We start from the raw sequence: 72089 nt of genomic DNA, 5'->3' as shown, positions 1-72089 counted from the left end.
GTAGTATCAGGTCTTATTTCACCAGCAGATGAGAGCACACCTAGTTAAAAACTGTCACATTCTGACCAAGGACGAAACACTGCCCACAGCAGGCAAGAAGAGCCTCTGCAGATAATTAGCATGTAGGTCAGTGCAGTCAAAGCACAACAGCAGAGGGTATGGATCACACATCACAGAAACTCCCTGAAACATCAGTGCCTACGCACTACATACTTCTTCTTCACAGAGACATTACTTTCAGTGCAGGAAATATAACTGGATTTTCTAATACAAAGAAGAAGGCAGAGAGTTAGACAAAATAACAAGACAGAGGAATTAATCCCAAATGGAAAAACAAGAAAAGGCCACAGCCAGAGATCTAAGTGAAACATATATAAATAATATATCTGATGGAGTTTAAAAAAACAATCATAAGTATACTCACTGGGCTTCAGTAAAGAATAGAATGCTCAGGGAGATCCATACCACAAAAATAAAAGTTAAAAAAGGATCAATCTTTTTTCAGTTCTTAAACTGAAGAATGCAATAAATGAGACTAGAAACAGGTTTCAAGCAATGAACAGCGGACTAGAAGAACCAGGGAAATGAATTAATGACATAAAGGCCAAAACGATGGAAAATAATAAGTTGGACAAAAGAGAGAAAGAAGAATTATGCAAAATGCGAATAGATTTAAAGAACCCAATGACTCCTTATAATATAATAATACCTGTATTATAGGATTCCCAGAAGAGAGAGAAAGGGGTGCAAAAAATTTATTTGAGAAAATGATAGCTGAAAACTTCCCTAATCTGGGGAAGGAAACAGACATCCATATCCAGGAGGCACAGAGAACTCCCATCAAAATCAACAAAAGCAGGGCAACACAATGACATGTAATTAGATTTTTAAATATAGTGATAAAGAAAAAAAATCTTTAAAACAGCAAGACAGGGGTGCCTGGATGGCCCAGTTGGTTCAATGTCTGACTCTTGATTTATGCTCAGGTCATAATCTCATGGTTCACGATTTCGAGCTCCACATTGGGCTCTGTACAGACAGCACAGAGCCTGCTTGGTATTCTGTCTCCCTCTCTCTGCCTCTCCCCCGCTTGATTTCTCTATCTCTCTGAAAATAAATAAAAGTAAACTAAAAAACAAAACAAAACAAAACAACAACAACAACAAAAAAAAAACAGCAGTGAGACAAAAGAAGTCCTTAACATGGAAGGAAAGAACCATAATGCTATCTGTAGATTTCTCAACAGATACTTGGCAAGCAAGAAGGGAGTGTCATGATATATTCAAAATGATAAATGGGAAAAATCTGTAACCAAGAGTACTCTTTTTAGCAAAGCTTTCATTTAGAATGGAAGGGAAGATAACTTCCCAGACAAACAAAACATAAATGAATTCATGACCACTAAACAGGCCTGCAAGGAATATTAAAAGGGACCCTTTGAGAGGGAAGGAGAGACCAAAAGTGACAAAGACAAGATGATCAGAAGAAATTTTTGCAAATCGTGACAAGATAAGAAATAAAATGAAAAATAATTCTATCAATAGTTACTTTGAATATAAATAGACTAAACCCTCCTAACAAAAGACATAGGGTGTCAGAATGGATAAAAGACAAAGTCCATCTATATGCTACCCACAAGGGACTCATTTCAGACTTACAGGCACCTGCAGATTGAAAGTGAGGGGGTGGAGAACTAATTACAAGCAAATGGATGTCAAAATGAAGCCAGAGTAGCAATACTTTCAGTCTTTGAGCCCCACTGGTTGAAAAACTAGGCTTTAACACAAGGACTGAGGGGTGCTAGGGTGATGGTGAAGTAGGAAGACTCTAGGCTTCTTTGTCCCTCAAACACACCCTGGTCATGGAGAAAGAGGAGGGAGAGTAGAGTGCCCAAGGATACACACAAAAAGAACACTTCCCCAAAGCCATTGGCTGAGGAAATGTGAGGGGCTGATCTTTGTGAGTTTTTTCAACCAGTGGGGCTCAAAGAGTTAAATTTTAGAAGTCCCCAGGTTTGGCTGGGCTAAAGACCTGACAGCACACCATACTCCTGGAAAGAAGGTAGACAATCAACCCTGGGGTAGATGACAATATCTGAAGATCAGCTAAGGATCAGAGGGAAAGTCTGTTCATACTTGGAGAACTCCTGCAAGAGGTGGCATTGCCTGTCTAGGGACAAAAGAACTGGAGAGTGACATTTCCCTCTCTCATCCCTCAGCATAGGGAGAGAGACACCTGCTGAGGCTGGCTAACCTGGATACTAGATGTTCCGCCTGCTTTGCTCCAAACCCCATGTCCCTGTGCTTTGCCACAGCTGTCCTTCTGGGGAAAACCTGTATCAGTCCCAGCATAGCAAGACCTTCCCCCTAAAGACCAGCTCAGGTACCCACCACAGCATGTTACTGAATTTTATAGTTCTAAGTCAGCTGGTTTGTCTGTGATAGAGCCCAAAGTTCACTGTGCTGCTCTACTCTGGCAAGCAACACAGTGACAGACAGTGTGAAAACAGTGATCTGAAATGCCTAGGGTATATGAGGGGAATATTTTTGCTCTTCTAGGAGTGCTTCCCACAGAGCAACAAGCACAGAGTCTCCTCTCTTGGGACAAAGGAGCTGGCTGGGAGTTTAGTTTATAATGAACTCCTGGCACTCAGCATAAATTAACTTCAATATACAGCACAGCAGCACCACCTGTGTATCCTGCTTACACCAATTCCCACCCCACTGTGTTCTGCTGGTACTACTTTTCTGGAGCAAGTGTGCTTATAGACTAGTGTAGTGGGCCCCTTCCAAAGAAGACCAGCACAAACCTCCTTATGCACTACATCTACTGATAAAACAGTTTTGCAAGCTTTGGGTTCTAGTGGAAGTAGCATCATGTCTCATTTCCAAAGCAGACCATGGACACACCAAGTTAAAAGTCAACACATTCTGGCCAAGATCCAAACACTGCTCACACTGCAGGCAAGGAGAAACTCTGCAGACGACTGACCTGAGAGAGCAGGCAAAACACAGCTCCAGGGTGCATGCAGCACACATCAGAAACACTCACTGAAGCAACAGGTTCTGAATATTGTAAGATCTCTTCTTCATAAGGCCATTACTCTTGGGAGCAGTAAACATAACAGGCTTTCCTAACACAGAGAAGACAGAGACTTGGAGACTTAGACACAATGCTGAAACAGAAGAATTCATCCCAAAAGAAAGAACAAGAAAGAGTCATGGCCAGAAATCAATTGAAAAAATATAAGTAAAATGCCTGATGGAGAATTTAAAGCAAAATCATAAGGAAACCAGGGGGGCTTGAGGAAAATATGGAAGGCACCAGGGGACCCTAACTGCAGAGATAAAAGACCTAAAAAACATCCAGACAGAAATGAAAAATACAATAATTGAGATTCAAAACAGACTGGATGTAAATAAGCACAAGGATGGAAGAAGAAGACAAATAAGTGATACAGAAGATGGAAACATCTATCAAGCAGAAAATAATGAATCTGAAAAAAGAGAGAAAGAGGAATGGTGGGTTATGAGGGTAGATTTAGGGAACTCAGTTACTCCACCAGGCATAGCATTCATATCATAGGACTCCCAGAAGAAAAAGAGAGGGAAAAGGGAGCAGAGGTTTATTTGAGGAAATAAAGAATCTGGGGAGGGAAACAGAAATCCAGATCCAGTAGACACAGAGAACTCTCATCAAGATCGACAAAAACAGGCCAACACCAAGATGTATTGTAGTTACATTTCACATATATAGTGATAAAGAAAAATCCTAAAACTGGCAAGACAAAAGAAGTCTCTAATTTACAAGGTAAGTCCCATAAGATTAGTTACAGATCTCTCCACAGAAACATGACAAGCCAGAAGGGAGTGGCATGATATATTCAGTGAACTGAATGGGAAAAATCTGCATTCATGTAGACTCCATCCAGAAAGATTATCATTCATAATAGAAGGAGAGATAGCAAGTTTCTAGGCAAACAAAAACTGAAGGAGATGGTGACCACTAAACCAGCCTGCAAGAAATGAAAAGGAACTCATTGAGTGGAAAAGAAAGATCAAAAGTGACAAAGATGAAAAAGAAACAGAGAAAATCTCTATAAACAATAACAAAACAAGTCATAATGACACTAGATATATATCTATCAGTTATTATTCTAAATTTAAATGAATGCAACACACCAATGAAAAGACATAGGGTGTCATAATGGATAAGAAAAATACCCATCTATATTATGCCTATAAGACACTCATTTTATACCTAAAGACACCAGCAAATTGAAAGTGAGGGGATGGAGAAACATCTATCAAGCAGAAGAACATCAATAGAAAGCCAAAGTAGGAATGTTTATACCAGACAAATTAGATTTTAAGCCAAAGACTGTAAGAAGAAATGAAGAAAGGCACTATATCGTTAAAAAGTGGTCTCTCCTAAAAAATAATATGTAATAATTTCAAATATGTGTGCTTCCAGTTTTTGGGAAATCAAATATATAAAACAATTAATGACAAACAAAGGAATTCATTAATAATAATGCAATAATAGTAGGGGACGTTAACACTTATTAACCCACTTACATCAATGTATAGATCATCTAAGCAGAAAATCAACAAGGAAACAATGGCTTTGAATGACAGTGGACCATATGGACTTAATATTCAAAATTTTCATCCCAAAGCAGCATAATACACATTCTTTTCAAGTGCCATGGGACATTCTCCAGAATAGATCACATACTAGGTCACAAGCCAGGTATCAAAAAGTACAAAAAGATTGCAAACATACCATGCATACTTTCTGACCATAATACTCTGAAACTTGAAATCCGCCACAAGAAAAAAATTAGGAAGGCCACAGATACATGGAGGTTAAACAACATGCCACTAAAGAATGAATTGGTCAAACAGGAAATTAAAGAAGAAATTTAAAAATACATGGAAGCAACTGAAAATGAAAACATGATTGTCCAATATCTTTGGGATTCATCAAAAGCAGTCTTAAGACTGAAGTGTATAGCAATACAGACCTACCTTAAGAAGTAAGAAAAATCTCAAATAAACTACTTAATCTTACATTTAAAGAACTCAGAAAACTAGCAGCAAATGTAACCTAAACAGCAGAAGTAGGGGGGAAATAAATATTAGAGCAGAACTAATGATATACAAAATAAACAAACAGTATAACAGATCAATAAACCAAGGAGCTGGTTCTATGAAAAAAAGTTTTTTTTTAACTTTTTTAACTTTCTATTTATTTTTGAGAGAGAGACAGAAACAGAGCCTGAGCAGGGGAGGGGCAGAGATAGAGGAAGACACAGAATCTGAAGCAGGCTCCAGGTTCTGAGCTGTCAACACAGATCCTGACACAGGGCTCAAACCTATGGACGGTGAGATCATGACCTGAGCCAAATCGGATGCTTAACCAACTGAGACACCAAGGCGCCCCTGAAAAATTTAATAAAATTGATACCCCCCCCAGCATGACTTAATGAAAAGAAAAGAAAAAGGATCCAAATAACACAAATTAGATAGGAGAAATAACAATTAATACCACAGAAATGCAAGCAATTATGAGAATATTATAACAATTTACATTCCAAACATCAGATAATCTGGAATAGATGGATACATTCCTAGAATCCTATGAACTATAAAACTGAGACAGGAAGACATAGAAAACATGAAAAGACCAACAGCCAGCAAAGAAATTGAATTCATATTCAAAAATTTCCCAACAAACAAAATCCAGGGACTGATGGCTCACAGGGAAATTTTACCAAACAGTTGAAAAATTGTTAATACCTATTCTTCTTAAAGTATTAAAAAAAAAACCGAAGTGGAAGAAAAACTTCCAAATTCATTCTATGAGGCCAGTATTGCCCTGATTCCAAACCAGAAAAAGATTCCACTAATGAAGAGAACTACAGGCTAGTATCCTGCATTAACATGGGTGCAAAACTTCTCATCAAAATACTAGCAAACCAAACACAACAGTACATTAAAAGAATCATCCATCATGATCAAGTGGGAACTATTCCTGGGGTGAAAAAGTGGTTCAATATTTACATATCAATCAAGGTACTACACCACTTTTAAAAAAGAGAGGATGAGAACTTTATGATCAGCTCTATATGTGCAGAAAATTTTTAGACAAAGTGCAACATCCATTCTTGATAAAAAAAAAAAAACAATAAAGTAGGGAGAGAGAGGGAACATACCTCAACATAATAAGAGCCACATAAAGAAAGACTGACAGAAAATATTGTCCTTAATAAGGAAAAATTGAAAGCTTTTTCTCCACAGTTAGGAGCAAGACAGGAATGTCCACTCTTACTACTGTTATTTAGCATAGTACTGGAAGTCTTTCCCTCAGCAATTAGACATGAAAAAGAAATAAAAGGCATCCAAATTGGCAAGTTAGAAGTCAAACTTTCATTATTTACAGATGGCATGATATTCTATTTTGAAAAGCCAAAAAAAAAAAGAGTCCACCAGAAAGTTGCTAGAAATGATACACAAATTCAATAAAGTCACACAAAATGAAATCAACGGAAAGAAATGTGTTCCACTTTTCTACACCAATAAGGAAGCAGCAGAAGGAGAAGTCAAGGAATCAATCCCATTTACAAATACACCAAAACCATAAGATACCTAGCAATAAACCTAACAGAGTGAGGGGATGGAGAAACATCTATGAAACAGAAGAACATCAAAAGATAAAAAGAGTGTAGAAAAATGAACACCCCAAAAAACAAATAATCCAGTTAAAAATTAGCAGAAGTCATGAATAGACATTTTTTTTCAAAGAAGAAACAGATTGCTAAGATACACATGGAAAAGTGCTCAACATTGCTCATCATGAAGGAAATACAAATCAAAGCTACATTGTGGTAACATCTCACACCAGTCAGAATGGCTAAAATTAACAACATAAGAAGCAATAGGTGTTGGCTAGGATTCAGAGAGAGGACTTTTGGTAAGAATAAAAACTGGTGGAAATTCATAGAAGTTGTGATGGCCATTGATGATGATCTAAAGCAGCTGTTGTGAAGACTATGAGGGTGCAATTAGATAAAACACAGAGAGAACTTAGTAGAATGATGAGTACTTACAAAAGACTCTATGAATGTTAGCTGTTATTACTGGTGTTATTTTACCCACAACAAACAGAATGGGGGAATATCCAGAGGATAGCTGAAATTGATAGATCAACTCAGTTAAACCTCAAAACAAAACTTGTGTGACATTCTTGTTAAGGATTGGAACTAAATCATCTCCTCCAAGTAGAAGGATATGAATTCCTTATACTTTCTACCTGTGTCATGTTTTCATTTATGCCAGGAAAATCATGTTATATGTGATAAGATTTATGGGGCGCCTGGGTTGTTCAGTCAGTTGAACGTCCGACTTCAGCTCATGTCATGGTCTCGCAATTCGTGAGTTCCAGCCCTGCGTTGGGCTCTGTGCTGACATCTGAGAGCCTGGAGCCTACTTCAGATTTTGTGTCTCCCTCTCTCTGCCCCTTCCCTGCTCATGCTTTGTCTCTCTCTGTCTCTCAAAAATGAATAAACGTTAAAAAAATTAAAGATTTACAATGCCTGGTTAACTCACCACTAGAAGTTCAGGATTATCACTAATCCCTTGAGTCTATTTCATAGGTATTAGTGTTAACCTACTACACATCTGAATGTGGCTCTAACTGAAAATATTTATGAAGTAAACTATATGAATCTTGATAATGGTTATACTTATACGCATGTTCATGTGCATTCACATACACACACACAATCTTTCCAACATGAATCTGGTAAACCATCTTTTGAGAAACTAATATTTTCCTACTTATGCTATCTCCTGGGGTTTAGAAGAGTTAGGTAAAAGGCAGGTAGGAATTTTCATCTTTTTATTGGTTACTTTCTAAATGGCACAAAATCCAACAAGAGTTGTTAGAAGGCAATGCCTTCTGGAATCTGGAGAAGAGGACATGGGTCAAAGCCCTGAATCTTAGTAACTGTGTGATCTTAAAATACCATTTTCACTGTCCAAAGGTTGAAATGATAATGCATAGTCTCCACCTCACATTGTGCTTTTGATGATTAAGTGACACAAAGTAAGTGAAATTGGGTTTTTCAGCTCTAAATACCAGAATAAATAAAATTTGCTTTTTCAGTCTCAAAGATGAGCCATGCAAATCTCAGTAACATACCCATAACAGTTTATATACACAACTCATTTAAGACAGAGTCAGAACAAGCAGTCAGGCTGACAGAAAGTTCTACAACCCAGGGAGGGCTATGAGTCTGCTATGAGTGAGCCTTTTGGGAAAAGGGAACATAAAAAGGCCAGGTGATGATTCTTGTCATTGCAGAAAACTGTACACAGAAAGGAGTATTACCACTACCTGGTTGAAATCCAAAACCAAGGAGAACATTTTAAGCATCAAGTCCCCACTTCACAATTTCTAGGTTTTCTTGTACAGATGACAGGAAAGATGGTCAGTTTTGTCCTACTGAACGGATTAGCCCAAGAAAATTGACAAAAACAAATAAATACATAGGTTTTCAACGTATTCATAGATTAAACTAGAAAAATAAGATAAGAAAAAAATAAGGAAAATTGTCTCCTTTATGACATAACATTTACACTGGTTACATTTAACATATGTCATAAACAGTTTCATTTTAGTGATGTCAAAGACATATTCTTTTCATTAGCATATCAAATATTTCACAAATGAATCCAGAGTTTCAGATTAAGTTTGACAAGATTTGTTTGTATTATGTGCAGTTGGCTATTAAAATGATTGCCTTCAAACCAGAGAAAAGAAGCAAACCATATCTTCCTTTTCCTAGTGATGAATTAACTTGAAAGTGATGAAGAAATTTCCTAGAAGTGATAAAAGGTATAATCCTTAATTATAAAAAAGTAAAACCCCTCAGAAGTAGCTGTGAATTGTGTTTCTGCATGGTTTGTAACACTGTATAAACAAACACACATAGGCCATCAATCATTATTAACCAATAATTTGGAAATAACAAAGCTCATATCCTTTTATGCCACTGACAAAATTTCTGTGCAAATATGTTTTTTCTTTTTCTTGTGACCGTCAGGGAAATTAGGATTTGATTTTCCAATGAAAGGGGAGAAACTCAATGTAAAAGAATTTGATTGTTTTTCCCTTACAGAAGTATAGAAATAAATTGCAATAGAGTTGATGGCTAACTAAGAAAAGGAAATAGAGAGGAATGGTGAGTGGAAGATTACACTTTTAAATGAGAGAAAAGAAGTCTGAAATATTTTTTGGAATTTAAACATGTGACTTTATTTGATATATGGAATGAAGTTCAATAAGTGTGTGGATAAAGAAGAATTAGCAAATGAGTAAGAGAGACTGGACAGAAGGAAGCTGATTTTCTTTTATGTGTGGATGTGTACCAAAATGTTTCCACACTCTGCCTCTCCAAGTTGGTTCCTGAGGTCAACAGTGAATTCTTCAGAAATCTGTCCTTTAAAATAGAAATGTTTCTTTATTTATTTTGAGAGAGAATGAAAGAACAAAGTGTGCATGTGCAAGTGGGAGAGGAACAGAGAAAGAGAAGGAGAGAGAGAATCCAAAGCAGGTTCCACACTGCCAGCATATAACCCAATGTGGGGCTTACTCCCACAAACTGTGAGATCATGACCTGAGCCCAAATCAGGAGTCAGACACTCAACCAACTTGAGCTACCCAGGCACAACAGAGATCTGTGTCTTTGACTCTCAACTTTATTTCCTGTGGAAATATTTCCTGTCCTCATAGAGGACAGCCTGTTAAACCATAAGGCATGAATCTACTATATCATTTGCTGGGAGGTGTTTAATAAGGGACAAACTGTTAGAGCAAGAGGACACCAAGCCCTTCCAAAATTCAAAGAAAGTAATTCACCAACAAGGCAATGTTTGAAATGGGACAGATCTCAGGATGAACATCCCCTGTCACATCATCATCCAAAAAATTCACTGACACATGAACACATCAGAAACCCTAAAGGTTAGCACATTCTACCCTGAGTAATGTCTATTTACTAATTTGTTTTTGTCTGAGAGCTGTGAAAAACAAAGGTCTGCATCTACACATGTGCCAATACAAGGATTAAGACCCAGAAAAAGAAAAGGTGCATAGCAGGCCATTAACTCAGGTTTAAATAAAGTAGCAGAATCTACCATAAAATGCAACCATCATGACTGAATCTTCTAATCTGGCTCTGCTGGTCATATGCCATTGTAACCCAACAGAAATTATTCATTTGACTGACAATTATAAAAAAAGTATAGTTATCAAAACAATCTGTCAAGACACAGAAGTGCCCCAAAATATGACACATGTATTTGCAAGTCTTCATTCAAGGCTTAAGGGCTGCATGTGGGTATCAATTTTTTTTAATTATGCATATATGAAATTTATAAATATATAAAACTGAATACATTCATATTTACGGTACAGTCTAGATGATAAAAAATCCTCATATAAACTATAACAGGTTAATAATTTAAACATTAAATTTGGTTATATGACTGGTTTTCTAGACAGGTCTTCATAGTTCTTATTCGTGAGAGTGAATTTACACATTTACAGCATGTTTAGTTGTCCTCTAAGGATTCTAGAAGTAAAAGAATCATAGAAAATAAGTTAAAAATAACTCAAGGAATAATTTAGAGTAAAGTTCTTCAAGGAGTCAAGAAAGTCAAAATAATAGTGGGCCTGGGTATAGTTCCTTCATTTTTAACTAGTTGAATGTTCTGGAGCTAACCTTTTCCATTTTTGAAACTGTGATTTCTTCATCATTAAAATAACAGGGAGAAAAAAAATTACTGGGGATAAGTGTAAAGTGGATTTTTCTAAGGCACCTTCTAACTCTAAAATTCAAAGTTTTGACAAAAATACTATGAACTTGGAGAATGTCGTGATAGGCAACAATCCAGCACCAACAATCCCTGTTGGCCAGGATTCATGACCTTGTATATTCTCCTCTTGAGCAAGGGATGGATCTTATCACCTATTACTTCTGATATTAGGTTACAAAAAGACTGTGACTTCCATCTTGCTCTCACTCCCTTTCTCCTCCCTCCCATCTTTCTTGAAGGAAGCCTAATACCATGTTATGAGATACCCCATGGAAAATCAAGAAAGTGAGGGAAGCTCCCAACAACAGCCAGCAATAAATTGAAGCCATCAGCCCAGGAGGACTGAACTGAATGTTGCTGGTAACACCCGAGTGAAATGGGAAGCAGATCCTCCCACAGTTAAGAATTCAGATGAAACTATAGCACAAGACAGCACTTTGATTACAATCTTGTTGGAAATATTTAGGTAGAGGTACCCAGCTTAAGTTTCACTCAGATTCCTGTTGGGAAGATCTGTGAGGCAATACATGTTTTTACTATTGAGATAATTATTGTACAGCAGTAGATAAACTAATATAGTCTCCAAAAAAAGATCACTTCTATTTTGAAAGGCCAAGAATAAAATTATGGAAGGGGAATGAGGAACAGCTCTCCTGAGTAGCAGGTATGTTCAATTCAACAAATACCGATAGTACCACCATATTTCAAGTAGAGTGGTAAAGGAATGCAAAAACATTATCCCTGCTGTGAACCAGTTTATATGCTTTATGCAGAGTAATTTAGATTTAACAGGAACTGGCAGGTGTTTACCAAATCTATGTGCTCTTTTCCCCTGTGCATTGAGCTAAACATACTTCTCAGCCTCCCCTGCAGTGACATGTTGCTATGTGACTGGACTCAAATATCAGGGGAAAGCTCATGCAGCACTTTCAGGCTTGGCTTATTAACATTTTCATACCCTGCCTGCTGGATGCTTGATACAGATGAGGACAATGACTTTAGAAGTCAGTATTGAAGATGGTGAGTGACAAGATGCCAGGAGCCTGGGTATGTGAAATGTCATTCAAAAGAGTCAAGTGCCTAACAGCAAAGCCTATTTTTGAATTCATCTGACAAGAAATACAATTCTATTATCTTAAGTCACTGAGAAATGAAAGATTATTTATTACAACAGCTACCACTATCCTAATAAATAAAACACAGGGGCGCCTGGTTGGCTCAGTCGGTTAAGCTTCCAACTTTGGCTTAAGCCATGATCTCGGGGCTTGTGAGTTTGAGCCCCACGTTGGGCTCCATGTAGACACCTCAGAGACTGGAGCTGGCTTTGGATTCTGTGTTTTCCTCTCTCCCTGCCCTCCCTCATTTTTGCCCTTTCTCTCTCTGAAAAATAAGTAAGCATTAAAAAAAATTAAATGAAGAACAATACAAGGCTTTATTTAATAATAACTCTAGTAAATATACTTAATAAAGATCTAATGGTGGAGGATAATTGGAAAAACTTCTGGGATGTGAGTTTTGGTCACTTCTCTTCAACATTTAGTAATAATAAGAGCTTGGACAAGCTACACAACTTTTCTCTGAGACACACTTTTTTTTTGAGAGACAGAGAGAGAGAGAATGATTAAGTGGGGGAAGGGAAAAGGGGAAGGGAGAGAGAGAATCTTGAGCAACCCCATGCCCAGCATGGAAACCAAAGTGAGGTTCAATGCAGGACTTGATCTTGTAACTGTATATCATGACCTAAGCTGAAATCAAGACTCAGATCCTTAATCAAATAAGCCACCCAGGTGTCCCTCTAAGAGACTATCTCCTTCTAAATGCCCACAGATATGATGGTTTAGTTTTTGGTTGTAGTTTTGTTAAAAAAGATAAAAAAGTTTATGTGAAGTTAGATTTCCATCATGCAAATCCTCTAGCCTTTTAAAATGAAGGTTACTTTCCATCTCCATTGTACAGTGTATCATCTATATTCTTCCATTATAACATCTGTCTAATTTCTCCACATGTTCCTGATATCTTCTTCAATAAAGTTAAAGGTCTTTAGCATCAGAAATCATACTTTATTCATCTTTGTCTTTCTAAGATTTAGCATAGTGATAAGAACATATTAGGATGGAAACTGTGATTTGGTGAGGATGGAACAAATGTAATATACTTCTCAAAGGTTAAAGTATGGCAGTGAGAGAGTATAAGAAGGTAGATGGGAATGGGGTCTCTGAGAAATGACATAGAAGGGAGGGGAGGTGGTAGTAATGGATATGAGCTACCATTACTAGATGAAGTCTGGAAATTAACTATACAAGATTTTGGAAATTTATTCTGTGAATAAAGAAGATAACTGGAGGCATTAGATAGGTTATTTAGCCATGAAATTGGCTAAATTGCTGTCAGTTGCAGAAATATCACAGCCTACTGATGCTGATAAGGGTTATAAAGGAAAGCGTCTGGGGAACAGAATCCAATAAATCTTTGTGATGTCTCCAAATCTGGTTTGTTCCCAGGGTTGATCACTTCTAACAAGACAAAGACTTGGATAAAATAAATTAGTCTTCAAATATGATTTTATGCTCTTGAGCCTATTCCCTGGTATAAAATATGTCAATGTCCTTGTCTCTGCCATCCTTATGATCTACACTGTGACTCTCACCACAAATGTCATCCTTATTTTCCTCATCTGGGTGGATTCTCATCTCCACACACACATATATTTTCTGCTCAGCTAAATTGCTCTCATGGACCTGACATTAATCTCCTGCACTATACTCAAGACGGCAACTGACTTCTCAGGGAAGAGAAACATCTCACAGGTTGCCTGTGAAACTCAGATCTTTTTTCTTCTGGACTCTAGTAATTGCTGAGTGTATCCTTATTACCCTCATGTCCTTTGGCCAGTATGTGACAATTTGTAACCTTTTGAGATATACCCTGATAATAAGCCAGAAAGTATATCTGCAGATGACTATTATCTCCTGTATGTGGGTGTCTTTACATTACACCATTTGCACACACAGTTTATTCTATCTATTTCCCCATCTGTGGTTCCAGAGAGGTTTCCCATTTCCTCTGTGAAGTCATGGCCATTCTAAAATTGGACTGTGAGCACATCTCTGCCTATAAGAAGGCTGTAGTGATGACAACCATTATGATGCTCCTCATTCCCTTGTCCTTTATCCTGTTTTCTTATACTCTCATCTTTCTTGCTATCCTCAGCATGAACTCCCTGGAGGGCAGAAATAAAGCCCTGGCCACCTGTTCCTCCCACTTGACTGTGGTGAGCCTCTACTTTGGCCAGCCATGCTGGTCTACATGAGGCCTAATACTTATCACAGTCCCAAGCTGGAGCAGTTTCTCTTTATGCTTGGTTGCATCCTCACCCCCATGATGAGCGCTCTCATACACAGTCTGAGGAGCGAGGAGGTGGTGAGTGCTCTGATAAAAGTGTTGGAATGCTGCCTAACATCAAATTAGACCACAAATATAAGATGAATATCAATCACTACCTATTTTCACTTCCGTCTAAATCAGGCCTTCTTAGATGTTTAGGTTTTAGTTCTGGTCTTTTCATAATTAAAATTGCAATGGGACCACTGGTTGTATAGATTCTCTTTCTCTCTCTCTCTCTCTCTCTCTCTGTCTCTGTATATGTAGATAGACATAGGTAGATACAGAGATGGAGAGAGATTTTTCTATATAGATAGATATCTGTATATATCTACATGTGTCTCTATATCTATCTATCTATCTATCTATCTATCTATCTTATGTTTCTTTGACAATGTTTGGCCCACACCCTCAGATTATGGGCCAGCAGGAGTTAGGCACTCCCAGTTGATGATTGATGGTGAGGGTGGTGATGATAGTGGTAGTAAATATGACGATAATGTAGTTGGAATGCTGGTATGTAAGGTGATGGAGGTAATGATGTTAATGATGATGAAATTTCACCAAGAAAAGTAATTGAATTAGCAATCCTTCATTCAACTACAAAGGGAATGTATACCAATTTCAGTCCTTGAAAGAGGCCAACCACCGCTGAAAGTCTAGGGATGTTTCATTTTCCAAAGATCTGTAAGTGAAGATAAGAATTAAATTGAGTTCTTGATTTCTAATCTTTTAAATGAAGGGGTTAGATAATAAACCTAAACAAAAATCCAATTATATTAGTCTATTTTAAATATTTTTTCACTTAAAATTTCAATTATTTTATAGAATTGTCCTTATTATCAAAAATAATCTGTATTATCAAAAATATTAGGACTTTTTTTAGTTTTAACTCTATTTGTAAAATTACATAATTATATAGACTTGATGGAAATAGACAGTTATTTACAGGCTTCTATTACTGGAATTTATTTATTTATTTATTTATTTATTTTTGTTTTACATTTCTAGTTACTTTCTGCCATGTAATGTCAAAGGATAAAATATTCAAATTTTAGCAGAAAGGGAAATAGAGTGAATGTAGCTGAACCTATAAATGTGGAAGAATTCCTGTCTTAATATCTGACAGTATGAACCCAAATGGACAGCAATTGAACTTAAAGGATTTCATAATTTACTAGTACATTCATCACATTTTAATTCTCATTGTTGAGTGACTGAAATATCACAATATAAACTTATTTAGACAGTTATTTAACACCCAGAAAGGAAAGTATATGTCTATATATTTAGATAGATAGATAGATAGACAGATATATTGATGATATATAGATATATGGACAGATACACACACACACACACACACACATATGTATATGCATATATGTATATATATATATGGAAATCATAATGTATATGTATAAATCATCCCTAAATATCTAGGGGAAAATATAAATCATTTTTAAATCTGAAATATATTGAGGGTTATATGAAAAAATGTTTTGATCTACAAAATGGATAAGTAACAACATTTTAGGCTATTCTTCATATAGATGATTAATGCAAGTTATTTGTGCAAGGAAAAAAAATGTATGTACCAACTGAAGTATAGGGCAGGGTGGATTGGGGGAGAATTATAAACCAGAAAACTTTTCTTTAAAGATTTTTAAAATTTAAATTTGAGTTTTTTAACATGAAGTATTTTTTAGTAATTACTGCACCCAGTGAAAGGCTAGAAGTTACAACCTTGAGACCAAGAGTTATATGCTCTATTAACTGAGCCACCCAGGCACCCCTAAACCAAAAATATTTTTGGCAGTGATTGAGCTGATATATGCAAGGACATGTGCTTTAGCCTATAAGCATTGATTCAGGTATCAGCTCTCATTTTTAAGCATTTCTAACAATAAATCTGAATTCCTTGCACTTAACTTTTCTTTCCAATATAAATATTCTATTAAACTAAATAAAGAAAAGAGGCAATGGTTTACAAATGCCCTACTCAGATGGTTAAAAGTATACTCAAAGAGCCATTCTGCTTCAATTTGTTTCAGTGAAGTGGTACCATAGTTTGGGAAAAGCTCAGTATGGCAGAGCTCTCTTCCACACTGGGGTGAAGCAGGAGGAGTTCACTTGGATGGGACTTGAGCTGAAAAAAGGAAATGAGATCCACAGTTCTTAGTTGCTTTAAGGTCTAGTGGCTTCACACAAAGTTGTGTAATTGCCCTCTTCCTCCTTGCAGAAACAAATGGCTTTAATACATTGCCTTCTTTTTTAAGATAATAAATGTGAAAGGCTGGGAAAAGAAAATCCTCAGGCAAAGTTCTCATCCATTTGCTCACTGTAGCAGATATCATTTGTTAAAAGAGTTCTGGTAAACCAAGCAGTTAGGAAAAAAGACATAAAGAGTCCAATGCCTTGTCAAAAATATACCTTCATGGAGAACAAATCTATGTGGCAGAAACCACTTATTTCTTATCTAATTGGAAAACTTTCTCTATAGATGTCTAAAAAGAGAAGATAAAGTTATCTAGTTCAACTGCATTTCCTACAGTTCTAAAAATAAATGAAATAAGACACTTCAGAAGATAAAATATGACTAAGTAAAGACTTGTGACAGAGCAGGGCAGGAGGTGGGTGAAGTAGAATGGGAAAGCAACTCTTCTCTCTTCTTAGATTGGAATTTCTTTGGTGGGGAAACTGTTAACACTCTAATATAAACTTAAGATTCACTAAAATAAAAATTGCGTTTTGTAGATAACTGAATTGATACTGGTCTCTTATTGTCCTCTTCTTTTGAAATGAACAATTAGATGACCAGAATCCTCACTATTTTTTTCAGATTTTATTTTATTTTTTTATTTTTATTTTTTATTTTTTAAAATTTACATCCAGATTAGTTAGCATATAATGCAACAATGATCTCAGGAGTAGATTCCTTAATGCCCCTTACCCATTTAACATCCTCACTATTAAACAGAATCTCATCACTGAATATTGTAATGAAATTACTCTTAAATTCTAATTATTCTAACCAAACAATTTCAGTTTCTGTATTCGATTTTTTTTTCCTCTTGAATGATTTAAGTTCCACATCTTGGGGCATTTTTATTATAATGTAACCATCCTCCCTCTCCCATCCCACAGACAGTTTTGCCATATTACTTAAGGTGTAATTGCGACCCATTTGATTGCCTTGGTTTCGGTTGCCATTATTTTGCCTATAGGATGTGAAGACTCTCTCTATATTTTCATCCTGATTATTCCCTTTTAATCTGTGAGGAAATTGTGCCCCTCTTCTCCCATATGAGATCAGAGACCTCACACACAAAAATCTGAAGTCAGACTGGAATAAGCCCACTGTAGTCATTCAAAGAAAAAAAAAATTCTGTCAGTCTAGTCTAGAGCTGAGAAAATCCTGGTCTCCATGTAACTTTAACACTATTGCACTTAAGATTCTTTAGTACTTACAGCTAAAAGAATGTGAAGAGTTGCAATCAGTGGCTATATGGCTTCATCAATTTCAAAGAAAGAAAACTCATCTGAAGCCCAAAGTCAAGGAAAGCATGAATATACATTATAGTCTCTGAATGCCCCCTCACCTTCACCTATGTTGTCTCTTGTTCTGTCCCTCCCTCATCTATTTCTTGGTATTTCTCTTTTTATCTATTTCTCAGCATCTCTTTCTTTATCTGTAATTACTCCTACATCTCAGGTCTCCCATGTCTTTCAGTAGCCCTTTCTTGAATACACTTCTGAATTGTTTTGCCAGATATAATCTTTTTAATAAAAAAGATAATAATCTTTTCCATTTTTTTCCAAATTTTTTTTTGCCATTTTCCCTTTGATGCCCCAAACCTCAGCTTTCTGTTTTAAAGTGCCAATATTATTGGTGATAAAAAAGAATGAAATCTTACCGTTTGCAACAATATGGATGAATCTATAGAGCGTATCATGCTAAGTGAAATAAGTCAGGCAAAGAAAGATAAATATCATATGATTTCACTTTTATGTGGAATTTAAGAAACACAACAGATAAGCAGGGGGAATTAAGGGATATTAAGACAAAAATATAGAGGGAGACAAACCATAAGAGATTTAAATACAGAGAATAAACTGAGGGTAGCTAGAGGGGAGGTGGGTAGGGAGGTGGATTAAATGGGTGATGAGCATTAAGGAGAGAACTTGTTGGCATGAGTACTGGGTGTTATATACAAGTGACAAATCACTGTGTTCTACTCCTGAAACCAATACTACACTGTATGTTAACTAACTCAAATTTAAATAAATATATTTTAAAAAATAAAGTGTTGCAGAGAGAACATTTTTGAATGTTTGTTCACTGAAATAAGTTTTATATTTTTATACATTTTATGAAAAAATATAATTGAGTCTTTTATATTCCTCACTCTAAAGAAAATAACCATTTACCTTTGGGGGTTCTTTATAATTTCCATTTTATTATATGTAATTTAATTATTAGAAAATTACTTTTTCATGTCCTAATATTAATTAATTCCCATATTAATAGGTAAGGATATAGACAAACAATCCAAGCAATTTACCCTTTCACTGGAACCTCAGAAATGAAATATTCCTTACCTCCAGAAAGATTTTATATCTTGTCCTACCTGCAATCTCACTAACCACTATATTAAGCTCTAAGAAATGCTAAGAGCTAACTTTTTAAAGGTGCATATAATTGGCACTACAAGCTGAATGATTCCAACTATGGGGATATTTGCTATTATGTAAACAACATATCCAGTCAATTGAATGAATCTTTCTTACTCCATCAGTACCTCGTAGCATTGTACAAGAAGAGCTGCCCAGATATATTTCTAATTTAATGTAACAGTGAATGAATTTCTTCAGAATGTTTGACACCAGAGTTTCTCAGAATTATTCCATAGGACACCAGCAAGAAGTTGCAAATCAAAGCTGTTTGAGTTACAGTGAGAGAGCCACCAAGTTGCTGTCAAAACTGACTCTTCTGCACACTCAGTCATCCACCAAGTATGAGCCCCAGTGTAGACTGGTCCATCCAGTTTTCTTCAGTCTCTGTCAATTGAGTCCACTTTCACGTTGGAATTTAAAAGTACCTGACATTCCTTTGTCATGTATGGACTATTCTCACTAAGATTAAATCTATGTTATCATGTTCTTGGGGTTATCCAGTCTTTCCATCTTTGATTTCTGTGTTCACCAAACCAAGCATCTACTTAATAACAATAAACAAAATGGACTTTCCCACACATTCAAAATGTTTCACACATTTTAATATTGCTAACAGAGCCAGAAGTGGAAAGCTTATATTAACAAAATGGAAAAGATTTTCAAGAACTTACAAATACACAGACTCTGGTTTTCCTACCAATAAACACAGACTTTTTCCCCTTTACACAAGTTTTCAGGTGAAATGTGTCGAAGCTCAGACACAAAACCAGGAAATAAAATAGTCAATGCAGACTTCATTTTCTAAGACTATACTGTAAAAACTTCTTTGTGTCTTCACTTCCACTCATCTTCCATCCAGGTTGTTTTTATAACTGGAAAAACAGTGACAATTCACCTTTATGCAACCTGCGCCTCTTTCCCTGAACTAGCTTCATCCACCACCATCTCCAAAACAACCTCTAACTTCTCAAAGTGGAGGAAGTCCTCACAAGCATGCTATGGAACACATTTTCTTTTCACATGTTACTTACTAAATATTTCCTTTTGACTCCTCTGTCTTATAAATTATTCCTAGATGTCAGGTCTTGGTAAAATTCTCACAGAGTTCTGGATTTCTAATCTTTTATTTTTTTTTATTTTTTTTTTCAACGTTTATTTATTTTTGGGACAGAGAGAGACAGAGCATGAATGGGGGAGGGGCAGAGAGAGAGGGAGACACAGAATCGGAAACAGGCTCCAGGCTCTGAGCCATCAGCCCAGAGCCCGACGCGGGGCTCGAACTCACAGACCGCGAGATCGTGACCTGGCTGAAGTCGGACGCTTAACCGACTGCGCCACCCAGGCGCCCCTGGATTTCTAATCTTTTAAATGAAGGGGTTAGATAATAGACCTAAACAAAAAGCCAATTAAATTAGTCTATTTTAAATATTTTTCTTCACTTAAAATTTCAATTATTTTATAGAATTGTCCCTATTATCAAAAATAATCTATAGTAGGAGTATTTCTTAGTTTCAAGTCTTTATTTGTAAAAATACATAATTATATTAGACTTGATGGAAATAGTTATTTGCAGGCTTCTATTATTAGAATGAATTTTATTATAAACAAACAATTATTAAACCATTTACTATTCATGAAAGTTTCTCTAAAGTTTTCAGCTATATTTGCTTGTCCTTACAAGGAGTCAGCAATAATCCAAAGCAAAAGTTTCATTTGAATATAAAGGGCCCCAAATGTCCATTGACTGATGAATGGAATTGAATATATGCGTTTATATATATGTATATATAATTGAATATATGTGTTTATATCACATATGTAAAATATAAAATATATATGTGTATTATATACACATATATAAAATGGAAGATTACCCAGCCATCAAAACCATCAAAAAGAATGAAACCTTGCCATTTGCCAGAACCTGGAAAGAACTAGAATGTATTATGCAAAATAAGTCAATCAGAGAAAGTCAAATACCATATGATTTCACTCATATGTGGGATTTAAGAAACAAACCAGATGAACGTATTGGAGAAGGGGTATAAAAAGAGAGAAGGAAACAAACCATAAGAGATTCTTAGAGAACAAACAGGGTTGATGGATGGAAGTGGGTGGGGTACCAGCTAGATGGGTGATGGGTGTTAACAGGTCCTTTGTTACCATGAGCACTGCATGTTATATGTAAGTGATGAAGTCTAGTCCTGAAACCAATATTGTACTGTATGTTAACTAAGTGAACTTAAAATAAAAGTTTGAAAAGAAAAAGAAAAGGCCCTATAATTTGAAATAAATGACAGTATAATCTATACATTTACAGATATTTATTATTGCTAATATAAATATTAATTTATGTTGCATATAGGCAACATAAAAGACAGTAAAAGGTAATAGTAATGAAGTGGGGAGAAAATACAAAACCAAGTTATTAGGGATTCAGGTCTCCTTTTTCCAACACAAATAAAACACAAGTGCTCTGTCTGCTTTATGAAATTAGGTGTCAACATCTCATTATAAATGAAACACCCAAAGGGCTCCTTCTCCCGATTGTACATCACTGTATGTGGTACTTTCTGAAGCACTTGGAATGGACACCCTTATGGCATTTCTCACTGTAGTGGCAAAGAGCACACTAGATCTTGTCCTGGTTGATGACCCAGTGTCCAATCATGCCAAAGTGGCTCTCAGTTTCCAGCTTCCTGTTTCATTTCCCTTGTCACATTGCTGTCTAGATACACACAGGCCACATATCTCTGGAAGGCCAGGAGGTCTGCTTGGGAATCATGGCTGCAGATCTTGTGTAACTGCCATGCTTTGCGGAGGTCAGTGCCAATGAGGCTTGAGTACCACTTTGTGCCTCGGATCTTCACTTTGTACTTGGCAATATTCTGGTCCACCTGCTGACACTACCCACCTTTTCCTGGTACAGCTTTACCAGGGATGATTGGCGGACCTGGTTCTGTGCTTTGATTATTCCTGAATGATAATTGGTCATCCCCACTGTTTCTATGCCCACAGCATTGGAGCAGATGTTGACCACACTGCTATCATGCTAGCAGCAAACAATGATCTCCTCACTCTCATCAACTTTATACTCAAATGAACTCCCTCTTCATTTTTAAAATCCTTTGCGATCTTTGAGGGGACTTTGCTCAGTCCTGTATTCATGAAGTTTCTGCGGCCTTCACCTCCTTTATCCTCAAAATGGACATGAGTTTGACACTTATAAAAACCTTGTCAAAAAATATGTGTTGTGGCAGACAGCTATGCTCCTGAAGAACATCCACAAAATTTACCACCATACTGCCTCCTCAGCCCAAGCCCCTGTCTGACTTGGTGAACAGCGTGCCCTGTGAGGGCACAAACCACACAAGATAGCCCCTGCTGGTTATTCCATACCAGATCTTGTAGCCCAGCTCCATGGGTTTCTCAATAGGCAGCTGCTTGGATCCCTGGTGCCCAAAGTATTCACACATGGACTCACCAAAGCTGTAGAACTCTTCCAGGGGTGCATGCTTCTGGAAATTGCAATTAATCCAGACAATGAGAGCCCTGACTTTGGCAAACCTATCACTATCGTCCAGCTTATTGTTAACTGCAAAATGCATGTATGCGTGAGAAGACCAGTTCAAATCTGTCCCTTCTAATTGCATCAGGCACAAGATGGGCATGTGAATTGGGAGATGTTTCTCAAAATATCCTCCTCCTTGGATAGGCTACATAGGTCTGACCTCTGGGGAAGTGAGTTATTTCTCATGCTCTGTGTGGGCCAGGAAGAGAGCCCAACTTTCAAGGATAAGAAACCTGAAGTCCTTCCCATGGACCTCAGATTGAGGTTATTAGGGGACAGTAACCATCTTCACACCTCCCCCAGTCTCTCCTGGTTTGTAACAGTAGACCCAGGCTTAACATCCTGGGTTTCCACAAGTCTCACTACCTCAGCTGCTGCTTGCCCCCTGCCTCCAAATGCCTTCTACACGTGGCAGTTCATACTCTTAGAGTGGGAATGCTTCCAGAAACTGAGAAACCCCATTAGCAACCATCTTGTGCATTAAGAGATGAGGAGAGTAAATCACATTTGTTGATCACATGTAGATCCTGGAGCTAAAAGTCACTTCAGTACCACATGCACTGCTTTGTCTGCCTCACCTTTTCCTGAGTGTCACTTGTCTCCTCTCCTTCCTTTGCTTAGTGAGGCCAGCAGGATTAAGGGCTTAAAATGTGATAGGCTTGGCCTTTCAAAAAGAGAGGAGTAATTACTTGCATAAAGCCTTTCATCAAACAGCACTTAACTTGAAGTTGAAACCAAGATGAACTGGGAACATGGGGTCGTCTTTATGTGCAGAGACAAAGAATCTGTAATAAGAGATAAGTCAATTAAAAAAAAGTATCTTAATTAACAATGCAATAGGACTTTGTCCACCATTTAAGAGAAAAAAAAAAAATCTCTAGCTTAAGCTTCACCAGTAACCAGAGGGTAATAATTTGCATACACACAGGAGATAGTATCTAGTTGATTGGCTAATTAGAGGGGAAGAAAGAACAAAATACCCACCTTACACCTCACAACAAAACACATTCTAAGTCACAGTTTCCACCATCATAACTTCTGGCATGTGCGCCTGGATGAGTCTTTGTTATGGGGGGCTGTCATGTGTACTATGGGATGTTTAGTACCTCCCAGGCCTCTATATACTAGATACCAGTAGGATACCAAATATCTTACTTGTGAAAACTACAAAAGTTTTAGATATGGCAAACATCAATGGGGTACAGAATTATTCTTGGCTGACAACTACTATTCTAGATCAGCATTACTAACAAAAATTATTGTAATGATGGAAATGTTTTGTATCAACCCTTTCTAATATGTTAGCCATGAGGCATATATGGTTGTTAAAGTTTTGATATATGACTAGTGTGATTGAGAACTTGAATTTTTAATTTTATGTAATTTTAATTGAAATAGCCACATGTGGTTGCCTTTTGAACACGGTATTGGAAAGAAACCTTAGGTATATAAAGTACTCACTATAAAGCCACATTGTCCTTAACAACCAATGAATCCAAGAATAAATTAGTTAGTCTTGCTAAAAAGTATCTTGAGACAAATAATATAGGAAAAACAACATACTAAAACAGTTGGGATATGGCAAAAGCAGTTCTCAGAGAGAAGTTTATTGCTATAAACACATACATAATGAAAATAAGAAGATCCCAAATTAAAAACAAAAAGATAACTTCATACCTCAAGGAACAATAAAAAAAATAACCTAGGCCCAAAGTTAGCATAAGAAAAGAAATAAAAGATTGGAGCAAAAAATAAATAAAATGGAGAAAAGGAAAACAATAGAAGAGATTAAGAAAACTAAGAATTAGCTTTTTGAAAAGATGAACAAAATAGACAAACTTCTAGCTACACTGTTATGGGAACTGGTCTGGATCACCCAGAGGAAGAACCAAGTGGCACTCAGAGATCTTGGAAAGCAGGAGATTTATTTTACATGATCGGGCTCTAAGGAGATCAATCTCCAGAGGTCTGAGCCCTGAGCATAAGCAGAAGGAACAATTTTTAGTCTGTTTCTTCTGCATTCTGCATTAGCAATAATTTGGCACGTGCAACAAGAGGGGTAGGAAAGAACTTGGAAAGGAGTCTTTCTTTGGACTCTAGAATTTTTGCTATCAGTCCTGTTGGCCATCTTATAACAGATTGTTCCCTATCTACACTTAAAAAAAAAAGAAAGAGAACCCAAATCAACAAAATTATAATGAAAGAGGAGAAATTATAAATGATACTGACGAGGTTTGGGGATGATGGTGGGGTTCCTGGAATTCAGAGCTGATGGCCAAGAAAGAATTCTTGATGATGTCTTTGGTGCAAAAAGATGATTTTATTAAAGTGTGGGGACAGGACTCATGGGCAAGGAGAGCTTTCCTGAAATCTGTGAAGAGACTGGTTATATATATGGAAGTTGGGGGAAGTAAAGTCAAAGGGAAGTTTCCAAGAGATTTTCACATTCTAAAGAAGACTCACAGATTACTGCAGGCCTAGCTATTGTCAAGCTAAGGTTGTTTTTCCCTCTAGCAAAGCATTAACATTAAGACATTAGGGAGTTCCTGGGGACACTTTTTACTCTGCCTGCCTCAGGTATTTGCCAATGGCCTGCAGGTTATAAGGAAATTTAATTCTATCTATTTCCTTCTGCCTTTTTTTCCCACATCATTATGGAGGGGAGGCTGATATTGGGGCTCCAGGAAATTTGTGGGATCCAAGGAATTTAACAAAAATCCCCTACCCCTGGACAAGCAGAGCAAGACTAACTCCATTTTGTGTTACACCCACCATCTCATGTACTCACCTACTTATTGCTTAAGACACTCCCCCACCCTAGTCAAGCCACTGAGCACACCCTTACTGGAAACCAGCTCATATAGGAATGCAGAACCCCTAACCACCAAAGAATGCAAACCCTGCTTTTGCCCGCCAAACTTGCACACCAATTCTGACCAGAGTGATAGGCTAGTTCAAACAGTTACTATAGGGTAAATTGTAATTCAATTGGCCACCTGCATGTGGACTGACATGACTATGCAACTTTCTGTGTGTGTTACAATCTCAATGGCCACTGGCCCCTATAAAACTGCTATGCCTCTTAACCTAGGGGTCCAAGTCCCAGCTCTGCTGTGTCAGGTATACTTGGGCCCAAGCTCGAGCTTGCAAATAAACCCTCATGCATTTGCATCAGTATCCGCTCCTTGGTGGTCTCTCGGATTCGAAATTGGTGCATTACAAATTAATTCTATAGGTTTCTGAATATTAGGCTATTGATAAGATTGCTGTTTTCTTGTAATTTACTGAGATATTTGTAAACTGATGGAGACTCTTGTCTTGCATGACTTCGATCACTATCAGTTAGCCATTTATTTTCCCCTTTCCTTTGTTCTTTGACAGACAAAAGTGCCTGAGGAAGAGTAAACATATCCCACCTGGGGATAGGGGGTGTTTTCAGCCTGTCAGTTTGCCTTATGCTCCCTCATTAGGTGATTCCCCCAACAATTGTATATGAAACCCATTTTCTCACTGTAGACCTATTGATAGAAAAAGACTATATTATTTTATTAAATTATTCACTTGAAGCTGTGTCAATTCATACATCTCTAAATGAATATGCAAAGCATATCCTCCCTAAACCTGAACTGACAGTTCCTAGAAACACATCCAATATAAACCCAGGGAACATGGTTTATTTAAAGGATTGGAAGTCTAATGCAGCAGGTGATTTAACTTCAAACTGGAAGGGCCCCTACTGGTCATATTATGTGATCGCACTGTAGTAAGATTAGATAAAATTAGATAGAAAGATCATGGACTCCTGTATCAAGAATTAAACCTGTACCTTCCTCACAGGAAACTATTATGCCAGCTAATATGACATCTTATTCTTGTGAACCAGTGGAAGAACTCAAATTTCTCTTCAAATGACAAGAAAGGACTGGAAAAAAATTATCAAAGGTCCTTTATTTAGGCTTCTCTTTCTTATCATATGACCCTTTTTTTTTTTTTTTGTCTTTTCTAGTGTCTCCCTGCCTAGTGCCAAGACTCCTTCAAGGGCATAAATTTTTAGATGACAAATGATCCTATCGAGATCCAATCGAGAAAATGTAAGCAAGTGTCACAGTATACCAGAGCTACAGAAATTCAAAAGTTCTCCAAACAGAAAACAAGGAGAGAAAAAACATTTACAAACTCCTGAGAAAAAATTAGGAACAAGCAGCTTATGATAATTGAGACAATTAAAGTACACACTCAAGTCCAGAGAATATATCACCAGAAAATGTTGGTGAGGTCCCAAATTTCTAGATGGGCTGACATATAAAGTATTCCCCTGAAAACAAAACAAAACAAAACAAAACAAAACAAAACAAAACAAAACAGTTCATAGAGACTGAGAGAGGAGGCTGTTTTTTCAAGTGGCCAAGTCTCAACAACAGATTACAAGCATACAAAGAAACCAGAAAACATGGCTCAATGAAAGAAACAAAATAAAACTACAGAAATAGATCCTAAAGAAAGGGAGATTACTAATTTCTTGGTGAAGAATTCAAAATAATTTGTTAAAGGTATTCAATGAGAGAATATATAGAAAAAAAAAACTATACAACACCAGAAAGTGCATGAACAAAATGAGAATGCAGAAAAAAGGTAGAAATCATTTTAAAAAAACAACAAAAAGAATTCAGAGCTGAAAATACAATAACTGAGCCAGAATTACACTGATACTAGAATCAGACAAAGATACAAGAAGAAAACTAAAGACCAATATCTTTGATGAATACTGATACTCCAGAAAGAGTTATTAGCAAAGTAAATTCTATACTACATTAGAAGGATTATACACCACAACAAAGTGGGATTCACTTCTGGAATGAAAGAATAGTTCAACATGAGAAAAAAATCAACAAATGTAATATACCATGTGGACAGAATGAAAGACAAAACCTATATGTTCATATCATATAATGCAGAAACAAAAACAGTTAACAAGATTCAACACTTTTGTGATAAAAATTGTTAACAAACTGGGAATAAAGGGAAACAAGTTCAACTTAATAAACATCACATATGAAAAAAAATCACAGCTAATATCATATGAAATAGTGAAAGGGTGAAAGCTTTTCTTTTAAAAACAGGATCAAGATGAAATTGATTATTCTGGCCTTTCTATTAAACACAGTACTAGAAATCCTAGGTGGAGTAATTAGGCAAGAAAAATGAGTAAAAATCACCCAAATTAGAAAGGAAGAAATAGTGTTTGCACATAATATGATCTCATATGAAGAAATCCTAAAGACCAAACAAAACTTGGGAGTAATAAACAAATTCAGCAAAGTTCCAGAAATCAAAATCAGCACACCAGAAGTCAGCTGCATTTCTCTACATTAATAATGAACAATTTTAAGTGAAAATTTAGAGCACAACTCCATTTACCACAGCATTTAAAAGAATAAAATATTTAGGAAGAATCCTAACCAAACAGATGAAAGAATAGTACACTGAAAATGACAAACATAAACCAAAGCAATTTTGTTCTAATCACGAAGAAATACAAAGACATCTTATGTTCATAGGTTGGTAGACTTAATACAGCTAAAATGTGATTACTACCCAAAGCAATCTATATGTTCAGTGCAATCTCTATCAAAATCCCAATAGCACTTTTTTTGGTTGCATAAATAGAAAAATCCATCCTATCATTATTTGGAATCAAGGGACCCCAAAGAGCCAAAATAATTTTGGAAAGGAAGAACCAAGTTGGAGGATCCACACTGCCTCATTTCATTACATATTGCAAAGCTAAAGAAATCAAAACAGCTTGGCACTGGTATAAAGACAGATATATACACCAATAAAGTATAACAAAGCCAGAAATAAATCCTCATGTTTACGTCAGGTATTCTTCAAAAAAATACAAAGACTACTCAGTACACAAAAGACAGTCTCTTTAACCAATGGTGTTGAAGAAACTGGATTTTTACATGCAAAACAATAAAGGTGGAATCTTACCTTACATCATATACAAAGATTATCTTAAAATGTCTCAAAGACCTAAATATGAGTTAAAATTATAAAAATTTTCGAAGAAAACAGAGAAAAGATTCACATTGGATCTGGCAATGATTTCTTGATTATGACACCAAAGCACTAGCAGCAAAAGCAAATGTAGACAAATGAGGACACATAAAACTTAGAAGTGCATCTAAGGATACAATTAAGAGAGTGAAGAGACAACTAATGGAATGGGGAAAATATTTGCAAAACATATATTTGATAACAAGTTAATATCTAGAATATACAAAAACTTGGGGCACCCAGGTGGCTCAGTTGGTTGAGCATCCAACCTCGGCTCAGGTCATGATCTCCTAGTTTGTGGGTTTGAACCCCAAGTTGGGCTTTGTGCTGACAGCTCAGAACCTGAAGGCTGCTTCGGATTCTGTGGCTCCATCTCTCTGTACCCCTAACCTGCTCACCATCTGTGTCTGTCTCTTTCAAAAATTAATAAACATTTTTAAAAAATTACAATATACTAAAACCTCTGCAAATCAACTGCCAACAACAATCAGATTTAAAAAGTGGACAAAGAATCTGTGTAGATACATTTATCTAGAGAAGATACAAAATGACCAATAAGTATATTAAATGATGCTTAACATTATTAATCATTAGAAAAATGCAGATCACTACTATAAAGAGATATCACCTCACAGCCACTGAGATGATCACTATTAAAAAGACAATTAAAAAAAATAGAAATGCTGGAAAAGATATGGAGAATTTAGAACTCTTGTGCCTTGTTCATAGGAATATAAAATGGTGCAACAATAGGTAAACAGTATGGTGGATCTTGAAAAAATGAAATAAAATAGAACTTATATATGAAGCAATAATTCTGGGCATATAATAATAATAATAATAATTAAAAGCAGTGTCCCCAAGAGACACCCCAAGTTCCTAACAGCACTATTCATCATAGCCAAAAGGTGGGAGCAACTCAAATGCCCGTCAAAGATGAATGGAGGAGCAGTTAAAAAGGTAGAGGAACAGGGTGACCCTAGGATTGTCTTGCCCCTTGAATACAGCTAGATAAATATCAAATCATTCTGAACACACAAGAAATCTGAGGACTGAAAGAACAAAGCTGCATATCTACAAGCAGAAAAATGACCACCTGTTGGAATGTAGAGGATAAGCTTAGGAATCCCACAGGCTTTCACCAACGGGTTAACAAGTCATAAAGAAATATAGGGGTGCCTGAGTGGCTCAGTCGGTTAAGCATCCGACTTTGGCTCAGGTCATGATCTCATGGTTTGTGAGTTTGAGCCCCACATCCAGCTCTGGGCCAACAGCTCAGAGCCTGGAGCCCGCTTCAGATTCTGTGTCTCCCTCTGTCTGCCCCTCCACTGCTTGCACTCTCTCGCATTGTCTCAAAAATAAACATTATTTTTTTTAAAGAAAATAAATACAAAGCCAGAAAATGCTCACACCTGAGTTTTGGTAAACCAGATTGGCATGCCAAGAATAGGGGGGTTCAAAGGCACCCCTAAAATAGGGAGGCACAAAAGTGACAGAAATAGGGAAGTGTAAAGGCACCCCAAAATAGAGAGGGGGTGTAGAGCCACCAGAATAGAGAGGGAGAGACAAAGACCTGAAATAGAAAAGGCACAAAGGTGCCCAATACATAGGAATATGAAATAAACAAGATTAGATATTCAGGGTGGAAGCACCCCAGTTTAGTACTATAGCAGAAAAGCTGCTTTCACAGGAGAATAGGGCCAGGTTAAGTAAATTGGTGAATTTGACTATTGACTGCTGTGTTGTAGGCAAAGCAGCCCAGAATGGAGATGGTTAACAAAAGAAAAGGTGCCTTATTAACCATGAGATTATTCCCCCTATTTGTCTCATCCCCTAGCTAGCAAAGATAAATAGGCACGGTGCATCCTGTCTGCTGTTATCAACCATCTACCCATCTGCCCAGCACCCAGATTTTGCTTTATATAGACCAAAACCCCAAACACTGTATATCCTTTAAAAAAACCGTTTTCCCTCATGTCCCCAAGTTAATGTTCCTAGTTTCTTTGTACATGCTTATCACACTTGTAAGCTTTCTGATCTGAATAAATATGGAGCAAGGACACTTAGTCGGGCTCTTGTCTTATCCCAGACTTTAGCCATCTCTTGCTTTAATCCTGTGTACACTTTTTTTTTGCTGGCCAAAAGAGAACTTTAGACTTAGAGTCTATGACAGTGGAAGGTAGGATCTGCTGAAAGTTGACTTGGGAGAGAAAAGAGCTGTAGGCAGTGTGGAAGGGAAGAAGTCCTTATCATGGAGAGAAGAGTGGAAGACTGAGAGAGAAAGAAAGTGAGAAAGAGTGGAAAAAGAGTGAACAAACACACACACACACACACACACACACACACACACACTCAGGAGATTACATAAGGAAACTCTTTACCAAAACCATTGACTAGGAAAAGAAGAGTGGCTTAATATCACAAATCTTTATAAACAACAGAGCACAAAGTCTGAATGAAGTTTTAGAGTTCCAGACCACTCCTAGGGTCACATCTGTCAGGCTTAGTGGTGCTCTGGTGGGGAAGAAGGGCAGAGATCTAGGAGTGGGCACTGTGGTCTGAGGATCCCCTGGGCCACATGGGGACAAAATTTCTCTTTTGTGGAGTGCATTTGGGAATGGTGGCATGGCCTTTCCAGAGACAAAAGAATCTTTGGGCCCCACTGAGCTGCCCCATTCACCAGCATAGGAGTAAAGTCGCTGACTGAGAGAAGTGAGGCTTGGTGCTGACTTTCTGATGTGCTTTATCATAAATTCTGAGCCATTGTGTGGTCACGTGACCATTTTCTATGACAAGCCAGCACTTTTCCATACCACAGCAATATTCTCCCCCAGAGAATCATTACAGGTCCATGTTGCAGGAGTCTCTGAAGTTTGAAGATTTAAAACCCACCCGCATCTGTGATAAAACAATTTAGCGCTGTTCTGCCTGGCAGGCAGACACCTCAGAGACAACAGGGTGAAGATAAGGTTCTGACAAAAACCAAGAACACCGAGGGAGTGATCATTTGCTCTTCTCTGATGATTTTAGGAAGGTTGGCAGGTGTGAGCTCAAGATAAGATTGTGGGGAAGTACCATTTTTCCCCTCACCCATCAATACTGGTGGACTTCAGTGAGCAAAACCTTGCCACCAAGGGTACACCTGAGCAAATTAACCCAAGATATATCCCCTTGCACCATGAAGGTACATCTTCAGTAAGGAAGTCAGTCTGAGAATCAGCACAGCAGGTCTTTACCCAGCACAAAACCTTTGCTGCACCAAGTCTACTTATCATAGAGAGATGCAAAGCCTCAGTTCTCAGGGAAAAAGGATGTATATTTCTTTGTTTTTGTTTTTGTTTTCTACTTTTGGATACAGAAAAAAAATTATCCATTTATCAGATTTTATTTATTTATTTATTTATTTATTTATTTATTTATTGTTTATATTTGTTACTTTTATTTATTGTTATAGTTGGATCAAGCTTTTCTTTAAAAACAGACAGACACATCTTATACCTAAAGAATTAGAAAAGGAACAGCAAATGAAGCCTAAAGCCTGCAGAAGAAGGAGAATAATAAAGATTAGAACAGAAATAAACATATAGAAAAAAAAAACCACACACACATAAGGCCCAGTAGAACAAATCAAGAAAACTAAGAACTGGTTCTTTGAATGATTTATAAAATTGATAACATCCTAGCCAGACTTATCAAAAAGAAAAAAAAAGGACCCAAATAAATAAAATCACAAATGAAAAGAGGGGAGATCACACCAACACCACAGAAATACAAACAAGTCTGAGACTATTATGAAAAGTTACATTCCAAAAAACTGGGCAATCTGTAAAGAATGGAAAAAATTTCCTAGAAATATGCAAACTACTGAAAGTTAAAAGGCAAGAAAAGGAAATATTTAATTAACCCATAAGCAGCAAAACAATGGAATCAGTATTCAAAAATCTCCAAACAAACAAAATTCCATGGCCAGGTGGCTTCTTAGGGGACTGTACCAGATATTTACAGACTTAATACCTATTCTTCTCATTGTTCCAAAACATAGAGGTGGAAGGAAACTTCCAAACTCCTTCTATGAGGCCAACATTATGTTGATTCCAAAACCAAACAAAGACTCAACTTAAAAGAAGTATTATAGGCCAGTATCCCTGATGAACACCGATGCAAAAATTCTCAACAAGATACTAGCAAATTGAATTCAATGGTACATTAAAAGAATTATCCACAATGACCAAATGGTTTTTATTCCTGTGTGTTAGAGATGCTTCAATATTTGCAAATCAATCAATGTGATGCATCACATTAATAAAAGAAATGATAAGAACCATTTGATGCTCTTGATAGAAGCAGAAAAACTATTTGACAAAATATATCATCCATTCGTGATAAAAACCCTCAACAAAGTATGTATGATGGAACATTCCCTAACATCGTAAAGGCCATATATGAAAGACCCACTGCTAATATCATCCTTAATGGGGAAAAAATAGAGATTTTCCTCTACAGTCAGGATCAAGGCAGGGATGACCACTCTTCCACTGCTATTTAACATAATACTGGAATTCTTAGCCTCAGCAGTCAGACAACAAAAAGAAACAAAAGGCATACAAATTGGTAAGGAGGAAGTCAAAATTCACTATTCACAAAGGACATGATACCCTAGATAGAAAAAACAAAAGATTCAACAAAAAAATTGCTAGAACTGATACACAAATTCAGCCAAGGCATGGGATCCAAAATCAATATTAGAAATTTGTTTCATTTCAGGGTGCCTGGGTGACTCAGTTGGTTGGATGTCTGACTTCAGCTCAGATCATGATCTAATGGTTCATGGATTCAAGCCCTGCATCAGGCTCTGTGCTGACAGCTCAGAGAGTGGAGCCTGCTTTGGATTCCGTGTCTCCCTCTTTCTCTTCCCCTCTCCCACTCATGCTTTCTCTGTCTCTGCCTCTGTCTCTGTCTCTCACTCTCTCAAAAATAAATAAACATTAAAAAATTTACAAAATTCATTTCTATACACTAATAATGAAGCAGCAGAAAAAGAAATTAAGGAATTGATCCCATTTATAATTAAACCAAAACCATACAATACCTAAGTATACTTAACCAAACAGGTGAAAGACCTGTATTCTTAAAACTATAAAACACTGCTGGAAAACAATTGAGGAAAACACAGAGAAATTGAAATGCATTCCATGTTCATGGAGCAGGAAAATGAATATTGTTAAAATTTCTACACTACCCAAAGCAATCTACACATTTCATTCAATCCCTATAAAAATATCAATAAAAATGGGGCACCTGGGTTAAGTGTATGATTTCGGCTCAGGTCATAATCTCATGATTTGTGGGTTTGAGCCCCGTGTCCAGCTCTATATTGACAGCTCAGAGCATGAAGCCTGCTTCAGATTCTGTGTCTCTGTCTCTCTCTGCCCCTCCCTTGCTCAAACTCTGTCTCTCTCTTTCTCTCTCTCTCTCAAAAATAAATCAAAACTATTTAAAACTAAAACATAGATATATAACAACATTTTTAACAGAGATTGAACAATCCCAAAATTTGTAAGACCCAACATGGCCAAAGCACTCTTAAAAAAGGCAAAGTATAGCTGGAGGCCTCACAATTCTGGACTTTAAGCTATATTGCAAATCTCTAGTGATGTGATCAGTATCGTACTGGCAGAAAAATAGAAACATAAGTCAACAGAACATAATATAAAACCTATAAATTGACCCCAAATATATGGCCAATTATTCTTCAGTTAAGTGGGAAATAATATCCAATAGGAAAATGAATGTCTCTTCAACAAATGGTGTTGGGAAAACTGGACAGCTACATGTAAAAGAATGAATATGACCACTGTCTTACAACATTCATAAAAATAAATTCCCAATGGATTAAAGTCTTTATTGTGATATTTGAAACCATAAAAATCCTAGAAGAGCGTGCAGGTAGTAACTTATTTGACATTCGCAACAACAGCTTCTTTCTAAGACATGTCTCTTAAGTCATGGGAAACAAAATAACAAATAAACTATTGGTACTATATCTGAAAAAAATCTTCTGCACAGAGAAGGAAAGAAGTAAAAACAAACAAAACAAAAAACAAAAAACTATAGGGCAATCTATGGAATGGGAGAAGATATTTGAAAATGACATATATTATAAATGGTTAGTATTGAAAATATATAAAGAACTTGTGCAACCCAACATCCCCAAAATGAATAATCCAGTTAAATATTGGCAGAAGATATGAACTGATATTTTCCCCAAGAAGACATATAGATGACCAACATACATGTGAAAGATGCTCAATATCACTCATCATCAGGGTAATGCAAGCCAAAACTACAATGGGATATCACCTTACAGCTGTCATAATGGCTAAACTTAACACAGGAAATAACAGGTATTAGCAAGGAGGTGGAGAAAGAATAACCCTCTTGTAATGTTGATAACAATGCAAATGGGTGCAACCACTTTGGAAAACAGATTCCTCAAAAAGTGAAAATATATATATATAACTATCCTATGACCCAAAAATTGCATCACCAGGTATCTACCCAAAAAGCAAAAATAGTAGTTCAAAGAGGTAGATGCATTCAAGTGTTAATTGAAGCATTATATACAATAACCAAATTATTAAAATAGCCAAAGTGTCCATCTATAGATGAGTTGATTAAAAATATGTGAGAAACACACATACACGCACACACACACACACAATCAGCCATCAAAAAAAAAAAAAAAAGAAATCTGCCATTTGCAAAGACATGGGTGAAACTAGGGAGTATTATTCTAAGTGAAATAGAGTATGAAAAGTTCAACTTTTAATACTGTGGGCTCTATTCCTGGCTCTCAAGGAAGCTATACTTTCAAATTTCACCAAGGTCAGAATGACTTAACCAAACATCAAAGTACATGCTATATTTCTTTTTTTTTTAACTTTATTTATTTATTTATTTTGAGAGACACAGAGAACATGAGTGGGGGAAGAGCAGAAAGAGAGGGAGAGACAAAATCCTAAACAGGTTTCATGCCATCAATACAGAGCCAGATGTGGAGCTCAAACCCAAGAAACTGTGAGACCATGACATGAACCAAAATCATGAGTTCAACACTCTAACAAGTGAGCCACCCAGGTGCCCCCACAGGCTCTATCTCTGCCCTGAGCACACATGATGTATATGCTTCATTAACAAATAACATAAAATAAACATTTCTAACTAAAAATAAGAGTAAAAATCTCCTTATGTTCCCATTCCTCTGAAGCTTGCAACCCTGTCATACTGAAAGCAAAAGATAAACTTTGTAACTTCTGGAATGTCTTATATCATGGTAAATTCTAACTCTGATGTAAACAAAACAAAACAAAACATGTAAACCTCTGTATTAAAAATTTTCTCTCAGGGTCACTGTCTTTTTTTTTTTTTTTTTTTTTTTTTTTAAGATTTTGTATGCTGGGCAGCTGTCATGACTTGGGGTCAAATAGTATTGTTTTTTTTTTTCTTTTAAGGGGGGAAAAACTGAAAATTTTTGCTAATTTTACATCAAGATTTCATGGTGTAGTTGGCAGGTTATCAGAACAAGTCACCTGAGATCACCAGGAGGTCATTTGGAACTTGGAGCTTGGTACCAGCACAGATCTTTTGTGCTCCTCTGACCCCTAAGCACGTCACATATGTTAGGTAAATTCTCCTGATCCAGATCTCAACCTGAGTTGAAGGTCCTGACTTTTGTTTGAGCTATTAAAGTCACCAGTTATGTTTTCTGGGAGGAATTGAGTTAAAATGGATTGGTTGTTTAATTTGGCATTATACTAATTGAAGTTATTAATATAAGGCTTAGATAAAATCATGGATAAAAATATGAAAGGCTGAGTCATTCATCTCTGAAGAGAAGGGACAATTGCTCCATCCATCCAAAAGGCACTTTCAGGTGACTAAAAGCTTACTGAAAGTATATGAGGATATTCCTTGGGATGTGTAGTGGTCCCATAGGAATATCCATCTCACAAGGTAATTAAAGATTGGTTTGTTCAGGGATGCAGACAAAAGGATTGATCATTGTCCTCTGAGCTACCACAGCTGTATTAATTTGCCAGTGGAAGAAACTGGGACTCACACAAGAGTACATCACTGCCACATGGAAGTGACACTAATAAGCAGCACACTCTTGATCCACCACATTTTACATCCTTAGACATTATTCAAGCACTATTCTAAAATTAAACTGAAATCAAAAGGAACAGGGAACCATCCATCAAAGGTAGAACAAACCCAAGAAATCAACACCCACTCACTGGAACTCTGGCAATCTGTAACACACGTGAATCCTCTACCTCCAAGTGATTATATAAATGGGAAGATCTAACCAAGTATAACCTGAGCCTTAGATGGTCCAAGTAGGGTTCTTTTGACATGTCTAAATTGATTTTCTTGAGTGCACATTTGAAGAGAGCCAACTATAAGTCTAAACCATCTTAATGGGAAGTATTCTTTAACTGGTGTTTAGTAACTTGTGAGAGAGATAATGATAAACTGTTTTCCTTACAGGAAACTAATTAGATACTTTTAGAAGTGACAGAAAAACTGGATAAAGTGCCCCAAACAGCTACTGAAATTCCTTCTCTCCCTACTTTTCTATACCCGCTTCAAACTGAGCACTCTTACATTGACTTGTTTACCCTACCCCCACAATCTTTTTCTTCTGAAAGTTCTAAGCCTCATAATCTAGCTACCAAAGATATAAAGGTTATTGCGGCTCCATTTAGTGAAAAGGTCTAAAAGCTCATTTATAGGGAAAGGTGAACCAGCCCTTATTTATGCTCCCTGAACAAGGACAGAACTTAAAAATCTGACTAAGGACCTCCCCAAAGCATTGCAGGACCCTATAAGTTTTGTTCAGGAATTTGACCTTATTTAAAAGGCATACAAGCCAGGTTTTCATGACTTATAGCAACTTATACATATGCTGGTTCTAACAGCAAAGCCAAGGTATGAATGGATAAAATAGAAATGGAAAAACCCTATGGAGGAATTTCCTAAATATGAATCAACAGGTTTAGAAAGAGGCAGATATATTGTTCATAGACTATCTCAGGCAATATCTACCATATTCCCTAAAAAAGTCAATTGGACTAAAATTCAACAATATAAACATAAACCAGGAGAATGTATGTTTGATTTTTATGAATTTAAAGTTTTCAGGGAGGTCTCCTGTGAGTTTTCAAGATCATCAAAATAATGCATTACTAAATTCTGCCTTCTCAGAAGGCTTGGATGAAGACTTGGCTACTGTCATTAGAAAATACGATGTGGAATGTGCCTCATTAGTCACCTCTGCCCTCATATCCTTTCCATATCAGTCATCTAAAACACAAAAATAACAAAAAAGAGAAAGCTAAACCTACCAAGGTCATGAATTTTCAGCTTCAACAGTTAACTAAACCTCAGAAAAAAATCACTCCAAGGATAAATCAAAATCCAACTTACGATTATGCCTGTTACTATTCTAAAAAAGTTAGGTCATATTAAAAGAGAGTGTCATAAATTGAAGTGGAATTTGAAAACATCAAAACAAACAAACAAACAAACAGAATAGGGTTGCTCTGATAAAATCAAGAAGGCAATCCCCTTAACCCTTACCAAAACCTTGGGAGAATTTGATATTATTATAGAAGGGGCAATTAATAAGGCTTTGATGGACACAGGAGACACATGATCTGTACTTAACCTTACTGTGATACAGGGTCCTCTTCTTCAGGGTAAATAAATGATCCAAATGATAAGGGTGTCAAATCAACCTCTTCAGGTATATAAATCTAAACCTATGACTTTCCAACTCAGAGATGTAACAGGACATCATATTTTACTTTTGGTAGATTGTGATCCAATCCATCTAATTTGTCATGATTTTTAGACAAATATAATACTCATATCTCTTTCTCACAGAAAGGAAAATTGTTTTTAAATTTAGAAAATATGATTGAAACTCAGAAAGATATTTCTGAAAGGATTATGGATTTAAATCAAGCTAATCAAGTCTGTAAACTTAGTAAACATTTATTATCTCAGGTTCCAGAACAATTATGGTTTACTTCTTCTAGTAATATAAGAAAAATCAAGTGTGCCACTCCAAATGAAATACCTATAGATTAATCCAAACCTGCCCAGTATTTGACAATATATATTAAAATCCAAACCAACAAATGGGATTTAGCCAATTATTCTAGACTATGTAAAAAAGGCACTTATTCCTGGTGCTTGCCCTTGTAATACTGCAATATTTCTGGTTAAAAAAAACTTATGGTAAATATGCAGATGTGTCCAAGATTTGAAAGCTGTAAACACCATCGTCATGCCAAGACAACCTAGAGTTTCTAATCCCCACACAAGACTTTATGCTGTACCAACTTATGCCCAATATTTTTCAGTAATATACCTATGTGGTGCTTTTTTTAACATTCATGCAAATAAGGATAGTCAGTATCCATTTGCCTTCTCCTAGGAAGGTCATCAATATACCTGGACTGTAAGGCCACAGGGATATGGTGAAAACCCCACATATTTTTTCCCAGATCTTAGAAACTGATTTTGAAAATGAGACTTTTCCTCAACACTTTTCCCTCATTCAATATGTAGATGGCTTACTGCTATGCTTAAACACAGAAACAGATTGTCAAAAGGACACTATTTTGTTAAAACAACTGGTCTTTTAGGACCACAAAATCTTATGAGACAAGTTACAATTTTGCTTACCTATGGTAAAATACCACGAGACTAGGATGATATCAAAAGATGGCCTATTGACAAATGCTGAAACAATAAGAGGAATTTTGGGTTTTCATTTACCCAAAACCAAGAGACAACTAAGAGGATTTATAGGGCTTATAAGCTATTGCCAAAATTGGATGCCTGATTTTTCCCATTATAGTTCAACCTTTATATAATCTATTAAAGATAAGGGCACTCAGTCAGTTAAGTTTATAGGTCTTGGTTTCTGCTCAAGTCATGATCTCATGGTCCAGCCTATGTCAGGCTCCACACTGACAGCACAGGGCCTACTTTAGATTCTCTTTATGTCTCTCTCATACCCACAAATAAATAAGGAAACTTTAAAAAAATCTATTAAAGTTAAACCAATCTGGCCCCATAACCTTGACCCCTGAAGGTTGAAAAACTGTAGAAATTCTAAAGTCTACATTAACTCAGACCCCTGCTTTAGGCCAACTTACCTATAAATTACCTTTTTTTTTTCCTATTTAAACATGAAGATAAAGGACATTCCCTATGAGTATTAGCTTAAAAACATAGTGATTATTATTGGCCACCAGGATATTATAGCCACAACAAGATTCAGTAACTAAGGGATTCCACCATCCCACCCTTGTTAATGGGCATTTTCTGCCACAGCACTCCTCTGTAAAGCCACTGAAGAAATAATTATGAGCGGTCTTTTAATTATGTGACTCCCTCAACTGAAGCCATTCTGAATTATCATCATATCCTACAGTTCTCTGCTAGCCAACTTGCTTCTTATGAATTACTCTGATTAACTGCAACCAACATCACGCTAATGCAATGTCGTAATCTGAACCTTGCCACTTTACTACTCACACCAGAGGGCACTGCACACCTTAATAGCAATGATTGTATTATGTTAACCAATTATAGTCTTATACCAGGAAATGATTTACAGGGAATGACTCTTGATTATACAGACCAAACATGGTCCCCAAACAAGTCTTATCTAAGGATGAACAAGGACATTACCAAGCTAGGCATGCTATCACATAATTAACTGATATTACTGGAAGCTCTTATTTACCAACTGTTAAGTAAACTCAACTGTTAAGTAAGCTCTTATCAGGGCTTGCCAGCTAGCAAAACGTAAAATGGCTAATATTTATAGTGAAATCCATTATGCTTTTGGACCCACTCATTACTTTGGCGTGTTATGCAAACAAAGAGAATTTCTGACCTCTACTAGACAAACTTAAAAATGGAAAACACGTATTCCAATTACTGAAAGCTATACAATTACTAAAGCAACTTTCTATTATAAAAATTCTTGGACATGCAAGGCAGACAACACAGAACTAAAGGAAACCATTTATCTGATTCAGCTGTTAAACAGGCAGCCTTAAAGTTGAAGTCTACCCATATTCTTGAGTGTTCCTTTAATCCTAATTCCATTTAATTAAAATAAACATTTCCTGTAGCACCTGGATGACTCAGTTGTTTAAGTGTCCAACTCTAGATTTCAACTCTAGTCGTAATCTCAGGATTAATGAGATCAAGCTCCATGTCAGGCTCTGTGCTGACAGCATGGAGCCTGCTTGTGATTCTTTCTTTCCCTCAGTCTATGCTCCTCCCCCATGCTCTCTCTCTCTCAAAATAAATAAATGAACGTAAATAACATTTTGCAGGCACAAAAAAAAATGCTTCTAAGGAAAAAAAAATAAAACAAAAACCAACGACCATGGAAGAAGAAGGAAGAAAATTAGACCACCCCTCACAGATATGGGAAGGGCCAATGGAAAACACATTGTTTCTATTACTTCCCACATGCCCCTTTTATTAAATTTTCATCAATTAATTAATTAGGGATCTGAAAAGTGGTAATGTGGGGAAAACAATACATTTGGAAACTCTCTCCAACAGATGCTTATAAGCTATATAAACGGTGTACAATTTGTCATAAACACAAGTCTTCCATGGATCTCCAGGTTTTTTCCTTCCCAAAGGGTCCCTTTGAAGGATGGCAAACCAACTTTATTCATTTACTGCTTACTCAAGGATATAAATGTGTTTTGATTATGAGTTGCATGTTTTCTCATTGGGTCAAAGTCTTTCCCTGTCAGAGAGCTACTTCCCTCACAGTAGCTAAAATATTAACTGAAAGTAATTATTCCTGATTGGAGCATTCCTTCAGAACTACATAGTGACAAAGGCTCCCATTTCAAAGAACAAAGCAATATGCAATGTTTGTCCAATAATGCAGCATTTTCACTGTGCTTTCATCCTCAATCTTCTGGATTGGTAGGAAGAACTAATGGCACAATTAAAATTTAATTAACAAAATTTACTGAAGCTATTAACCTACCATGGCCAAAACCTCTACCCTGGTGTGCTTGAGCTTCAGGTCTACTCCTTTAGGCAAACATAAACTTCACCTGTTTGAAATGATAACAGGATGACTTATGAGGTTTAATGAAGGGTAATATGAGCCCACCTTATTAAAAGGGAATATTCTATCCTCTTGCCAAGGCCTAATTCAGGTCCTAAAACAAAGTACTGCTTTGATTTCTGACTCCTTCCTAAATGAGTTCCCAATTGAAGGGGAGAGAGAGAGAGAGAGAGAGAGAGAGAGAGAGAGAAGGAAAGGACATTATCAGGTACTCTTAACATATTCCTGTACCTCCAACTTAAAGGAGATAAACTCATGGATCCATGTTTCTCATTTTAAAAAGTCACCTTCACCCGATTGGACTTCAACTCTTATTTCTGACACTGGGCTCCTCCTAAAACGACATTTGCTGTTAACCAGGATGAGAAGCAGATGGCAACTGAGTAGGCATCTACTCCCAAAATTGAGGACCAGGCCTGTTCTTTTTTCATTATGTTTGTAACTCTGTAAACTTAGATGATGTTAAACCTGAATGTTTATCTCCACCCCCTTTTCCATTACACCCTGATAAAATCTTGTTACATGCTATTTTTGCTAATCTCACATGCAAGAGCACCACAGATATACACTCTAATGACAACTTACACCACATGTTTATGACTTCATGGAATATCTCAAATTGCCTTTAACTTTTGGTGCTTACTTGTTGGGATATATTTATTATAGGAGACACATGATAGGATGAATGTTCAAATAAATATCACCAAATTCAAATCCTACCTATACAATTTATAATATTCAACAATTTTATCACTGTGTTTCAATAAATTTAAATAATTATCTTGCAAAAGATTGCAGAATATGAAAGACAACTATTAGCAGCAGCTTGTCCTAGCTGTCAAAATATTCAATGTATACACAAGCCATGATTTTTGAATGGAATAAATTAAGACAAAAAAACAAAAGGAATGAAAACCTTTAAAAAAAATAAAAGAAAGAAAGAAAAAAAAATGCTTGGTGGTCACAATCTCCCCCATATACTAATTTGACTATAAGATCAGGAAGGTTATGTGAAGCCCTTTGATACACCCAAACTAAATTGTACTTAGAAGTAACTAATACCCAATTAATCTGACATGGAGAACTCAACATTTTGGGGGTTCAAAATTTGTACCCAAACTGTACTAATTCTGTTAGATTACAGTGGCAATAGCACCTATGGTGGATTAAACAATATTAGCTCCAAAGAACAAAGCAAGCTTTGGGAACCTTGGGGTAGAACTTGGAATTTTAGGGCAAGCAGAATTTGCCTTTACTAAGTAAAGGTATACTGAAAAGACACATAAACTTGTAGAAAAGGGGAAACTAAAGTAGATACTTCAAGATGAGAGTCAATGTTGTTAAGCTACCTGGGCTGATAACTTAAAACTGATAAATTGGCTAGTCCAAACCCAAAACCCTATGGCAGCAAATGCCTGTGCTCAGCAATGGGAAAAGACATGCAGTTTAAGGCAACAAGGTTTATCTGATAAATTAATTCAGATGTATTAAAACTGACAATGAATCAATGTCATCTGTGTTAACAGCAGCAGCCCAAAATATGAATTTATGGAAATTACATAGTCACCCTAACCTACAGAAAATTATTAAAGGAACTTGTAACTTACATCATTGTTCCCCCACTGCCGTTATGCATAAATTAGTCACAAATCATAGTTATGATGTTCAATTAGTGGATAGTTGGGATGCTTATTAATTCTATGTGTATTCTTCCTATTGGAGCAAGATGGACTTTACTGCATAATAATACATTTTGTATGTGAATATCTATCGGTGTTTGTGATGATAAAAGTGATATACCTCTGTCCAGAACAATAAAGGAGTACAGAATTCACAACAACCTGCCTTATTATTATGAAACCAGATCAATCTAACATATGGTATATTGGTAAAAGAAATTTTCGGGGGCGGGGCGGTGGCAACAGAACACCTCTATAAAAATCCTTCACGTGTATTGTAATGTATTTTCCTGTGTTTTCACCTCTATTTGGTGTAAAACTGGATTTGTCACACAAATACTATTACCACAGGTTAATGACAATTTTTCTAACATAGGTATTGACATTCAAATGTTCTGGGAAATGGAACTGCACACACCCCAAGATATAATATCTACAGGAATCAATTTGCCAGAGAAAATGTTACAAATAATAACTAATAATATAATTAAATTTTAATCAATTATCACAAACATTCCATAAAGCACAAATAACTGTTGACAAAGGAGGAAAACAAGTTTTACAATTAATTCAAGAATATCAACAGGAGTAAAGACAGTGGAGCATCATGGAGACCCTGAGCTTGTTTCATCCCTGAAATGCAGCTACATCACCATCAAACCATTTTGAACACATAGGAAATTGATCTGAGGATTAATGCAACAATCTGCATACCTGGAGCCACAGAACTTGGCAGGCACACAGTGTAGGGAGGTAAACTGGGGGAGAGAAAAGCCACAGAAGTTAGGGAGTGGTTTTCACTGAGAAAGGACAGAGAGAGAAAGAGAAAGGGGGAGATTGCAGCATATGTAGATTGTGCAAGAAAAGCACTCCTCCTGAAAGTAGCTGGAGAGAAAGGCAGAAGGAGTGAAAACACTCTCAGGGGAATGAATAAGAAATCTGTTGTCCAAAACCACTGACTAAAAAAGAGATATTCAATATCACCAGGATTCTATAAACAGTGGAGCACAGAATCTGAAGTTTTGGAACTCAGTGCCTGGCGATGATCTGGTGAGGAAGTAGTGTGAATCCCCAGAAGGAGGGAGCAGGGTCTGAGGGGTCTGTGTGCCACATGAGAGAAGTGGTCCCCCTCCTTGGAGAACATTTGGTAGAGGCCATAAGGTCCCAGAGGACCCTGGAGAGCAACCACATTTGCTGGTATGGGAACAAAGACACCAGGGTGTGGCAAAACGGGTGCTGACTGGGTGCTGTGATTTGCCGTAATCTCTCAACCTCTGCTGGTGCATGATAACATGAATATTTTCTGGGGCAAGCAGATACCTGGCCATTGCTCAGTAAGACCTTCCCACAGGTAGTAGGTGTGGGTCCAAGACATGGGGAATCTCTGAAGTGCAGGCTTTTGAAACACAGCCCTGAGATAAAACTCTGGAGGGAGATACAACCTGGTAGGCAGACAGTTTGGAACTGGACAGGATAGAGGTGAAGAGAGGACAGAAGCCTAAGGCAAAGGAAGGGTGCTTGATCATGGGTTTGTGAGATCTCAAAGTTCCTGCACCAGAGATTACAGAGCCCAGTGAAGCCATTTCTGCCTCTCCTGCACATGTGTCCCACACTAACCCACTCCATTGAGCTAAGCAGCACCAGTTAGTGGAGAACTGAGCTATTATACCAAACCTCACTGAACTGTGCCTTCCAAGTACATACCCTAGAATTTCAGTACAAGTCACTCAACCTCCTTACTGTATGGAGTATAGAGTGCTTCATAGTTTCATTTCTAAGGGAGACTGGATGTAATGTCACTCAGATTTCATTCTGTTTACTGATTCATTTATTTGTTCATTTTCTTTGCTTCTGATTTTTCTTATATTGTTTTCTTTTTTCTTCCTTTTTTTTCTTTTTCTTGAATATAGAAAAAGAAAATATATTTTTATTTATTTTATTTTTATTGTTTAAAATTTTTATTCTATTTTATTATATATGCATTTTTTAATTTTTAAACTTTTTCTTAACATTTTTTAAACTTCCTTTCTTCTTTCACCAAGAAGACAAAAACACACAAAGAATCTAGCTTCTTTTATTTTATTTTTTGTTTTATTTTAAATTTTTTAATTTAATTTATTTTTTATTTTGTTAATTTTTTTCTTCCTCCAAAAGGACAAAATGAAGGAATTCACTCCAAAAGAAATAACAGGAAGAAATGATAGCCAGGGACTTAATCAACAAAGATAAAAGTAAGATGTCTGGAATAGAATTTAGAACCATGATAATAAGAATGGTAGCTGGGTTTGAAAAAAGCATAGAAGACTCCAGATACTCTCTTTCTGTGGAGATAAAAGAAATAAAATCTAGTGAGGCCAAAGTTAAAAATGCTGTAACTGTGATGCAATCTTGAAGGGATGAGACAACAGCAAGAATGTACAAGGCAGAGCATCAAATCAGCGATTAAGAAGATAAAATTGTGAAGAATAATGAAGCAGAGAAAAGGGGGAAACAAAGGCAAAAGGTCACGGTACAAGACTTAGAGAACTCAGTGACTTATTAAAAAAGAATAACATCCGATTCATAGGAGTCCCAGAAGATGAAGAGAGAAAAAGAGGCAAAAGGTTTCTGTGAGTGAAATATAGGGGAAAACTTTCCTAATCTGGGGAATGACACGGACATTAAAATCCAAGAATCACAGAGAATTCCAGTTAGATTTAAGAAAAACTGACCATCACCAAGGCATATCATTGACACATTCACAAAACACACAGACAAGGAAAGAATCATGAAAGCCACAAAGAAAAAAATAAGTCCACAGCAGACCTATACGCAGAAACTGGGCAAGATAGAAAGGAGTGGCAGAATATATTCAAATGTGCTGAATCAGAAAAAAATATGCAGCCAAGAATTATTTATCCAGCAAGGCTGTCATTCAAAATAGAAGGAAGATAAAGAGTTTTCAAGACAAACAAAAACTAAAGGAATGTGTTACCACTAAACCAGCCCTGCAAGAAATTTTAAGGGGGGGCTCTTTAAATTGAGACAAGACAAGATAAGACAAGACAAAACAGACCAAAAGCAACAAAGACTAGAAAGTACAGAGAACAGTACCAGAAACACCAATTCTACAGGCAACACAATGGTTCTAAATTCATATCTTTCAGTACTCACTCTAGAGGTAAATGGACTAATGCGCCAATCAAATGATATAAGGTATCAGAATGGATAAGAAAACAAGACTCATCTATATGCTGCTTACGGGAGACTTACTTTTGACCAAAATATACCTTCAGATTGAAAGTGAGAGGATGGAAAACTATCTATCACACTAATGGTAATCAAAAGAAAACTGGAGTAACCTTATCTATATCAGACAAATCAAACTTCAAAATGAAGACTGTAAGAAGGGATGAAGAAGGGCATTATATCATAATTAATTGGTCTATCCACCAAGATCTGACAATTGTAAATACTTATGCCCTCAATGTGAAAATACACAAACATATAAGTCAATCACAAAGATAAATACATTCATGATAATAATACAATAATAGTAGAGTACTCCAAAATCACACTTACAACAATGGATAGATCATGTAAGCTGAAAATCAACAAGGAAACAATGGCTTTGAATGACACATAAGACTGTTGGACCTAACAGATATATTCAGAACATTTTATCCTAAAGAAGCAGAACACATATTCTTCCCAAGTGCACAATGAACACTTTCCAGAATATATCACATACTAGGTCACAAATCAACCTTCACCAAGAACAAAAAGATTGAGATCATATGTTGCATAGTTTCAGACCACAATGCTATGAACCTCAAAATAAACTACAAGAAAAAATTTGGAAAGACCATGAGTATATAAAGATTAAAGAACATCCTACTAGAGAATGAATGGGTTAACAAAGAAATGAAAGAGGAAGTGAAAAATTACATGGAAGACAATAAAAATAAAAACACAACTGTCCCAAACCTTAGGGATGCAACAAACGCAGAAGAGGGAAGTACATAGCAATCCAGGCATTCCTATGAAGGAAGAAAGATGTCAACTACACGACCTAACTTTAGAACTAAAAGACCTTGGAAAAGAAGAGCAAATAAAGCTCAAAATCAGCAGAAGAAGGAAAATAATAAAGATTAGAACAAAGGTCAATGATACAAAAATCAAAACAAAACAATACAGTAAAACGGATCAATAAAATCTGGAGCTGGTGCTTTGAAAGAATTAACAAAATTGATAAACCACTAGTCAGATTGATCAAAAATAAAAAGTGAAGGGCCAAATAAATAAAATCACAAATGAAGGAGATCACAACCAACACCACAGACATAGGAGCAATAAATAGAATACTATGAGCAATCATATGCCAACAAATTGGGAAATCTGGAAGAAATGAACAAATTCCTGAAAACATATAAACTACCAAAATGGAAACAGGAATAAATAGAAAATTTGAACAAACACATATTCAGTAAAGAAATTGAACCAATAATCAAAAGTCTCCCAACAAAATGGAGTCCAGGACTGGATAGTTTTCCAGTGCAATTCCACCAAACATTTAAAGAGTTAGCATCTATTTTTTGAAGCTGTTCCAAAAAAATAGAAATGGAAGGAAAACTTCCAAACTCATTCTATGAGGCCAGCATTACCTTTATTCCAAAACCAGACAAAGACCCCACTAAAAAGGAGAACTACAGACCATTGTCCCTGATGAACATGGATGCAAAAATTCACAATAAGATACTAGCAAACCGGATCCAGCAATACATTAAAAGAGCTTGCTTTTTTTTCCATTGGATATTCTTTCTGGCTTTGTCAAGATCAGTGGCCATACATTTGGGGGTGCATTTCTGGGTTATCTATTCTGTGCCATTTATCTATGTGTCTGTTTTTGTGCCAGTACTATACTGTCTTGATGACAAGACAATCAAGTGGGATTTATTCCCAGTATAAAAAGCTGGTTCAATATCTTCAAATAATCAATATGATGCATCACATTAATCAAAGACAGGATAAGAAGCACATGACCCTCTCAAGAGATGCACAAAGAGCATTTGACAAACTACAGCATTGTTTCTTGAATAAAAACCCTCAAGAAAGTAGTGATAGAAGGAACATATCTCAAGATTATAAAGGTCATATATGAAATATCCAAGCTAATATCCTCCATGGCAAAAAGCTTAGAAATTTCCTCCTAAAGTTGGGAACATGACAGGGATGCTGATTCTCAACACTGTTATTCAACATATTGTTGTAAGTCCTAGCCTCAGTATCAGATAGCAAAAAGAAATAAAGGTCTCCAAATCAGCAAGGAAGAAGTCAAATTTTCACTCTTCACAGATGACATGATACCAGATGTGGAAAGCCCAAAAGACGCCACTAGAAAACTGCTAGAATGGATAAATAAATTCAGTAAAAATACAGGATATAAAATAAATGTACAGAAATTGTTTGCATTTCTATACACCAATAATGAAACACCAGAAAGAGAAATCAAGGAATCAATCCCAACTAAAATTGCACCAAACCATAAAATACCTAGGAATAAACCTAACCAAAGAGGTGAAATATCTATACACTGAAAAATATTGTAAGCTATGAAAATGGATGGATTTCTTCCACACAAAAATGAAGAACATTCCATACTCATGGATTTGAAGAAAAAATATTGTTAAAATATTGATACTACCCAAAGCAATCGACTTATTCAATGCAATCCCTAACAATTACACCAGCATTCTTCTCAAAGCTAGAGCAAACAATCCTAAAATTTGTATGCATCCAGAAAAGACCCTGAATAGGCAAAGTAATGTTGAAAAAGAAACCAAAGCTGTAGGCATCACATTTGAGGAATTTAGACTGTATTAAAAAGCTATAATCATTGAGACAGTCTGGTACTGGCACAAAAACAGACACATAGATAAATGGAATAGAATAGAGAACCAGAAATTCACCCCCAAATGCAAGGTCACTGATCTTTGACAAAGCAGGAAAGAATATCCAATGGAAAAAAAAAGCAGTCCTTTCAGCAAATGGTGCTGAGAAAACTGGACAGCAACATGAGGAAGAATGAACCTGGACAATTTTCTTACACCATACACAAAAATAAACTCAAAATGTATGAAAGACCTAAACGTAAGGTATAAAGCCATGAAAATCCTAGAGGAGAAAACAGGCAACAACCTCTTTGACCTCAATCACAGCAACTTCTACCTTCATATGTCTCTGGAGGCAAGAGAAATAAAAACAAAAGTGAACTATTGGGACCTCATCAAGATAAAAAGCTTCCACACAGTGATGGAAACAATCAGCAAAACTAAAAGGCAACCAATGGAATGGGAGAAGATATTTGGAAATGAAATATGGGATAAATGGCTAGTGTCCAAAATCTATAAAGAACATATCAATCTCAACACCTAAAAAACAAATACTCCAGTGAAGAAGTGGGCAAGAGACATGAATAGACACTTTTCCAAAGATTTCCAGATGTCTAACACACATATGAAAAGATGCTCAACATACACATCATCAAGGAAATACAAATGAAACCACAATGAGATACTACCTCACACATGTCAGAAGGTCTAAAACTAACAACTCAGACAACAACAGATATTGGCAAAGAGGAGAAAGAGGAACACTTTACACTGCTCGTGGGAATGCAACCTGGTGCAGCTGCTCAGAAAACAGTGTCGATGTTCCTCAAGAAATTAAAAATAGATCTACCTTATGACCCAGCAATTTCACTACTAAGAGTTTATTCAAAGGATATGAAAATGCCCATTCAAAGGGGCTTATGCACCCCAATGTTAATAGCAGCAATATCGACAATAGCCAAAGTATGGAAAAAACCCAAATACCTATCAACTGATGAATGGATAAAGTAGATGTGGTATATATATATACAATGGAATACTACTCAACAATCAAAAGTAATTCACTTTTGTATTTTGCAACAATGTCGATTGAACTAGGATATATTATGCTAAGGAAAATAAGTCATTCAGAGAAAGACAAATATATGATTTCACACATGTGGAATTTAAGAAACAAAGCAGAAGAAAGCAGAAGGGAAGCAAAAATAAGATAAAAACAGAGAGGGAGACAAACCATAAGAGACTCTTAAATACAGAGAACAAAATGAGAGTTGCTGGCGGGGTGTTGGGTAGGGAGATGGGCTAAATGATGATGGCCATTAAGGAGGGCACTTTTTATTTGTTTGTTTGTTTATATATATAATTTATTGTCAAGTTACATAACATTCAGTGTATACAGTGTTCTCTTGGTTTTGGGGATAGAGTCCTGTGATTCATCGTTTACATACAATACCCAGTGCTCATCCCAACAAGTACAATCCCCAATACCCATCACCCATTTCACTCATCCCTCACTCCCCATAAACCCTGAATTGGTTCTCTGTATTTAAGGATCTCTTATGGTTTGTCTCCCTCTCTGTTTGAAAATATTTTTCCTCTTCCTTCCCCCAGTGTCTTCTGTTAAGTTTCTCAAGTTCCACATATGAGTGAAAACATATTTTATCTGTCTATCTCTGACTGACTTATTTCACTTAGCATAATACCCTCCAGTTCCATTCATGTTGTTGCAAACGTCAGGATTTAATTCTTTTTCATTGCCAAGTAGTTTCCATTGTATATATAAACCACATCTTATTTCTCAATTCATCAGTTGATGGACATTTGTGCTCTTTCCATAATTTGGCTATTGTTGAAAGTGCTGCTGTAAACACTGGGGTACAAGTGCTCCTATGCATCAGCACTCCTGTATCCTTTGGATAAATTCCTAGTAGTGTAAAAGGGTAATTCTATTTTTAATTTTTTGAGGAACCTCCATACTGTTTTCCAGAGTGGCTGCACCAGTTTGCATTCTCACCAACAGTCAAGAGAGTTCTGTTTTCTCCACATCCTTGACAACCAACATCTGTTGTTGCCTGAGTTTTTTTTTTTCCACTCTGACCAATGTGAGGTGGTATCTCAATGCCATTTGGATTTGTATTTACCTAATGATTAGTGATGTTGAGCATCTTGTCATGTGTCTGTTGGCCCTATGGAGGTTTTCTTTGAAAAAGTGTCTAGTGATGTCTTCTGACAATTTCTTCACTGGATTATCTGATTTTGGTATTGACTTTGGTAAGTTCTTTATATATTTTGGATACTAATCCTTTATCCAATATGTCATTTGCAAATATCTTCTCTCATTTCATCAGTTGCTTTTCGTTTTGTTGATTGTTTCATTTGCAGTGCAGGAGATTTTTATCTTGATGAGGTCCCAATAATTCAATTTTGCTTTCATCCCTTCTTCTGCATGGTGCTATGCAGTTCTCCCAGCACCTTTTGCTAAGGATACTGTCTTTTTTTTTTCCATTGGATACTCTTTCCTGATTCATCAAAGATTAGGTGGCCATACATTTATGGGTTCAATCGTACACTTTCGTTTCTATTCCATCAGTCTATGTGTCTGTTCTTGTGCCGGTACCATGCTGTCTTGGTGATAGCAGCTTTGTAGTAGAGGTTAAGTCTGGGATTGTGATCCCTCCCACTTTGTTTTTTTGTTTCAAAGTATGTTTGTCTATAAATGGTCCTTTGTGGTTCCATACAAATTTTAGGATTGTTTGTTCTAGCTTTGAGAAGAATGTCAGAGCAATTTTGATTGGGATTGCACTGAATGTGTAGACTGTTTTAGTTAGTATTGTAATTTTAACAATGTTTGTTCTTCCAACCCATTAGTACAAAAAATTTTTCCATTTCTTTGTGTCTTCTTCAATTTACTTCAAAAGTTTTCTATAGTTTTCAGCATACAGCACTTTTACATCTTTGTTTAGGTTTGTTCCTGGCTATTTTACGGTTCTTGGAGCAATTATAAATTGGATTGATTTCTTGATTTCTCTTTCTGGTGACTCATTATATGTGTATAGAAATGCAACTGATTTCTGCACATTTATTTTGTATTATTCAACTTTGCTGATTTCATGTATCAGTTCTAGAAGCTTTTTGGTGGAATCTTTAGGGTTTTCCATATAGAGTACCATGTCATCTGTGAAAAGTGAGAGTTTCACTTCTTTCCCAATTTGGATGCATTTTATTTCATTTTGCTGTCTGCTGATGCTACGACTTCCAACACGATGTTAAAAAATAGTGGTGAGAGTGGACATTCCTGCCGTGTTCCTGATCACCAGGGGAAAGATCTCCATTTTTCCTGATTTAGGACGATATTAGCTGTGTGCTGTTCATAAATGGCTTTTATGATGTTGAGGAATGTTCGTTCTATCCTGACTTTCTGGAGGGTTTTTATTATAAGATGATGTATTTTGTCAAATGCTTTTTCTGCACCTATTGACAGAATCATACAGTTCTTATGCTTTCTTTTATTAATGTAATGTATCAAATTGATTGATTTGTGAATGTTGAACCAGCCCTGAAGCCTATGAATGAATCCCACTCGATCATGGTGAATAATTCTTTTGATATACTGTTGAATTCAATTTGCTAGTATCTTGTTGAGAATTTTCGCATCCATGTTCATCAGGGGAATTGGCCTGTAATTCTCCTTTTAGTGGGGTCTCTGTCTGGTTTAGGAATCAAAGTAATGCTGGCTTTGTAAAATGAATCTGGAAGCTTTCCTTCCATTTCAGTATTTTTGTAACAGCTTGAGAAGGATAGGTATTAACTCTGCTTTAAATGTCTGGTAGAATTCCCCTGGGAAGCCATATGGCCCAGGACTCTAATTTGCTGGGAGGTTTTTGATAACTGAGTCAAGTTCTTTGATTATGGGTCTCTTCAGTCTCCCATTTCTTCCTGTTTGAATTTTGGTAGTGTGTGGGTGTCTAGGAATTGGTTCATTTCTTCCAGGTTGTCCAGTTTCTTGATGTATAATTTCTCATAATATTCTTTGAGAATTGCTTTTATTTCTGAGAGATTTGTGGTGATATCCATTTTCATTCATGATTGTATCATTATGGTTCTCTTTCATTTCTGTTTGAAAAATCTGGCTATAGGTTTATCAATTTTGTTTATTTTCCAAAATCCTGTTCTTAGATACATTGATCTGTTCTACTGTTTTGTTTTGTTTTGGGATTACATATTGTTTATTTCTGCTGTGATCTTTATTATTTCACTTCTGCTGACTTTGGGGTTTCGTTCCTCTTCTGTTTCTAGTACTTTTAGGTGTGCTGTTATATATTGTATTTGGGGTTTTTCTTGTTTCTTGAGATAAGCCTGGATTGCAATGCCTTTTCCTATTAGGACTGTCTTTGCTGCATCTCAAAATGTTTCTAATGTCCTGTTTTCATTTCTCTTTGTTGTGTGTGTGTCTGTGTGTGTGTGCGTGTATATTAATGTAATCTTTAATTTCCTGGCATTCTTCCGTAGGAAGTTCTTTAATGTCCATGCATTTGGGGGCTTTCCAAATTTTTTCTTGTTGTTGATCTCAAGTATCATACTGTTGTGACTAGAAAATATGCATGGTATGATCTCAATTATTTTATATTAATTGAGGGCTGTTTTGTGACACAGTATGTGATCCATCTTGGAGAATGTTCCATGTGCACTTGCAAAGAATGTGTATTCTACTGCTTTTGGATGTAAAGTTCTCAATGTATCTGTCAAGTCCATCTGGTCCAAGGTATCATTCAAGGCCATTGCTACTTTTTTTTTATTTTTTAATATGAAATTTATTATCAAATTGGTTTCCATACAACACCCAGTGCTCATCCCAACAGGTGCCCTCCTCAGTGCCCATCACCCAATTTCCCCTCCCTCCCACTACCCCTCAACCCACAGTTTATTCTCAGTTTTTAAGAGTCTCTTGTGGTTTGTGTCCCTCCCTCTCTAACTTATTTTTTCCCCTTCCCCTCCTCCACAGTCTTCTGTTAAGTTTCTCAGGATCCACATAGGAGTGAAAACATATGGTATCTGTCTTTCTCTCTGTGACTTATTTCACTTAGCATAACATTCTCCAGTTCCATCCACTTTGCTACAAAGGGCCATATTTCATTCTTTCTCATTGCCACGTGTATTCCATTGTGTATATAAACCACAATTTCTTTATCCATTCATCAGTTGATGGACATTTAGGCTCTTTTCATAATTTGGCTATTGTTGAAAGTTCTGCTATAAACATAGAGGTACAAGTGCCCGTATGCATCAGCACTCCTGTATCCCTTGGGTAAATTCCTAGCAGTGCTGTTGCTGGGTCATATGATAGATCTATTTTTAATTTTATGAGGAACCTCCACACTGTTTTCCAGAGCGGCTGCACCAGTTTGCATTCCCACCAACAGTGCAAGAGGGTTCCCGTTTCTCAACATCCTCTCCAGCATCTATAGCTTCCTGATTTGTTTATTTTAGCCATGGTCACTGGCATGAGGTGATATCTCGGTGTGGTTTTGATTTGTATTTCCCTGATGAAGAGTGATGTTAAGCATCTTTTCAGGTGCCTGTTGGCCATTTGGATGTCTATTCATGTCTTCTGCCCATTTCTTCACTGGATTATTTGTTTTTTGGGTCTGGAGTTTGGTGAGTTCTTTATAGATTTTAGATAGTAGCCCTTTATCTGATATGTCATTTGCAAATATATTTTCGCATTCCATAGGTTGTCTTTGAGTTTTGTTGATTGTTTCCTTTGCAGTGCAGAAGCTTATTATCTTGATGATGTCCCAATATTTCACTTTTGCTTCTAATTCCCTTGCCTTTGGAGATGTGTCAAATAAGAAATTGCTGCGACTGAGGTCAAAGAGGTTTTTTCCTGCTTTCTCCTCTAGGATTTTGATGGTTTCCTGTCTCACATTCACGTCCTTCATCCATTTTGAGTTTATTTTTGTGAATGGTGTAAGAAAGGGGTCTAGTGTCATTCTTCTGCATGTTGCTGTCCAGTTCTCCCAGCACCATTTTCTAAACAGAAACATAATTTTATGTTTTTCTAAACATAAAATTCCTAGGTATTTTATTATTCTTGGTGCGATTGTGAATGGGATCAGTTCCTTTATTTGTCTTTCTGTTACTTCATCATTAGTGTATAAGAATGCAACGATTCCTGTATATTAATTATGTATCCTCCCCTTTGCTGAATTCATGTATCATTTCTGATAGTTTTTTGGTGGAGTCTATGGGGTTTTCTCTGTATAATATCATGTCATCTGCAAAAAGTGAAAGCTTGACTTCATCTTTAAGTCCATTGTTTCTTTATCGATTTTCTGTCTAGGTGATCTGCCCATTCCTGTAAGTGAAGTATTAAAGTGTCCTGCACTTACAGTATTCATATCAATAACATTTCTTATGTTTGTGATTAATTGATGCATATATATGGTTATCCCCAAGTTGGGAGCATAAACATTTATAATTGTTAGCTTTCTTGATGGATAGGAACTGTAATTATGATATAATGCCCTTCTCCAACTCTTGTTACAGCATTTAGTTTAAAATCTAGTTTGTCTGATATAAGAATGGCTACTCCAATTGTGTTTTGACTTCCAGTAGCATGATAGATGCTTCTCCATCCACAGTTTCAATCTGAAGGTCCCTTCAAGTTGACAATGGGTCTCTTCTAGTCAGCATATAGATGGACCTTGTTTTTTTAATCCATTCTGATACATTATGTCTTTTGATTGGAGCATTGGGTCCATTTACATTCAGAGTTATTATTGAAAGATATGGATTTAGTGTCATTGTGTTATCTGTAGGTTTCATGCTTGTGGCAATGTCTCTGGTCCTTTGTAGTGTTTGCAGCATTCCACTCACAGGTCCCCCTAAGAATCTCTTGCAGGGCTGGTTTAGTGGTCATGAACCCCCTCGGTTTTTGTTGTATGGGAAACTTTTATCTCTCCTTCTATTCTGGAGGACAGCCTTGCTGGATAAAAGATTCTTGGCTGCATATTTTTTTATTCTTCACATTGGATATTTCCCACCACATTCTACTGGCCTGCCAGGTTTCAGTGGACAGGTCTGCTACTACTCTTATGTGTCTATCCTTGTAAGTTAGGGTCCTTTTGTCCTTAGCTGCTTTCAGAATTTTCTCTTTTTCTTTGAATATTGCCAGTTTCACTATGATATGCCATGGATAAGATATTCTTGTTAAATCTGAAGGGAGTTCTCTGTGCCTCCTGGACTTGGAAGTCCTTTTCCTTCCTTAGATTAGGGAATTTCTCAGCAATAATTTGTTTAGGTAAAACTTCTGCCCCTTTTTCTCTCTTCTTGTTCTTCCAGAACTCCTATGATATGAATATTATTACATTTCATTGAATTATTTAGTTCTCTAATTGTCTCATGGTCTAGTGTTTTCTTCTCTTTTTCTTGGCTTCATCATTTTCCATAATTTTACCTTCTATTTAACTTAATCTCCTCTCTTCCTCCTCCATCCCTGCTGTTACTGAATCTAGTTATTTTGCACCTCATTTATAGGATTTCTTAGTTCGTTATGACTATTTAGTAGTTCCTTGATCTCAACAGCAATATATTCTCTTCTGTTCTATGCTTTTTTTTTTCAAGCTACCTATTAATCCTATGACTATTATTCTAAATTTTTGGTCAGTTATATTGTTTATATCCGTTTTTCAGGAAATCCCTATCTGTATTCATTCCTGGAATTTATTTTAAGGAGAAATCACCGTTTCATCATATTGGCTAGTTTTCTGTCCCTTATGTGTTTTAATAGCTTATTATGAGTCCTGCACCTGTGAGAATTTCCGTATTTAAAAGGATTCTTATGCTGTCTGGGTCTTGCCCTTCAGGAGGTGTTTTTGGAGTGTGTTTCATGTTCTGTGTTGTGACTCTAATTGCTTTATCTCCCTACTTGCATTGGTGGTTTAGACCTTCCACCAATTGTGCTTTGATTTTTTGTTGAAGTATCCCTGGAAATTTTTTTTTAAAAAGGATGGGGTGGTGGAAGAGACCTTGTCCTATAGAAAGAGAGAAATGTCAAGGGCAGTGAAAAGAAAAAAGAAAAAAAAACACAATTGACCAGGCAGAGAATCAGAGAAACTATATGGCTTAGTCCAGAGAGAAAAAAAAAATAAAGGAGATACAGAAGAGGTGCAAAAATAATAGTTAAAAAGAGTCTGCTTAAACACACCAAAAACCAGAATAACCAGACTAGAGAAGGGAAGAAATAAGGGGAAGAAAAGGAAGAAAAATACACACACACAAACATACATGTGTATATATATACATAACATAATATATCATAACATAATATAAATATAACATAAATATATAAACATAAAGTAATAATTGACCAGAAATCAAATCAAAGAATGCAAAACCACTGGACCAATATTTGACAGTGCCTCGGGACCAGTGGCTTCATTGGTCTGAAGTTGTGACTGTCTGGTTCTTTCAGTGTCAATCTTGTTCTGTTACATATACAATTACCTGGCATGGAGGGACATGGTTTGGTGTAGACAGTTCCCACCTCCACCCTGGACCTGTTGTCTGTTCTGCAAAACTCACCTTGGTGATGGAGAGAAACATGACCACCTCTTCCCCAGACCAGGTGTCTGAAACCACTCTGTTCATGGGATTTTCACAGTGCCATATGGGCTCAAGTGGTCCGGTTTTTCTCTGCTCCACAGTCTCCCATGCCTCCCAGGTGCTTGGCTGGATTCAAACCCCAATGTCTTAAAAGATCCTATTCCACCAGCCCTGGTTATGGGGAAATGCCACTTCACCCCACCTGCCAACAAAGGGCCTCTGGCTCTTCACAGTGCTGAGCAGGCATGAGTGGGCTGCTATGTTATGCTCCACCATCTACCCTGCCTCCCAGGCCTCTTGGCTTGGATTCAAACCCTGATGTCTTAAAGAATACCAATCAGTGTCTCCAGTTCTGGGGTGCTGTCACTCCACCAGCCAGCTGACAAAGAGCCTCTGGCCAGTGGGGTCATACAAGGTCTTTTGTCCTTTGAATGGCTATTTGCTTTCTTCCCACAGCACTCAAGAGAGTGGACTGCTCTCTCTGACTACTTCTTGGAGCTAGCTACTGATCCTGGGCCTGGCTCCCCTCCTCTCCAGGTGTGTGAATAGGGTGAAGAAAGGTTGGCAGTTAGAAATTGGTTCTTTCTCTGTTTGTTTTTTTTTTTCTGTATCCCAGTCTGTGTTTTTTTCTCTTGTCCAAATACAGTTCAACATTTTCTCACCCTCTCTTTCTCTTCCTTTTGTCTCTCCACAAAAGGAGATCCATCCTCTGCATGCCTAAACTGCCCATTTTATCTCTCCCACTTTGCAATCACACACCGATGGCCCATCAAGTTGTCCCCATGGGCCCCTGGAGATGTTTCTGTCACTCTATAGCCTGAATTCCTGGAATTCCAAGTCTTCTGGCCTCAATACTGCTGTGTTTGAGGGACAAGGGAACTTCCGGTCCCCTTACCTCTCTGCCATGTTGACTCCTCCCTCCAGGAGAGCACATTTTGGATGAGCACTGGGTGTTTTATGTAAATGATGAATCACTAAATTCTATTCCTTAGTCATTCGAAGTCATTATTACTCTCTATGTTAAGTAACTTGGATTTAAATATTAAAAATGCAAGTCATATGTGATGAATTATCTGGGTTTTTTTTCTCTTGTTTATTCAAAGCCATCCCACCACTGCATTTATTTTTTCAGGTTGCATTTATTGCAGCCCTTTTTCTATCTACATATCATTGTTATAAATGCTATACCAAACGTAAGATGAGATAATCTAGGGCAAATACATGTATTATGCTTGCTCAACAATTGAAATTAATTGAAAACATATATCATTTTTAGGCTTCTCATTATCTACTGTTTAAATAAGTGAGCCCCCAACAATGAACTCTAGATAAAAAGATGCATATTCATACCTAGCAATGAGAGACTTGATGGATCTGAGTCAGATCCTGGCCTTGAGGGACATAATGACATAAAGTTGACTATTATTTATTTCTGAAGAAATATTATTGATCAAAAAGGGGAAATGATACAGAAAATTTCAACTTTCAATGCTGTGGGCTTTCCTGAGCTCTCAGGGAAGCCATATGTAATTGTAAATGTAAATTGTATTGTAAATTGTAAAAAATGTAAATTGTAAATGTAAATGTAAATTGTAACTTTATCAAAATAAATTTATTTTGATAAAAGAGAGCACCCACTCATGTAAGAGTGGGGGAGGGGTAAAGAGAAAGAATGAGAATTCAATGCAGGCTTTGCACTGTCAGTGCAGACTCTGATGCAGAGCTCAATCCCACAAACTGTGAGATCATGACCTGAGTCAAAATCAAGAGTCACATGCTTAACTGACTGAGCCACTGAAGTGCCACTTATCTTGCTGCTTTTAAGGTTCATTGTTTTTTTTTAACATTTATTAATTTTTTAGAGACAGAGTGTGAGTGGAGGAGGGGCAGAAAGAGGGAGACACAAACTCCAAAGCAGGCTGCAGGCTCTAAGCTGTTAGCACAGAGCCCAACATGGGGCTCAAGCCCACCAACTGTGAGATCATGACCTGAGCCGAAGTCAGACGCTCAGCTCAACCGACTGAGCCACACAGGTGCCACTAAGGTTCATTCGTTATCACTACAGTTTCCAATTTAATTAGAATATGTCTTGGAGTGAATCTGCTTTTGTTGATTTTTTTGGGGGGTTCCTTGTGCCTCCTGGATCTCAATATCTGTTTCCTTCAGAGATTAGGAAGTTTTCTATTATTTCTTCAAATAATTTTTTTGCCTCTTTTCTCTCTCTTTTTCTTCTGGGACTCCTATAATATGAAAGTTATTCTACTTGATTGGGCCATTGAGTTCTCTAAGTCTTTTCTCTTTTTGCATAATTCTTGTTCTCTTTTTTTTTGCTCAGATTAGTTACTTCCTCATGCTTTGTCTACTGGATCATTGAGTCATTCTTCTACTTCTTCCAGCCTGCTGTGTATTTCATCAAGCATGTTTCTTATTTCATTTATTGAGCACTTTGTCTCTTATATGTTATTCCTTATTTCCTTTTTTTAATGTTTATTTCTTTTTGTGAGAGAGAGAGTGTGTGAGTAGGGAAAGGCAGAGAGAGAGGAAGACAGAGAATCCAAAGCAGTGTCTGCACTGACAGCTGAAAGCCCAATGCAGGGCTCAAATCCACAAACTGCCAAAACATGACCTGAGCCAAAGTAGGCCTGCTTAACCGACTGAGTCACCCAGATGTCCCTGTTATCCTTATTTCTGTATTAAGAGTCTTATTCATATCCTCCACTCTTTTACCACACCCAGTGAATATACTTATAATAATTGCTTTAAATATTCCATCCAGCATGTTACTCATATTTGTTTTGCTTGGATCTGGCCATGGTTTTGTATTGTTCTTTCATTTGATATTAATTCCTCTGTCTTCCCATTTTTGTCTACATCTCTGTGCCTGTTTCTGTATATTAAGAAAGTCATCTATGTCTGCTGTTCTTGAGGATGATGACCTTATGGAGAAGAGATTGTGTAGTCCCCCCACCCTCGCCATGTAGTGTCCACTGTTTCCCAGGGCCTGACCCTCATGGAAATATATCCAATGTGTTTTGAGTATACCTTTATGTTTTCTTCTGGTCATTTTATCCTTCAGTCCAGTCTTTTGCTTAGGCTTTCTTTGCATGTTGTGAACAGCATTTGGTCCCTTACCTGAATGTGGTGAGTTCTAAATAGGTGTGCTTTGGTCTGCTTGTGAAATGAGTTATGTCCACTGCTGGAACTGATACTCTGCAAAACTCTAGGCCTGGGAGATGGGATGTGGGCAGGGGGATGGGCAGGTCTTCTGGGGGGAAAGAACATGTTGTGTTTGGACTGAGGCAAGTGTGACAGGGAAAGGTAGTTCTATCAGAGAACTGGGGGCACAGCTTGGTGTAAACAAGTTAGGTAGCTAGTGATTGCACTGCATAGGTTCTCACAGGTAGTCCTGAGCTTATGCTGAGTGTGGGGAGGGAAGTGCTGCCTGCAAGTTTCTTTTCTCCCAGAGGAGTCTCTCCATGAATGCTGCTTCTCTGGGACAGGCTCCAAGATGACCAGATAACCTCCCCACTGTGTGCTCCAGGTGCTCTGCAAAGGGTCTTTCCATGATGTTTGTTGGAAAGTTCTTTCCCTGTCTTTTCTCTAAGAGTAGCCCCATTACCATTCAGGCTGTATACCTGTAAAGGCTGCTGACTTGAGAATCCAGGCTGAAGCCCAGTTTGTTGCCAAAAGTCACAAAATTCAGTCTCTCTCATTTTTAAATCCAATTGCTCTGGGAATTTGTTTTCCCTATACCCTCCTCTGTATGTTAGTCTGTCTCTTACCCTTCTCCATGTCTGTTGCTCCCACCCAAATGCAGCAACCATGATCCATTTCTCTACCAAACTGTGTCTTCACACTTTCTACATTCTTTGATGTGGCTTCTTCTCTGATTTTAGTTGTGGAGTTTGTTCTGACAGTCTGATTCTGCCAGGTTGATTTCTGGGGTATTTAAGATGATTTGATAGTTATATAGTTGTATTCGTGGGAAGATGCGTGCCTAGGGTCTTCCTCTCTGCATCCATCTTCCAGTCTCTTCAGAGTGTATTTTTCTGAGTAAAATGTCAGAGAAAGAAAAATAACAGATGATTTTATTTATGGGGTGAATTTAAAATAAACAAAAACACGGGGCGCCTGGGTGGCTCAGTCGGTTGGACGTCCGACTTCGGCTCAGGTCATGATCTCACAGTCCGTGAGTTTGAGACCCATGTCAGGCTCTGTGCTGACAGCTCAGACCCTGAAGCCTCCTTCGGATTCTGTGGCTCCCTCTCTCTCTGCTCCTCCCCTGCTCATGCTATGTCTCTCTCTGTCTCAAAAATAAATAAAAACATTTTTAAAAAATTAAAAAAATAAACAAAACCAAAATCATACTCATAGATACAGAGAACAAATTATTGGAACAGGGAGAACAGAGGGAACAGTTTTCATAAATGGGGAAAGTGGGTAAAGGGGGTTTAATTGAATGGTGACAAACGGTAATTAGAATGTGGTGAACACTTTGTATGTATATGAATATTGTCTTATCATATTTTACACTTGAAATTAAAATACTGTTATACACCAGTTTTATCTCAATTATAAAAATCATGTTAACAACTACCTTAACAAGGTGGTTATCACTATGTGAAGGAGCCATCTCCATCTCCCATAGGTCTTTCTCCCATGGATCATTTTCTCTGTATGTTTATTTTCCTGTACCTTTCCAGGCAGCCTTGAGAAAGTGATTGGCCCAGGGTGTACCAGAGGAAAGACAAATACATCCTCTATTAATAAGAAAAAAATGTTGTTAATTGACAGAAATAATTTGTATTTTGCAAACTTTGCTCTTTTTCTTGTAACAGATATTATTGTCAAACTATTTTATCAGCCCTGGAATTTAACTGCTAGAATTATATTTTGTTTATATCTAATGTATAGAGTCATGACTAAAATAATCACTTAGGATCACTGTAGCAGACACTTGAAAGGTGCTATGAGAGTATAGATTTAATGTTATCGCCATAGCAACAGAAATAAAATGGCAATTATGTGAGGAGTAAAATGTGTTAACTAACCTTATTGTGGTAACCATTTGGGAATCTATACATGTATCAGGTTATCATATTGACCACCTTATTCTCATACAGTGTTATATGTCTATTACATGTCATAAAAATGATTTTAAAAAGCAGCATTGCTTGTGAATTAAAAAATAACTGGGTACGATAGTTGGGGCAAAAAGTAACCACCACGAGGACCTACAATAGGTAAGATGATGATGCCTGACTGATCTTGGCTGACTATTGATAAACTATGAAAAAGTAAAGAACAGAGGACATGTTGGCATTTATCATGAATTTCCAGGTGACCATGATCCCCCAAAAGAGCCTAGAGTGATATTGGATGCACTCTGGAAATACCAAAAGCATCATTGAGAATTTCATAAGCAGCTGTCCTTTTTGGCCAGATTAATAGACAAATATATTGCAGAGTAATCAGAGCTACATATATAAGTGGGAAAGAAAGGGCCCAGGCATAACATGGCCCATGTTTTGTATAAAACACTTTAAAAGTATGGTGTACATAGCTTTCTAAATGGACATGACACTCTTAAACTGAGATATATGTGCAGCCACCAGAGTATTGCTTAACTGATAAAACTAAGATAAAGACTTGAGGGGTGAAAGTCTGATAAAAGCTCTCATCAGAAAAAAGTACATTCTTATTTCCTATTTTGAGTCAATATCCAGTCCCAGAATTTATCTAATGAAAGCCACCAGGTCACTTTGAAGAAAGGTCCAACAATGACACAATAATTGCATATTGGCACTATATATCAATCCTTCTCCAAAGAAACTTGCATCTACATACCAGAACGGATTTGTCAGCTCAGGCTTGCATTAAAAAATAACATAGACTGGTTAAATTAGACATCAGAAACTTATTTTCTTAAGTTCTGGAGGCCAGAAAGTCTAAGATCAAGCTACATGCCAATTTGGCTTCAAGTGAGACCTTTCTTCTTAGTTTACAGAAAACTGCCCCATATGGCCTTTCATCATTGAGAAGAGTAAGAGGATTAGTGCTCTCTCATAAGCACACTAAACCTTACAACGAGGTCATGCCCATATGAACTAATTTAACCAGAATTATTTCTGTAACAGTCTTATCCCCTAAACCTTCCACATTTGTAGTCAGGGTATCCAACATAGAAATTTGGGAGGGTGCAATTTAGTCTAGGGTACAGAGCAAAGGGATCCTAGGGAAAGCAAAATCCTGACATCTTTTGAGAGCTGTTGTTACAGACTCTGAGCTAACACTACAGAACACTCTTTTATAAGGGAGTGAACTCACTAAAATTGAGAAGTTCTCACTACAAAGTGAGAAATTTCTGCTATCCATCACATCTACTTTTGCTCTTTTTAAACATATTTTACTTTTATTTTTTTATTTATTTTTTTTTTTTTTAAGCCATACAGAGAAAGACAGATACCATATGGTTTCACTCTTATGTGGATCCTGAGAAACTTAACAGGAACCCATGGGGGAGGGGAAGGGAAAAAAAAAAAAAAAAGGACGTTAGAGTGGGAGAGAGCCAAAGCATAAGAGACTGTTAAAAACTGAGAACAAACTGAGGGTTGATGGGGGGTGGGAGGGAGGGGCGGGTGGGTGATGGGTATTGAGGAGGGCACCTTTTGGGATGAGCACCGGGTGTTGTATGGAAACCAATTTGTCAATAAACTTCATATAAAAAAAAAAATAATAAAAAAAAAATAAAACTAATAATTTAAAAAGTGTTTGGCAGAGAACTAGTCACATAGTAATTACTTAATAAAAGTCACTGTTAATATTGAAAAAAAAAAACAAAAAACAAAAAAAAACAAACAAAAAAAAAAAAACATATTTTACTTTTAAATAATCCTCGTACCCAATGTGAAGCTCAAATTCACAGCCCAAAGATCAAGAATTGCATGCTCAACTGACTGAGTCAGCTAGGCACCTCTACTTTTGCTCTTTTGGATGGAGTTCCAGGTTCCTGGTTCAGGACCACTGCTTTTATCAGAGACATATTAGCAGCTCTTCCAAACAAAACAAACAAACAAACAAACAAAAAACAAACAAACTAGGCCTGCCAATAGAGGTTTTGAGCTCTTAGTACCAGCATACTCCTTGTGGGAAAATTCCAAACTACAATGTGTCTTATACTGCAAGCAAACCGTATTTTTACTGAATTATCATTCTTGTTAGAAGTCTCTGTGCACAACAATCACACGAGCTACATGCTACGTGCAGGAACAAAGCTGTGTGAATGATATCCAAGAGACTCCTCCATATTGACTTCTGATTGTTACTTATAGAGTATGCATGTTACTATTCTGTGCTCCCATATTCCCCTTCCCCTTTCAGGATTAAATTATTTACTCCCCAGTTTTTTAGGACTGCTAGTCAGACACCCTCAGTTAAGTGCCTCTCAAGAACTTGTTCTTATGTGAAGAACACTGTTCTTATTTGAAGAACATAGCCCAAGGCCATGCTTCCTTCCTGGTTGAAGGCCACACATCCTATCAATGCTCCTGTTGGGGCGCAAGAGGAACCCCTTTCCCTATAGCAAGACAACTTAGAAGGAACATGTTAGAATTCCTCCTGGGGTAACTGAGAACTTTGTTATAACTGCAACATGGTTCAACATCTCCCTGTGGCCAACTCTGAGTCCTTCATTCTTAGGGACTTATTCCTAAGGGAAATCCACGATAAACTTCCTGCAACTTATGTGATGCTATTCTATTTGCTTCTCTCCTGCTGATCTGTGGCTTCTTAGCTCTGCACTCTGTCCAGGTCTCAGCACTTGTTACATGGACTTTTCCACACAGTCTCTTTCGTGATGTCTGGAAATTATTCCATCCCCACATTTCTTCGGGAGGATCAATGGACAAAATACCCTGTTCTTGTTAAAATGAGGGTCTGGTGAGGGGCGCCTGGGTGGCGCAGTCGGTTAAGCGTCCGACTTCAGCCAGGTCACGATCTCGCGGTCCGTGAGTTCGAGCCCCGCGTCAGGCTCTGGGCTGATGGCTCAGAGCCTGGAGCCTGTTTCTGATTCTGTGTCTCCCTCTCTCTCTGCCCCTCCCCAATTCATGCTCTGTCTCTCTCTGTCCCAAAAATAAATAAAAAAAACGTTGAAAAAAAAATTTAAAAAAAAATGAGGGTCTGGTGAAAAATTTGTTGGTTTATTTAAATTATGCCCACATATTTAAAAATAAACCTAAACTGTTTCAATTTAGGAAACACAGATTCACTATAATTTCAGTTTCCTAATGGAGTTCTTTGTGGTATGCCCTCCTCTTTTTGACATTGAGGTTCTCTGATATTTATTCTCATTCCCTTTGGTAACCACATAGCATTTGATTGACATTGCACAAAGTCTACTCAACATGCAAATTCAGAAGCATATTTAAATCATGATATGCTCTCTTTCCAAACAAATGAAATGATTACTACAGATAACCTGAATTAAGCAACTAAAACATCTTACAATTTTACAGAGGTAGCTTTTCCCATCAACTATTCCATGATGCATAAGGTGTGTGTGTGTCTATAATTTATAAATACATCATATGTATATATAAGTAATTATAAAATATATGTATGTAATTATATATATATGTATATGTGTGTGTGTGTATATAGATAGATAGATATAGATATAGATGTGGAATATGATACTTACATTTATTCTTACAAAAGTCAAGGTCACAGAAGAGGTAAAAATGAATCTAAGAACAAAGGTTTGCCCAGAAACTGAAATTATAAACTACAAACATAGATAAAATCATGTAAAAGCAACCCAGATAGAATCTAATTGCAAAGAGATTGGCACAACAAACGCAATCTGCTATAGCTGTTGTTTCTATAATTATATATTCTGTTACTTAGATACAAAGAAACATATAAGCTATAAAATAAAATAATATAGGTATAAAAATTGAAATTTGTGAAACACAGTAATACTGTCAAGTTAGTTCAAAGAGGAAAGAACAACTGAACTTTACCATGCATGTCACGTTTTTTTTTGTTTTCACGTTTTTATTTAAATTTCAATTAGTTAACATACAGTGTAATATTAGTTTTATATTTAGAATTTAGCGACTCATCACCTGCATATAACATCCAGTGCTCATCACAGAAAGTGCCCTCCTTAATACCCATTACCCATTTAACCCATCTTCCTGACCACCTCCCCTGTGGTAACTCTGTTTGTTCTCTATATTTAAAAGTCTGTTTTATAGTTTGCCTCTCATTTTACCCTCCATGTTCCTCTATTTCATTTCTTAAATTCCACATATGCATTTCATCATTTTAATTACTTGACAAAAGCTTGTCTCTTAAAAACAAATTATTTAACATTTCCTCCTTATCAAAATTAAACCAAGTAACTCCAGGGTAGACAAATCTACTCTTTAGTGTATTTTAAATCATCATCCCTTTCCAAGATCATTTATGTACATTTACTTTTCCTTGTAAAATTTCTCTCTTATCTTAATGAATCAGAGCTTTCTGACAGGGCCAAAGAAAGTATATTTCAGTTATGAAAATCTCTAAAACCCTTTAAAATTAAACACCATTGGCATCCAAAGAGTCAAACCTATGCAGCACTAGCATATTAATAAGAAAGTATTTTTAGCAAAATATGTCAAGGTGCCACACCCCTTAATAGGTCACTGTAGACTCTGATGTGAGCAATTTTGTTGTTGCGAGACTACAAGAGGTGTTTCAGGATAATGTTGCTCAAATGTTGCTCAGATCAAGCCTGTGGGGTGACATCATTTTATGTGAGTAGGTCACACTAATTTCTTAACGTTTAGTAATTTGTTTATGAATTTTGAACTCCAGAAAATCTGCAGTAATTGTACACTTTTTATACAGTTTAACATATAAAATCCACTCTGTTATCTATCCTACAATCTGAAGATTTAAAATGAATGCTAACTTAATCAGATTGAAAGTCTTGTAGCAACTTGTCAATTCAGTAATATAAATGATTTAGTTGTTACCATTATATTTTATACAGAAAGAATTGGCTAATCTAAGTTTCTTGAGGAGGAAGATTAATAATTGTAATACTAAGTGATGGCAAATGGGATCGTAAAAATATAGAAGGAAAATTTTCAGACAGATCCTAAATATTCTATGATTATGAGAAAAAATAGAGGATATATTTGTGTTTTCTAATAGCATTGCAAAAGAGATGAGTTTGTGATTTAAAGACATCATAAGTTTAGCTCTATTCTAAGTGGCATTCTATGGAAACAAAAGAAAATAAAATAAATCATTAATGTTCTCAAGCCATAGTGAAGATGAAAAAGAAAATACTTTCCCAAAGTATTAAATTTTCATATTGTCACACTAGTAAATATCGAGTTTTCATTATTCTATTTAACCATTGTAGATACTTTACTTGCAAGATAAGTTAATTCTTCATTTTAAGTTTCCATTGCACTTTGTATCTATCATCAATATTTTTAGAAATTATCCTTTAGAATCTTATTTGTGTAGGTTTACAAACATTGCAATTAGTGGAAAATAGTCTTACTTGTGTAATATGAAAAGATATGTAGGATTTCAATTAAACAAATAATTATATATTATCACATTTCAGGAAAATGTAAATACCTTCCACTCATCTTATGTAATTAACATATTTAGTTCATTTTTCCATTAAATATTCTAAGCATTATGAGCACTCTAGTCAATGATATTATGTTGACTATTTTTATACATTTTATTCACCTAAAAAAAGTGCAGAGTTATCACATATCTTTTGAAAAGGAAATAATTATTTCATATTCATTAATACACTTAACCACAAGTAGAAATATCATAATAATAAAATGCATTTTTTTAATCTGGAAATGCATTTAAGTTGTAAATATTCTCTAAAACCATACATACTTATCTTGCATGATGTAAGCAAAAATTTAGCACAAATTACTATATATTATACTATATATATACTCACCTAATCAAAATAACCAATAATGAGCATATGTTATCAAAAATCCCATTAAATAGTTATTTAAGAATACAACTAGAGTAAAAGCAACGCAAATGTCTTTAGATGGAATGAGTAAATAAGTAAAATGTAGTATAATATAGTATATGCATACAAAGGAATATTATTCAGCCTTAAAATGGAAGAATATTCTGACACATATTACAGCATGGATGAACACTGAAGACAATTATGTTGCATGAAATAAGCCAATCACACACACACACACACACACACACACACACACACACACACTACTGTATAACTCCACTTATATGAAGTACCTAGATTAGTCAAGTATACAGAGGCAGAAGATAGAATGGTGCTTGTCAGGTTCTGGGGGGAAAAGGAAAGGCATTTATTGTATAATGGATACAAGAATTTCAGTTTAAGAATATGAAAAGTTTCCAGGGGTTAATATTCGTAATGATTGCACAACAATGTGAACATATTTAATGCCAATGCACTGATAGTACACTCAAAAATAAGTAAGAGAGTAGCAAAAATTAAGAAACTTGTCCAACATCCTACAATTAATAAGTTACCCACTGATTTTTAAATAATTTTAAAGTTCTATCAATCTTCAGCAATAGGGAGATGGAAATAGTGAAAAATAAGAAGCCCACAAGCCAAAGAAATGAATAAGAAGGTTTGAGCTTCTTCAGGAAACTGATACTGAACTCCAAAATTAGAGATTTCCATTAGTTACTAAGGGTACAGACTTCATGTTAACGTTATGAGGATGTGCATATCACAGAATTTTGGCAAATGCAAAATACATTTGACAAGGAGGAAGTGTATTTTCATCATGTCTGATTTTGAAATAACCAACTAAAACTCTCAAGTAGAATACTACCAGTACAGTAATGATGCTCAAGAACTGGAGTTAGGGATTGAGCAATTCTTTTGTATTGCCTTTCTCCATCTTGAAAGGACCTCAAGTAAGGAACGTCTATGTAAAGTGGGGGCAAAAGGAATGTCCATGGAAGAGATGGACTCCTTCTGCTATATAACTTCATGGAATTATACCATATCTTTGAGAAAGAATGTGTATCCCCATGTCTGCAGCTATGGTTTTATTCAACAAGTTATAACAGATCAGAGATAAAAATGCCTTTAAAGATTTAGATTATTTTTGAACTGCAGAAGAAATTAACTAACCTCTGTGGCTAGATGAATAATTCAGAATTTTTATTTTCTCTACTTTACCCAATAAAGTTGTGTTTCTGTGACTTTGAGGGGGAATAATCTCATTATAAAAAGTGCTTTTTTAGTTAATGAAATTCTGCACTTAGTATTACAGTGTCACACTGAGGGAAATAGCCTGATTTCATTACCTTTTTCAGTGTATAACACAGAAAAGTTAAACTAAATGTACTAACAATTCCGAATTAAATCATATGCCTTCTGCAGACTCAGTATTTTGGCTCATAGACATGAAAATATAAGTTCTGTCTCTGACTCCTTTTTTTTTTATTTTGGAAAAAACAATACCTTTCTGAATTAAATGATATCAAGAAAGATGATCTGATTTTGACAGGTTTCAGTAAATACTGATGTTTTATATGTGTGACTCCTGTTTGAAGGGCTTGGCTTTTACATAGTTAAACACATAGATTTAACTCAGTTTCTAAGAATACTGACTACACATGATACAAGGCAAGGCACAATTATAAATTACAAATTATGTGAATAATGTTCACTTATGTTGGTGTCATGTGGTGCAACAGACATACTTACCATATTCCTGTAATTTATCAAAAGAATTATTAATTGTGCCCATTAATCAATAGTAAAGGTGGGGGTACTAATTTTGAAAACTCTGAAAGTGATAAAAAATGGAAAAAGTTGTAACTAATTTTATGTCCATATTAAACTATTTTGAAAATGGCAAATGAAAGATTTTAAATAGGTTTTATAATTTTCAGTCATGTAATTATCAAGTAATATGTAATTGAAATAGAGCACTGCAAATGATCTCTGTCATCTACTTCTTCATTTCCAGCGTCATTCCTGTTTGAAATCATGAAAAACGGGAACACCACCTCATATTTCATTCTCCTAGGACTCTTTAACCACACAGAAGCCAAACTATTTCTTTTTGTGATGGTTGTGACAACTTCCTTCACCTCCCTAGTGGGCAATGCCTTCATGATCTTCTTGATTCATCAAGATGCCCGACTCCACACACCCATGTACTTCCTACTGAGTCAACTCTCCCTCATGGACATGATGCTGGTTTCCACCATTGTGCCCAAAATGGTTACTGACTACTTGACTGGAGAGAAGTTCATCTCCCCTGCCGGCTGTGGGTTGCAGATCTTCTTCTTTATCACTTTGGGAGGGGGCGAGTGCTTCCTCTTAGCAGCCATGTCCTATGACCGGTATGTGGCTGTTTGCCACCCACTGCGATACCCCATCCTCATGAACTGGCAATTATGCCTGAGAATGACTGTGGGGTCTTGGGTCCTGGGGGCAGCTGATGGGCTCATGCAGGCTGCTGCTACCCTGAGTTTTCCATTTTGTGATGCACATGAGATCAATCATTTCTTCTGCGAGGCCCCTACTCTGGTGCGTTTAGCTTGTGCCGACACGTTTGTCTTTGAGTATGTGATGTACATATGCTGTGTGTTAATGCTCCTGGTCCCATTTTCTCTCATTCTGATTTCCTATAGTCTCATCCTTGCTGCAGTTCTCCAGATGCGTTTTAGAGAAGCCCGCAAAAAGGCTTTTACCACCTGCTCCTCACATCTCTCTGTGGTGGTACTCTTTTACGGAGCTGCAATTTTTACCTATATGCAACCTAAATCCTACAGGTCAGCTCACCATGATAAAGTAGTTTCAGTGTTCTATACTATCTTCACCCCTATACTGAACCCCCTCATCTACAGTCTGAGGAACAGAGAAGTCAAGTTAGCCCTGAGAAAATGTCTGGGTCAGTGTTCTGCCTTAAGCCATGACTAAGATTGTAAAAGTGGTTGTGTGGGATTTCCTAGAGAAAAAAATTGTGTGCATTATACCTTTGTTATTACTATTTTACTTTGAAATGCAGGCACAGATCTGTAGTTTGGATCTTTTACTAAGCTGTCATGAACACATCAAATTGTGGATTGTTAAAAATCTGTTAAACAAAAATCATTAAAATGTTTTTACATCAC

The 72089-nt window shown here is 36.5% G+C and overlaps 1 protein-coding gene and 2 pseudogenes across 1 annotated transcript; 2 read left to right on the top strand and 1 right to left on the bottom strand.

Annotated features, from left to right (window-relative positions):
• Window positions 1-11875: 11875 nt before the first annotated feature.
• On the top strand, window positions 11876-14351 carry LOC124508894 (olfactory receptor 2T27-like; annotated as a pseudogene).
• Window positions 14352-21495: 7144 nt separating this feature from the next.
• LOC124508886 (piggyBac transposable element-derived protein 2-like) lies at window positions 21496-61703 on the bottom strand (annotated as a pseudogene).
• Window positions 61704-70916: 9213 nt separating this feature from the next.
• LOC124518670 (olfactory receptor 2T8-like) lies at window positions 70917-71895 on the top strand. Its single transcript, XM_047088723.1, has one exon. It carries the CDS (start codon window positions 70957-70959, stop codon window positions 71893-71895), a length of 939 nt encoding a protein of 312 aa, XP_046944679.1. The 5' UTR covers window positions 70917-70956.
• Window positions 71896-72089: the final 194 nt, after the last annotated feature.

This window comes from Lynx rufus, unplaced genomic scaffold (assembly GCF_022079265.1).
Source record: "Lynx rufus isolate CCGP_SWC_20201006 ecotype Redwood Valley unplaced genomic scaffold, mLynRuf1.p SCAF_1, whole genome shotgun sequence".
In the NCBI taxonomy this organism is placed as follows: Eukaryota; Metazoa; Chordata; class Mammalia; order Carnivora; family Felidae; genus Lynx; species Lynx rufus.
This window is presented reverse-complemented; position numbering and strand designations above follow the sequence as displayed.

Coding starts and splice junctions, on each gene's coding strand:
- LOC124518670 (XM_047088723.1), top strand. CDS start 70,957: ATGAAAAACGGGAACACCACCTCATATTTCATTCTCCTAGGACTCTTT.